The sequence below is a fragment of the Helianthus annuus genome, chromosome 17 (assembly GCF_002127325.2).
Source record: "Helianthus annuus cultivar XRQ/B chromosome 17, HanXRQr2.0-SUNRISE, whole genome shotgun sequence".
In the NCBI taxonomy this organism is placed as follows: domain Eukaryota; kingdom Viridiplantae; phylum Streptophyta; class Magnoliopsida; order Asterales; family Asteraceae; genus Helianthus; species Helianthus annuus.
The window spans coordinates 65,890,984-65,963,072 of NC_035449.2; the positions used below are offsets into that span (position 1 = coordinate 65,890,984).

The 72,089-nt window shown below is 34.6% G+C and overlaps 1 protein-coding gene, 4 long non-coding RNA genes and 1 other non-coding gene across 19 annotated transcripts; 2 read left to right on the top strand and 4 right to left on the bottom strand.

The window, feature by feature from the left end:
- The first annotated feature begins 6,023 nt into the window (after window positions 1-6,023).
- LOC118489310 lies at window positions 6,024-9,032 on the top strand. The gene is made up of 3 exons (XR_004887199.1): window positions 6,024-6,362; window positions 6,459-6,514; window positions 8,976-9,032. It is a non-coding gene; the product is annotated as an uncharacterized LOC118489310 (long non-coding RNA).
- Window positions 9,033-9,112: 80 nt separating this feature from the next.
- Window positions 9,113-10,491, top strand: LOC110922214. Its single transcript, XR_004887198.1, has 3 exons — window positions 9,113-9,193; window positions 9,636-9,873; window positions 10,007-10,491. It is a non-coding gene; the product is annotated as an uncharacterized LOC110922214 (transcript).
- Window positions 10,492-14,000: 3,509 nt separating this feature from the next.
- LOC118489311 lies at window positions 14,001-15,616 on the bottom strand. 2 transcript variants are annotated; one of them, XR_004887201.1, is made up of 4 exons: window positions 15,261-15,616; window positions 15,108-15,180; window positions 14,870-14,986; window positions 14,001-14,674 (listed from the first exon to the last, which is right to left on the bottom strand). It is a non-coding gene; the product is annotated as an uncharacterized LOC118489311 (long non-coding RNA). The 2 variants fall into 2 exon arrangements; XR_004887200.1 differs by having other exon boundaries at window positions 15,108-15,616.
- A 230-nt stretch (window positions 15,617-15,846) lies between these two features.
- LOC118489312 lies at window positions 15,847-17,132 on the bottom strand. Its single transcript, XR_004887202.1, has 7 exons — window positions 17,038-17,132; window positions 16,878-16,929; window positions 16,691-16,807; window positions 16,563-16,601; window positions 16,329-16,402; window positions 16,035-16,149; window positions 15,847-15,949 (listed from the first exon to the last, which is right to left on the bottom strand). It is a non-coding gene; the product is annotated as an uncharacterized LOC118489312 (long non-coding RNA).
- A 9,795-nt stretch (window positions 17,133-26,927) lies between these two features.
- Window positions 26,928-28,505, bottom strand: LOC118489313. Its single transcript, XR_004887203.1, has 3 exons — window positions 28,153-28,505; window positions 27,464-27,676; window positions 26,928-27,069 (listed from the first exon to the last, which is right to left on the bottom strand). It is a non-coding gene; the product is annotated as an uncharacterized LOC118489313 (long non-coding RNA).
- Window positions 28,506-35,833: 7,328 nt separating this feature from the next.
- LOC110921738 (anaphase-promoting complex subunit 6-like) lies at window positions 35,834-40,555 on the bottom strand. 13 transcript variants are annotated; one of them, XR_004887209.1, is made up of 8 exons: window positions 40,233-40,552; window positions 38,979-39,132; window positions 38,844-38,887; window positions 38,547-38,657; window positions 38,105-38,218; window positions 37,918-38,013; window positions 37,468-37,503; window positions 35,995-37,365 (listed from the first exon to the last, which is right to left on the bottom strand). XR_004887209.1 is itself a non-coding variant. In XM_035987132.1 (5 exons), the coding sequence occupies exons 2-5, from the start codon at window positions 38,152-38,154 to the stop codon at window positions 37,320-37,322; spliced, it is 228 nt and encodes a 75-aa protein (XP_035843025.1). In that variant the 5' UTR covers window positions 38,155-38,887; window positions 38,979-39,132; the 3' UTR covers window positions 35,977-37,319. The 13 variants fall into 13 exon arrangements, 1 of the variants encoding a protein (XP_035843025.1); XR_002582592.2 differs by having other exon boundaries at window positions 36,000-37,365; window positions 38,547-38,623; window positions 40,233-40,551; XR_004887207.1 differs by having other exon boundaries at window positions 35,834-37,365; window positions 38,547-38,887; window positions 38,979-39,747; window positions 40,233-40,555.
- Window positions 40,556-72,089: the final 31,534 nt, after the last annotated feature.

Here is a 72,089-nt window from a genome sequence, read left to right on the forward strand (position 1 = left end):
GGAGCAGAAATAAAATGGGGTAACCACATCTTTTGTTTCATCTCGCTCTCCCCTTCATCATCCATCAACGCAATACCGGCTGCCCCGTTCACCACTAACGCCGCCCCCACCACAACGCTACTACCGTATCGAAAGCGTCAGGGCCGGAGACTTTTGGTGACGGTTGGGTTATATAGGGCTTTGAAATGGTGACAACTGACCGGGAAATCGGTGTCGGAGGAGACGCGTCAGATTGTTTATTTTTCTTTCTAAACGGGCGTGTTTTATGGTTGTCAAGTGTATAGTCACGTCGGTGAGTCAATTTGGTTTTCAATTGTAGAGGCACGACGTTTTTCTTTGTCAACGATGGTTCATAAACCAAATTGACCCTTTAGACTCTAAACAATTCAATATCTACAAAGCATATGGGGGTAACAATGCTTTTCATCATTTGGCTTAAATGGGCGATTGAGGACAAAGCATATGGAGGGTAACGGTGCTTTTCATCAATTGTTGGCTTAAATGGGCGGTTGAGGGAATAGTGTCAGGCAGCTGCCCAACAAATTTACGATTTTATCCCACTTTAAAATTACGATTTTGCCGTCAGTGTAAAATTATGTTTTTACCCCCACTTAAAAATAAAATTACACTATTTTGCCCTAGGTTCTAAATTACGACTTCGTCCCGTTTAAATTTAGAGTTTTGCCATTAGTTTTTTTACCCTTATAATTACGATTTTCCCATCAGTTAAAAGTTATGTTTCTACCCCGACTTAAAAATAAATTTACGCTTTTGCTCCCAGCAAAAAATTTCAATTTTGCCCTCGGTTCAAAATTACGATTTTGCCCCGTTTAAATTTACAGTTTTCCCATTAGTTTTTTTCCCTCATAGCCACGTTACGAGTTTGCCCTCAAATTAAATTTACATTTTCTCCATCGTTTTGTTTGTTTTCCTGGTTAAATTACAATTTTGCCCCCAGTGTAAAATTACAGTCATGCCGGCAGCTGCCTGACACCCACCCCCCCATTGCTCCATTTAATTTACGATTTTATTCCTTAATTAAAATTATGATTTCTCCTTCAGTTAAAAATTACGTTTTCCCCATCGTTTTAGTTTTTTTAGCAAAACTATAAAGGTTTTTTTTTTTTGTTTTAATTGGTTTACTTGATTTAATTTTTTCATGTCAAGGAGCTGCCTAACACTGGCTCATTAGTCCTGAAAGTTATAGTTTTGTCCTGAGCCCAAAATTACGGTCTTATCATCGTTTTTTTTCCTAGCAAAATTTTAGTAGTCTTTTTTTAATTGATTGAGAATTATTCGGCCATAGCCCCGCAACGCGGACGGACTTTTCATCAATTCTCTATAACAACAAAACCAAGATAAGGGAATAGTTGTTTACAACAAGTGGAGGAGAAGGGCGGTGGCCTTTTTCCTTTTTTTTTGTTTTCCGATTGTATATTTACTTGGTACTTTCTTATTGGTTCGGGTATATTAGATTTTACCCCCAAGTTTAAAATTACGATTTGCCCTATGGTTAAAGTTACAGTTTTGTCCCTGGTTAAAAATTACAGTATTGACAACGCTTTAGTTTGTTGACTTAGTTTAATTTTTCTTTGGTGTCAATGAGGTACTTAACACACGCTCATTAATCCTGACAAATTACAGTTTTGGCCCGAACTCAAAATTATGATTTTACCATCGTTTTAGGTTTTTTTTTCTAACAAAGCTATAGTAGTGCTTTTTAATTAGTTGAGAAATATTCGGCCTATCGCCCCGCAACGCGGGCGGAGCATTAACTAGTTGGCAGACATAGGCGGTTGAGGGAATAATGCCAGGCAGCTGTCTGGCACTCCCCTATTGGCCCAGCTAATTTACGATTTTATCCCGCTTTAAAATTACGATTTTTCCCGTCAGTGTAAAAATATGTTTTTGCCCCCACTTAAAAATAAAATTACGCTTTTGCTCCCATCTAAAAATTTCAATTTTGCCCTGGGTTCAAAATTACGACTTCGCCCCGTTTAAATTTACAATTTTGCTATTAGTTTTTTCCCTTATAATTACGATTTTTCCATCAGTTAAAAGTTATGTTTCTACCCCGACTTAAAAATAAATTTACGCTTTTGCTCCCAGCAAAAAAATTCTATTTTGCCCTTGGTTCAAAATTACGATTTTGCCCCGTTTAAATTTACAATTTTCCCATTAGTTTTTTTCCCTCATAGCCACGTTACGATTTTGCCCTCAAATTAAATTTACATTTTCTCCATCGTTTTTTTTTTGTTTTCCTGGTTAAATTACAATTTTCCCCCAGTGTAAAATTACAGTCATGCCGCAGCTGCCTAACACTCCCCCATTGGTCTATTTAATTGACGATTTATCACTAAATAAAAATTATGATTTCGCCCTCAGTTCAAAATTACGTTTTCCCATCGTTTTAGTTTTTTACGCAAAAGTAGAAAGTTTTTTTTTAATTGCTTGACTCGATTTAACCTAACACTCGCTCATTAGTCTTGAAAAATTACAGTTTTGCCCTGAGCCGAAAATAAAAACGGTCTTATCATCGTTTAGTTTTTTTACTGACAAAATTATAGTAGTGTTTTTTTAATTGATTGAAAATTATTCGGCCATCGCCCCGCAACGCGGGCGGGGCATCACCTAGTTACATACAAACATAAGCGTAATTACATTTGGATAATAGTTGTTTTTTTGTCGGCGTGTCGTTTGGATAATTCGGCGTTTGGATATTACATTGTAAAGTCAGTTTGTTTACCATGATGGTAAACGTGCCGGTGATGTTTGCGTCAAACCATCGTGACGTTTCACAAACTATATTATATGGAACTGTCGGTTGGATTTTATTCTAAGCGGCGTGTTGCTTTTGAGTTGGAAAGAACGTGACGTTAAGTGGTGCAATGGCAACCCAAGTTGCTTTTTTGTATTATATTGTAATGTAATGTAATGTAATATAGTTTTTTTACTTTTAACTGATATATTTTTTATCATTTATAATTTAACCTAATGTTTTTTTTCCTTTCAACTTTGACACTATACTTTTCATTTTTATAAACTTTTCGTTTTACATTTCGTTCTAAATTCTGCGATTTAACACGCCGTAACGTGCGTGTGTGTTTCAACGTTTTTACGTCTACTTTTTTCTGTTTATCAGCCCTGTTGTAACGCACGGGTTCTTGATTGACTTATTTATTTTTTTAGGTTTTACGTTTCGCATCAACACGCCACAACTAGGGGTGTTCATCAGATTTTTTCTTCGGGTTTCGGGTTTTTCGGGACGGGTTGTTCGGGTTTTTGTCTAGGAAAAATTGACCCGATAACCGGCCCATTTAAAGTTCGGGTTAGTCGGTTTTGGGTTATTTGGGTTCGGGTTAGTTCGGGTTGGGTTGTTCGGTTTTCGGGTTTAGATGTAAAATGAAAAGTTAATGTTTTTTTTACAAGATATCATCAAAATTCATATTGCTACTTTAAAAATATTATCAAAGTTCAAACATTATTTGACAATATGCTATTATAATATTTAAAAGTCCTAAAACTTTATATTTCATATATTAAAGACTTCAAACCAAAAAAATTCTATAAGAAAAAAATTATAAATGTTAAGGTTTTTTTCAAGTTTCGTGTTTCGGGTCGGGTCGTTCGGGTTTTTGGTAGAGAAAAAGTGACCCGATAACGGAACCATTTAAAGTTCGGATTGGTCGGGTTCGGGTTTCTTGGGTTCGGGTCGGGTTTCGGGTTTTGGAAAAAAATGAACAACCCTAGCCACAACGGCCGTGCGTGGTTCAACGTTTTACGTCTACTTTTCGTTATTTTTTTTTTCAGTTTACGAGTTTTTCCGGTGGTGGTTACTGATAGGGGGTATGACATTGATGTTATTTGGCACGGTTTTACTCTGCCGCAACGCGAGGATGCTTAATACTAGTTAATGTCAAATTTGTAATATAAGTATATTTAATATTATGATTTTTTGTTGAGTATACATGCCATTATACCATGTTTTGAGGGGACAATCTATGTATTTGCATTAAAATTGATTGTGGTGCACACATTTTCTTATTTTTTTTTATTACGTAGCACTTTTAGCTATTTGATTATTAATTTTTTAAATTCATTTGTTAGGGATGTGACCACGGCATTCTCGAGTTTTATATTCAACACAGGAGTAGTTGATGACTCCTTTCGGAAAAAGGAGTAGATGACGACCGAAGACATAAGGTTCCAACAACGGCGTCTTTGTCGGTGGTGGTTGGTGGCAGCGGAGGTGTCGGTGGGTGGTGGCGGCGGTGGTGGTTGTGACATCGACAGTGGTGGTGGGTGGCGACGATGAGTGGCGGTGGCGGCGGTGGGTGGCAACGGTGGAGGGTGGTGGTGGCAGTGGTGGTGGTGGTTGTTGGGGTGGCGGCGGAGGTGGTTACGGGTTGCGGGTGGATGCGGCGGAGGCAGTTACAGGTTGCGAGTGGAGGCGGTGAAGGCGGTTACGGGTTGCGGGTTGCGGGTGGAGGCGACGATGGCGTCGGTTGTGGTGATGGTGATGGTGGGTTGTGGTGTTGTTGATGAATGGTGCAAGAGGGGATGGAATGAAAAAAAAACATGAGGGTAGATGGAATCATTTAGAGGGAATGAAATACCTTATGAAATTGGTGATTCCATTCAATTGACCAACCAAACACGCTTTTCTTCGTTCTTTCTCTCGTAATGATCCATTCCATTCCGCCTCTCGTCCCTTCCTACATACCAAACACTACCTTAGTTTCAAATTATTGACTAGCTTCCTTTTCAACCACGAACTTCATTACTCCTTAAATCACATGACACTTTTTGATACATTCCCACACTTTTTTAGGAAAATTTACTTTTTTTAGTATAACCCACCCTATATAAGTATTATATGACAAGGCTCATTTAATTTTATGAACACCAAATCGTTTCTGGCCTAAAGAAGTCCAGATACTAGATTTTTGAAGATGTGCAAGCTCAGTCGTTTAATTGGATCAAACACACGTCAAGGTCGAAGAACATCCATTGGAGTAATATGGAGTAGTTTTTTAGTGGAGCTCTTGATGCACTGTTATAGTTTATTTTAATTGGTGATTTGTTTTTTATATCACTCGGCACTATTTAGCTACGTCCTTTTTTATTTGAATGACAAAACTTATTCCTACTCTACGTTATACCAATTAATTAAATAATTCTTCATGCCTAGAATTGAACATATGATCTTCTCTCTAAGAGGCATGAGCCTCTAACAAATGTGCTAGCCCATATTTACTATTTAATTGACTACCGACTTTTCTTTTACATAATTTCAGATTAAAAGTTCAACAAACATTCAATTGTGGTCACCAAGATGATATGGTGACTTACTGTCCCAAATCATAAATTTCTATTTTCTTTTTTGAGATTTTCAAATTCTTTTATTTTCATAACAAACACATTATCAATACATAGAACAAATAAAGTGATAATTAGAACTATTAATTACTGACCAATCCCCGACCTACATTTATTATCAAATATTAATTTTTTTTGTTTAACTCTTTAAACAGTACCTAATTATCCCAAAATAATTAATCTCGATAATATTGTACCGCAAATCGTGTTCAATGTTTAACAATTAAATATATTATTTGTGTTTGTCTTCCAAATCGTAACTCTTTGATCGTACTATGATAACAACGTCAAATAGTTGAGTATTGGACATACCAATTCCAACACATTTGTGTATCGGTCGTCGATTTGTGTCATTTCATTATTGTGTTAGCGGAAAAGAGTAGAACGACTACGAACATACATCTTCTAGGGTCATCTCATGACAAAAGTAAAATAAAAAAAGTCGGAAGAAACAAAAAAAATCAATGAAAATAAATAGATATATAAATGAGGTTTGTTGGAATTGATCGGTGGAAGGAGGGGTGATAAAAGTCATGATCGTACTTGGTATCTTCTTGTACCTCACCCTGAAAGCGACTGAACATATGGGGATCGCTATATAACCCTGCCCTTGATTCCTTTCTTTTGCACCATCTCACTCTAGTTATGCTAAATTGTAGTTTATGCTTGTCTTTGTTACAACTACTGCTGATTGGTTTGTAAATTTCTCAGACAATGCCAGCTATATATTTACCCATATGTGTCCTGTGACTTATTAAGGGAGCCCGTTGTTTTTGGGGAAAACCATATCCTCTTCTTTTTCATCTACACTCTCAATACACATATACAAACCTAGAGACAGAAAGGCGATGTCGGTGGTGATGAAGACACCGATGGTGGCGATGCTAGATCATCGGTAGTCGCCGGAATCGAAACACCATCTTTTGTCTGTTTTTGAGCAGTTGATTTTTGTATATTTGCTTGCATTTTACCTATTTCGTCAGGTATGTGCAGTTTCGTCTCTTGATATGTCTTTGTGTTAGGTTGGTTTGTCGTTGTTCTTTGCTTGATTTCTGATTGGTATGTTTCTGTTTTCATAGCCGCAGCCGCAAGCTTTTCTGACGAGCCACCGTCGTAATGTGTGCAACTATTCAAGGTAAATTTAACAACAATCTATTTGTTTTCTTATTTTGAACAAAATCCCTAAGCGTTTAATTGTTAACTGAAATCATGAGAAACAAATATTGGGTTTGAAATATCGGGCGTTTTTAGGGTTCTATTGGGGAAGATGATAGCTTGAAAGTGGTTTAAAAAATCGTAAATGCTTTCTTAAAACTAATGTTCTTCACCACTATAATATATTCTTGAAAAGCATTTGGATTAACCTAGCTAATATATACTTCATTTATAGATGCTATTATTGTATTTATTAATTGGTATGAGATCAAATACAAACTCTTATGTTTGTAAGAACCATAAGAACTAATACATAAATGACAAGTGTTCTTCAATTAAAAATTAGTTTAGGGGTAATTTAGACTTTTGACCCTATTTATTTATAACTAATTACAATTAATTATCAAAAATATCCCTAAATCCACGCAGATTAATTCAAACCAAAATTTAATTTTGTAACATATCCAGATCAAACCAATATGCAGGAACCACCAAGAGAAAAAACATAAGCACACCCCCATAAATGACATTAGCACAATCAAAAAAGAAACTTCCATTATTAGCACTTCCATTATCAACGACCTTAGCACAATCAAAAAACGACATTAGCATAACATAAGACTATCCACATTATTAGTATTCTCATTTATATCATTTTATAATGAATGACACATGTCGCATGATGGTTGGTTCTTACAGTTCTTACAAACATGGTGAGATGTATTTGATCCCATACACTATTTGAAAAGCAACTATAATGCAGGTCTTTCAGAGAATTAAAAGGCTTACACCCATTGGTTAACTACATTTCTATTTTGTAGTCATGTAACTAATCAATGTGAACACGTGAACCACAGTAAAATAGATATTAACATCTCGGTGCTCTATTGGTTCTTAAGGCTTGCCAAAAAAACTAAAGACAACCAAAGGTTAAAATAATCAATTAGTTTATTAGTTACAGTTATAAATAGAAAAAAGAAAAACGAAAACTGAGATTAGAAGAGACACAAAGTAAAATTGATACCCTTGTAAAAATCTGATTAGAAGGGGTTATCTCCTTTAACTTGTTAAGTCCTCTCTTCTATCCCCCTCAATGAAAGGTATCAAGTTTACTAAGTACTGTTCAAAAGAAAAAAAAGGTACCAAGTACTGTTCAAAAAAAAATGAAAAGAAAAGAAAGAAATGTACCAAGTACCGTTCAAAAAGAAAAAAAAAATATACCAAGTACCGTTCATAAAGAAGAATAAAATAAATGTACCAATACCAACAACAACAAACTATCCCATCTAATCCTCTTATTTAACTGAGGCTTTACCTTATTTCACCTCGCTCCCTCAAAATCTCTCAGGATCCTTTTCTATTTCTACTATATATATTTTTATTCTCGGATTTGTTAAGTTTTCATGACTCACTTAGGTAACCAAAATGATTTTTTTTTTTTTTTTTTTGCGTTCACAATTTTAATATGTTCATTTAGAGTCATTAGTATATATGGTTTGGGTTGTTTCAAAATTTTCGGCAACTTTTGGTAACCTGCAATCACAGAATGAAAAAGATAATCAAGAATTCGACCCTTGAAAATCTAAGTGTCATTAATATTTTTGTTGTATTTCACTTTTGTTGCAGTGGAAATTTAATACATATTTCAAAAGAAAGGAAACTTGTAAGCCATGGCGTTCGATTTCTATATACTTCATTTGCTTTCATTTCTAGCACCATGACGTTTCTTGTGAGTTCGTGTTAGGATCGATTTCGTTACACCGTTAACTGCGTAGATCACGTATCTTGTGTGGATCCAAGTACGAGAGTAGAATGAACACAAGCAAGCTAATTAAAGTTGATTTCTATTACTAATTGACACTTACAGAACCGTGAAATCAAACGACAAGAGTTTCCCTTCTCTGTCAACAAAGATTACAAATGAACAAACAAGACAACCTATTTATACTAGTAGTAGATCCACACAAACTGATATTCATAAATGGACCCTAGGCGCGTATCAACTCTCAAACGGATGGACTAGTAATTGCGCATGCACTTCTAATTGCGGATGTACATGTATACCTACGGATCAGACTGTGCGCGCTAGTCAACATAGGTCAAAACCCTAATCCTACGCACCATTGTTCGGTGCGAACCTTGGATGTGCATCCGTGCGGACCTGGCTGCGCCGGTCCGTGCGAACCAACTCTCTCACATACTAACTTATTATTTCCTGTTTATTCACCCTAAAACCTTGTCTTGTATCATTTGCTCGGCTACGATACTCTATTGACGCAAGCAATAGACATATGCACTCACATTTCTCTAAGCTTTAATCAATGAGAACACTATCCGGTATGATTATTAATCTTATTATAAATATTTCTAGTTGCTTTATTCGTTGTAGTTCTGTCTATTTTTATGTTCTTAATTGTTTTGTGGTGTTGGTTGAATTTCAGTGGCAAACTTACTCCACTATGCTTTTACTGCACTGATGCTGATGTTTCTAAGGCAAGTTACTTCTTACTCTAGCCATTACATATATGGTATCATGTTAGTTGTGGCATACTTCATGAATAACTTTTGAATCTGCTTCAGATAAGAAGTTGCCCTAATGCTTGGGTTCATACGAAGGCGATGAAGGATATGCGCGAGGCCAAAAGCTTTTTCAAGATAGGTATCATACCTTCTTTAGTCTCTACCTTTTGAAAAGGAAGATAAGGTGTTATTTTCAATTTTTATTTTCCTCTGAATGAGAAATTGAGCATTTATTGTGCTATAATATGAATAATCAATAAACATCATGTTAGATTGAAATTTAGAGGTGGCAATTTTACCCATTTACCATTTACCTATGAATGGGTTGACTTGGGTTGTGTTTCGTCTCAAATGGGTTGAAAGTAACTCTAAGTTTGTACCCAATCCATGCATCCTGTCACCTCTAGTTTTTGTCAAAGTCGTTTATAAAATGAGAACATAATGCCACACTAGTTTTTATTAAAGTCATTTATAATATGAGAACATAATGCCACAAATTTTGTCTCTCCTTTAGTTGCATCCAAATTGACAAGATTACCAAACCTGTTACCTGATATTTTGTTTGATTGCTTTAATCATAGCGCCATGTTGGGTTATTATATCAAAAAGCTTGAGGAATACTTTGATAGGAAATGCCCTCGTCCAAATAAGGATGATGTATCTTACCTGGATGAGCATCTTAAACTGCTTAAGGAATCCCTTAAGTCTCTTTCTTTTAAAATATCCAAACCAACACAACCACTTAAGGATGTCAAAGTAATTGATGGTTCAAATGACGAACACTTGAGACAGAATTTCGATTGGACCAACTATTTAAAGGTATGTGGTACGAAAATCTAAGAAAGGTATGTGGTTCGAGTTCAGTGCTACCGTATTGTCCTGAGTTTCACGCGCGTCTGTCTTGACATATAGCTATGTTATTGCGTGATAATTGTTTCTTGGTTCATCTCAGGAAATAATTATGAATACGTTTAAACATTCTGGATACCTACCACACCAACAGGAGGTGATTAATGCAACACTGAATAATCTCAATGTTATTGCTGTAATGCCGACTGGAGGTGGAAAAAAGCCTCACCTATCAGGTAGGATCGCGAAAAGAAGGATGGTGAGGTGCCTTCAAATATGGATGAACAGGATCGCGAAGAGATTGAATGTGAGATGCCTTTAGACATGGATGGGCAAGATTACGAAGAGAATGTAGATGAGGTACCTTTACACATGGATGGATGTAAGTGTACAAAAGTATCAGTAGTATTACGTGTTCTACAACATTTGATTGTTAAAGGAGTTCTTGAGTTGCTTCGAGAGCCAGATATAGAGCAAAAGGAAGGTGTGAAGAAGAAGTATATGAGAATGTATTTAAATGTAAGGTTCATTTATGAAAACAATTTTTTATCTAGTTTATAGTGTTTGCTACAATGTTTACTAAATAGTTTAATTCTTATAGTAATTGGTTTTATTTCTTGAAATCTTTATTTCTTAAGTTAACATTAACATTTAATATGCTTTCTTAAGTTAACACTAACACTTACTAAAACTAAATATGCTTTCTTAAGTTAACACTAACACTTAATACGCATAATGCTTTTTATGTGCCTAAGCATTATGGTTTTGTCGTTTATTCTTTTTATTTTCTGTAGGTATTACTAAATAGTTTTATTTCATGTTTTCTGTAGGTGTAGGTATTACTAAATAGTTTTATTTCTTGAAATCTTTATTTCTTGTTTTCTAAAGGCATTATTAAATAGGGAATTGGTTCTGGTACAAAGCATATTTATCCTACAAATCGTAATAACAGATCCTAGCACTTAAAAAAAGTTAAATTAGCACAAAACAAAACAATACATACATAATAGTAGCACTTTTGAATTATATTAGCACATGAAAATTAATCAAGATAATTGATTTTAGCACATATTTGAATGATATCAGCACTTTTCTTAATCAGCACATTGAAAACAAAAAGAAGATCCAAATAAAGAATTAATTGCTTGTTAGCATATTTATAGGGAAGGGTTGAGATCCTGTACAAACAGTGCTAACTGTAAGAACCGTAAGAACAGATCTGAATCATTGATAGTTTAAATCAAGGGTTGGGGTTGATTATAAATAAAACCCTTATAATTAAAAATTAGTACTAACAAGTTAGGGGTAATTTCATAAACTTGCTAGTCATTTGACCATTTGCAATTAAATACAAATTCCACCAAGGTTTTTTAAACTAAAATAACTTTTATATACTTCATTATTTTTTTTAAAAAAATATACCATAAAATCAAATACTTTTTTATCTTTAATATGAGTACCATATTGCTATACCTTTTTTTATTTATAAAAGTAACTTTTAAAAAAGTTACCAAAAGTTGTTTATAATTGTGCTGATAAAGTGTTTGATTATATGTTAATTACAATATAATACAAACAAACACCAAAAGTAGATATAATCAGCACATCTGATGTGCTGATAATGGAGAACGATTGAGGACGATGTGCTAATAATGGAGAACGATTAAGGATGTTATGCTAATTATTTAGTGTTGTGCTGATTATCTTTTTTGTGGTGGTTCCTACAGGTTGGTTCAATCATGAAGAGTTACTAGATCATGAATATGTTAAAAAATTCAAACTTTGATTTGAATTAAACTTGCATGGATTTAGGGATGTTTTAATAATTATTTTAAATTAGTTATAAATAAATATGGTGAAAAGGTCTAAATTACCCCTAAACTAATTTTTTATTGAGGGACACTTGTCAATTATGTGTTGGTTCTTACGGTTCTTACAAACATAAGTCTTTGTATTTGATCCCATTCCTTATAGGGAATTCAATATAAATGATATTATTTAGGATATTACTAGTTTAAGATCCCGTGAATTTCACGGGTTGCTAAAAGAAAATATCTTTATTATCACCGTTGCCATCACAAATGAAATATATGAATATGCAATGATCACAATTCGTTGAAAATCTCTTTGTACTCATAATAGTTTCATATGTGATTAATATTCAATTTAACAAATCAATTCAACACATATAAGCGATTAGTATTCAATCTAACAAACGTATCAGATCCTTTTTCAATTTGTTACATTCAAAAGATTGAAATGTCTAAAAATTTGATTACCCGGTGTCTTAAAAGTTAATTGACGATGGTCCTTTTTCAATTTTTCAAATTGTTACAGTAAAAAAGGATTCATAAACATAACATAAGCGACTGAAAAAGAAAAATAATTGATGATGATACCAGCAGGTTTAGTGTTGATGATACATGACATAGCTAGCAATCCCTCCATCAATTTCCATATACAACAAACCATTCTTCTTCTTCTTCTTTAACTCATCCCCAAAGTCACGACTCTACTCCTGTACCCTAAACCAAAATATAAGAGCGGAAAATCTAAACAACAAATTAAGAAATAGTAAACTTAATTTTGGGCAGGAATTTGAATCACATGTTCATTACTAAAAAAGCACAAACTGAGACTTACATCCTAATTTTTCTTCCACTTCGGTATGTATTAGAAGATGTCCAGTTTCTAGCCAATGCATAAAACCAAACAAAGAGACCACCTGTTGTGCCTCAGTTCTCCAATCTCCATGATATATGTTACCAGAGAATATATCATTGACAAAAAGAAGCAAAAGTAAGCCAGTCACAATACAAAGTAATAAGTTAAACATCAGTCACCAGTAGTATTTTTTGGGCATTCATGAACAATTTCTGCGAGTTGACTAAAAAGTTGCTTTAATACATCAATTTGAAATCATTGGTTTACAAATATGATGCTAACAAATACGTACAATACAAAATCAGATATGCAAAATTATAGAGATCGTACCTCAGCACGACGACAATAATACAACATCTTCACCTTCACAAAGCAACCCTTTCTTTATTCATCACCTGCAACAAATTAACATTTGACAACACTCCACCCGTTTGACCCATTCCCATTTGGCTAAACTTTTGGGTTAAACGGGTTAAAAATGTCATTTTGGTTAAATTCTATTCTTTATATAATAATTATTTAACATAACTTTTAACAGAAGTTGTAGCCTCTTTGCTAAAGAAAATCACTTCTAAGAAATCACATTGTAAAGATAAGCAACCAAACCAACGCTAACTAAAATACAAAATCCAAGATCAGTAAAGTTAAGACTAACACTGTAGCAAATTTAATAACTTTTTGATAAATAGAGTATGTAAACATTTTAATCCTTGTGTTAATCCACTTTCAGTATTGAATGATTTAGCCATTGAGGATTTTGCTATTGCAAATGAAATCAAGAAAGGAAACATATTTCTAATTTAAAGTTCAAAAAATAATAAGAAATTAAGTATATTTAACTTACATCTAAGTTGGATTGGATCTCTGCATTTGCCTCTGGAACTGGAACTGCCCGACCACTCGATCACGAATATGATTCGCTTATTTGCTTGTGTTTCTAAACTTGACATGTTGTACATGCTTCACTATTATCAGATATAGACATCAAGTCACCTAACTATTTCCCATAGTATAAAACTGAACAGCTGATAGATTGCATCCATAGAAATGGATGTCAAGCAACAGGTAGTCTAAACACGAAGCATAATGATTGCAAATATGAAAAATAAAAAAATAAGCACTTTTAACATGAAAAAAATAACAAAAATAACAATAATCAGATCACATAAACATGAACATAGCTTGAATAGAAATCATGGTAACCTCCTGTACTTCAGGTACCAACTCTAAGAAGTTACGAAAGTTAATATTTTCTATTACTTTAGTCTGCCATAATATTGCCTAATACTTTAGCCTTCTAATCTCAAGAGTCCAGTTAGAATTATATAATTTTACTAAATTGAGAGCATAAGTATTTTTAGTATCGGTCCCTAAATCATTTATTAAATAAGAGATTATCAGTTTTTGTGGTTTTTCAATATGGTGCTCAATAATTCTTTTAAACCAAGTACTTAATTAAATTAAACAATGTTTTGAAATTATTAGTCCTTTAAACCTAAAATTGAACTATAGAATGTGTTTGGCTGAGTTAGATTAGCTTCAATAATCCAATCTAATCACTAACCATCGTTATGGATTGCTTATGTTAACGTTTACAGAATGGGTCGACCCGATTATCTTAAATTTCCAATGGGTAAGAGTAAAAAAAAACATAAAAATGATACGGGTCAAACGAACTGAAAGCCACCAAAAATGTCATAAACATAAATTAAATCATATTTGGCTTAGTAGTTACATACAATAATATCTCACATTTTTATCATATTTGGCTCAGTAGGATATCATTCCAAACATTTCAAGATATATAATAAATAATGACAAAAAGAAATTGACCTGATGAATTATAGGATTTCCTGATTTTTCAAATGGCATTTTGTCTTCAAATTCAAGGTCTTCAATAATGGAGGTATTAGCAAAAGAATGTTGTAGATATAATTTTAAAAAGATAACCAACTTGTCACATAGAAATAAGAAATTAAAAATTGTAAAAATACCTTTACCATTTGCATATGATTGTGGTTTTCAACATCCATTACCATTTGCCAAGTTTAAAGCATCCAACGCCTATGATAGTATCCGGTCCCACCTCCTCAGGCAGTTGCAACTCCTGAGCTTTCGAACCCAAAACTTGTTATGCAATCAGGTATAAAATTAATATAAAAAAAGCAAGTGATGCAAACAATCACCAGACGACAAAAAACTAACTCAAGATAGAATTCGCAGGGTTTACTTTCAAATTGGACTCCACATGCATTACAGATAACTAAAAGAAGTAATATTTAGTAACAAATGACTAACTCACCTAGTTGTTAGGTTTTCTTTTGGGTTTTTTTTCTCAAATTGCGGTGTGTTGTTGTTGATAATGATCATCCGATTCTATTGCTATATGAACAATGAGAAGATCATGATTTGAACATACCTGATGTCGCATATGAGATTACAAAAAACATTATAAACATGACATATATTAAAAAAATCATTATGGATTCGAGATTTTACAGATGAACATAGCAATTGTTAGTTGTTTCAAAACCCTTCACCTTTAAACACATGGCCTAAGTGTCCTCCACAAGCAGTGCAAGTAATTTCGGTCCTCCTTCCATGCGGGCCGGCCTGCAAACTCAACAAAATTTAAAATCGCATTTGAAACTCAAAAGAGTATCGAATATTCGAATTCAAACTACCAAGCTCACAGTGCGGGTGATTGCTCCGTGGAGACCTTCATAGAAAGCAGGCAAACCACACCCAGAGTTAACTTGGTGGTTGATTTATAAAGTGGTGTCCACATCACCCAATTGATTGGCCAAGAATAGGGCCATGTGGCAAAGTTGAATTGTTTTAGCATAATAGATAGATGAAGCAAAATTTTTCTAGTCAAATTTGAGACGAACTGTTTGTTTAAGTGCAAGAAAAACACATGTACACTATAGAAGAAACTGATTAATACATGGCACACATAATATAAGAGCTACGACAACTAATGCTAGATCGTTTATTTAGTGAAATAGACTACTATAAGCTATTTATGTCATTAAAAATTTTAAGTGTTTTGAAACTATATATATGATGGTATAGAACATAGAAGAATATAAATAAAAAATACGAAATTTTGGAAGGATACCTAAGGAAATAACCCTAACTTTTGAAGTTAACTACCAAGAAAAAAATTAAGAAATTTCAATCAAATAACAATATGACAAAATTTTTTTGAAGTTGCTGGAAGATTGCAAGATCAATAATTTTTAAAGAAAAAAAATAATTTTTGAAGTTGAACCCTGAATGATATGCTCGAGGAAATGTCATAACGAACTCCAGTGGATTCATTCTGAACACGAAAAACCGGAACTCCTGATTTTAGTATGAATGGTGAAAGTTGGGTGACCTGAATCACAATGAACAAATTTACATGCATTATTCATTTAAAACTATACTTTTATTTCTAATTTTCAAACAAATATATTTCTCACAAGTTTGCGAAGCAAGTCAGGTTGTTCAGCAAAAAGATAAGGCAAATGCTTTCTCACATCGCCTCCAATTTAATACCATCTTTCCCACATACACCATACCACATCTTCGAAGCACCTATATGCATGTAATTCATTGAATATAGATGATGATCTTCAACATGTAGTTAAAAATAAGAAAACCAATTAAATTTAAACAGCTGGCTAAAGCCTAATAAATTTCCAACTCAAATATAATAAAACTCCATTGAAATTATTAAATATAGAAAACCCATAAAAACATAATGATTTTAATACCTGCAGAATTACATTCAAAAGCAATTCTTGCTGATCTTTTGCAATCCGGCAATCTTTCCATTGAAGATCTATACCTGTAAATATGGAAATCAAAGGATTGAAGGCCTGAGATGAAATTCACAGACATACACTGAATGTGTTCATTAAACCTTTTAAAACCCAAAAATCGTTAAATCCACAATTGAAAACCCCAATTGTAACATTGAAATTGTAATGCACCTAATCCAAACGCACCTGAATAGAAAGCCTCTTCCAAAAAAATGCCTGAGAACCCTAAATTCGAAACAAACGTGACGAAGTGTGAACGAAAGGGATCAAAAATATGGTTAACGAATTCCATTCAGTATCTAAAAGAAACTTACAATTTACTCAAAGAACTAAAACCAGATCTGAACAAAAACTATTACATTTCACACGATCAGAATCCGATCTCATACCTTAGCCCTCAAATTCTTTCTGGATCTTCGAAGTTTGAAGGTCTGAAAATCGCACATATCATAATTAGGGTTTTGTAGAAACGTAGGATTATAAGATTAAAACTTAACATACCAAGATCTAGTTCAGAGGGTAACGATTTAGGATGAATAAGAGAATCGCCTCGCTGAGAATTAGGGTTTATGAAAGATAAATCAAGATTAAACAAATATGAAACACGAATCAATGCATAAAAAACATATGTGGATCAGATTTAGAATCGAAAATGACTTACTTGTTGCCTTCAATCGATGCTTTCAATCCTTGCTTTAGACACCAAGGTTTGCGATTTGCAAAATAAGATATAGAAAGGTTGAGGAGAGAGATGGTTGTGGGAAGAAGAAACGTACGTGAGAAGAAGGAGATATAGGAAATAGATTGGCGCCCATTGTGAATTATCTGGCCTAAGAGGGTATCCACATCAACCAATTGATTGGCCAAGAATAAGGACATGTGGCAAAGATGAATTATTTTAGTATAATAGATAGATTTTATCATTTCTCTATAATTGGTTGGATGGCATGTGACACTTTTTAAACGGTTCTTACAGTTTGTATGCGAAATGTGGTTTGTATTTGATCCTACTCCTATTAAATAGTATTATTTCTTGAAATCTTTATTTACGTTTTCTTTTATTTCTTGTTTTCTGTATGCATTATTAAATAGTTTTATTTCTTGAAATCGGTATTTCTGTTTTCTGTAGGTATTAGTTAACACCAACACTTAATATACATATTTCTTAAGTTCTTAAGTTAACACCAACACTTTATGTACATAATTCTTAAGTTAACACCTACACTTAATATGCATAATGCTTTTTATGTGCCTAAGTTTTGTGGTTTTGTCTTTTATTCTTTTGTTTTTTGTAGGTCGGAAGCATAGAGATGGAGTAGAATGTAACTATAAGGTCTATCCCTTCCATTCATACCCTTGCATTGTTTTTAAAACATGTTTTTGTATCCTCCTATCCCATGTAAAATCATTCCTTGTGGTTTGTTGTTTGTTATTTATATAGTTCTGCAGTTATACCATGTAAAACCATTCCTCATGGTTTGTTGTTTGTTATTCGTAGTTGTCGTCCTAAGAAAAGTAGAAAGAAAAAAAAAGATAACGACCCTCTGAAGAAGTAAGAAAAGGAGAAAGAGAAAAAACACAGTTGCAAATAACAACCCTCCGAAGAAGAAGACAATTGTTGGTTCAGGCCCCTCTTTCAATACGCACTCAAAACACACTTTTGGACTATTGTTTCTAGGGGTGAGCAAAACGCAAAACCCGACCCTACCCAACCATTACCTAACCCGATCCAAGAACCGGTCAAACATAAAATACATAACCGATTCACTACCCTAAATATTGGGTCGGTTCCGGATTTTTATGTAATCAGGTTTGAAGGGTAGTAAGTATAAGAACCGACCCGACTTATTTCATTTTTAAGCATGTTTTGTTATGAACTTGGGAAGACTATTGTACATTCTCAAACCATCCAGTGATGAAGAAACACAACATTCTCCTTGATTTCGGCCTTATATACATTTCAATCTATATTTCTATTTCAATCTTGGTTAATTTTCATTCAAATGTTATTGATAGTCATGCCTAATTTGAATTAATTTGATCATGCTAGTATAATATGTGTGTTCTATATTAAGTAGTTCTGTAATTGTTGATACGAATTTGCAAATATTTCATGCTTGATGGGGTGTTTATGCTTCAATCTAATGTTTATTATCCATGATTAATCTCTTTGCACACCAAGTGTTCGACAAAGTGTCCGAGTGAAAAGTTTGACAAAACATATTACCAAACCAAAGGTTGTTGTTTTCGAGGAATTGCATTGTCGAACGTAGATAAAGCCTTCTAACTAAAAATTCATAACTCAAACATCCAAGAATTCAAAAAGTATTGAGTAATTCACAATAGCAGCCAAGAAGTTGATTGCAAATTCAATGTAGATGATTTCTTTCTCTATATGAATGTATCTGTAGGAGCATCATGCGGCCGTTGTATATCATATATTTTAGGGATTCAAGCCCTAATCGCTACTAGGCTATGGCCCACTCTTTTTTAAGTAGCACTTTAGTTTGGTCCATAGGTTCAAGTCGGGTTTCACCATGAAAAGAACCGAGAAATGATCCAACCCGGTTTTATATGAAAAAGTGAAACCGATCTAAATAACTAGGTACTTGGGTTCGGGTCAGATTAGGTATATTTTCAGTTCGGTTCTCGGTTATTTTTGGTTCGAACCTCTCACCCCTAAGTGGTTCAGGCCCCTCCTTGAATACACACTCAAAACACACTTTTGGATTAGTATTTGGATTAGTATTTGGATGATGTTGGTTGAGGCCCGGCCCTTCCTTTCATTTTTACTGATTGTACCCCTTCTCTTAAGTTTCACAATAATACAATTCAAACCTTTTTGTTTTGGTTTTATTTTATAACACAATTGAAACCTATTTTTATTTTGGTTTTCTTTACAATTTAAACCTTTTTGTCTTCTTATTTTTGTTTTGGTTTTCTTTACAATTCAAACCTTTTTGTCTTTTATAATATTTTTCAAACCTTTTTTTGTCTTTTATAATATCTTTAAAACTTTTTTTTACTATTTAAACTTCTTTTATTCAACTGGTAGCATATTATTTCTTTTGCTGATTGCATGATTTACAAAAGTTGTTGACGTGCCATCTTTGTTAAAATGACATCAACCTTTTTTTTTTTTTTTTGAAAGGAGAATTTCATTAACCAACGCCACCCACCTCAAGACGAGGGGGCATTAAAACAAACAGACACCCAATTACATATTTACAAAAGAACGCCAATCTTCCCAACTAACTACACTACCTTTCGATCTAGAATTAAACCAAAAGAAACCAAGAGTTTTTATATCCCTCATAATCCCCTCCACTTTAATTTCTTTGTTGTTAAATTTATAATCATTCCTTGCCTTCCAAATGCACCAACACCCAATCCTGATTATGCCTTGAATCACCTCCTTTTTCCTTCCAGAAATGCCAATATCTTCATGAATTTCAAGCAGGTCCTTGATCGTAAACGCGAAAATATTCTGGATTTTGCACCATAAACTTACTAGAGCCCAAATCGAAGACGAAAGACCACAAGATAAGAACATATGGTCCACGGTCTCGTCCGTATCTCCGCACAACACACAAGAGCAATCATCCGTCACAATATTTCTTTTCCTAAGCGCATCCATAGTCGCCAACTTGTTCAGCCCAAGTCTCCAAATAAATACATTACACCTCCACGGGATCCACTTACACTTCGACGGCCAGTACTCCACTGTCGTATCAATTTTTCTGATCAAAGCTGCCTTCACCGACCCCACGCTAAACTGAGAATCCGCCGAACCTGCCCATTTCCATATATCTTTGCCGTTCTTTAATTCCAAATTGAGAATAATTCTGCACAAGTCAATTAACTCGTCTATTTCCTGCCCGACCTCCGGCGGTCTCTTCCATTTCCAAGAAAACCGAGAGAGACTGCTACCTGTAACAATTCTTTCACATATTAAGCAATCTTTCTTTTCCTCCAGATCAAATAAAGCTGGAAATCGCATCCGTAAGGGGCCGATACTCGGCCATGGATCTATCCAGAACTGAAGCGCCTGCCCGTTCCCCACCTCCCCCGCAAAAAGGCTTTTTAAAGGTTTATTGTCCACCACTGTATTCTCTACCAGCTTGATAATGTTGCACCAAACCCCTCCCAAAGCTTTTCTGACCGGGAAGCAATCCCATCTACTCTTCGTTTTGTGCACCGCTTCAATAACTTTAACCCATAGTTTCTGCTTATCTTCTAAAAATCTCCAGCCCCACTTAGAAAGTAACGAAGTATTTATCGTCTTGAGCTTGCATAACCCCAATCCACCTCTATCCAAAGGGAGCGCCACCCGATTAAAGTGAAGCTGTAGTAAATGAAGCTGTAGTAAATGAAGTTGTAGTAAATGAAGCTAGTTGCTAAAAGTTGAGAATACTTTAATGTTCGTTTCCATTTCTCGGAGTTTTGCCCTTCGTTTTTCTTTTGATTGGGCCTTTCTCTTGGAACATATCTCAACGTATTTTTTTTACTTTGGATGTATTTTTTTTGGGTGTGATAAATATACCCAAAGTAAGGATTAATATACCAAATAGTCAAACTTGATAATGATTAAGTAGTTTAATACATTATTTTATTCAAAAGTCAAAAGTAATAATTATGTTTTTTTATGTTATTTTATTTTATAATACTTTTGTTTCTTTTTTATATTTTGTTATACTATTATTAGTATTAATATCAATATTAATAAATAAATAATCAAGACACTTTATTATAATCAAGACACCCGCTTCGGTATAAATTCAAGTCAATTACATTTTTTTTCAAAATGAATAAACTCCGACGTAATATGTTTTTTGCTTTCTTTTTACGTTTTTAGTTGATCTACGTTTTAACATAAATTTTGTCAGTGTTTTTTAAACAAACAAAAATATTAGAAAGCCTTAAACTAATCTAATTAATTCCAAATGGTACCGGGTAGTAGTACCGAATTTCTCGAACTAAAAGAATTTCACTATGAATTTGGTACCGACTTTTGGCGTTTTCTGTATCATGCTGATTGAAGGAACTAGAAAATAAACATATATATTTTCGGGTATTTGGAAAACCCAGTTCGGGTATTGGGAATACCCGGTTCCGGGTATTGAATTGGAACCGGTTATCAGACATAATCGGGTACAAATCAGTTCCGGTTCCGGGTTCAGTTTTTTATCCTAAAATGTATACCTATGCGTACCCTATGGGTAGGGTCAATTCCGGGTTCGGTTCCTAAATACCCGGTTATAAACATACCCAGTTCCAGGTTTTTTTCCCGGGTACGGTTCCGGTTCAAGGTTTTTGTGCACCTCTAATTTTGATACACTAAACCGATACAAACATAATAAAAAGATTAACCTAAAGCTCTAATAACTTTCTAAACAATGACAAAATATAACTCAATTATATATAATAAAAAAGTGAATATAACTTTGGCTCAATAATAAAATACTTGACGTGATCTTTGTATAAAAAAATATATTATATCGACTCTTTTGTTTACTATGTCATCATAAATCATGAACGATAACTAAACCAAAAAGCAAAATTTTCTACAGGTTAGCCTAAGTGAACCAAAAACCTAAATTTACAATGTTTTGGTTAAAAGAATATATAATTAAGGTCAGATTGGTTAAAAGAATGGCATGAAATGAATTATTGGTTTTTTTTTTTTTTTTAGCTCTGAAAGATTTTGGACACTTTGTCCTAGTAGGGTAGTAGGTTGACTACATTAAATGAAACCACATGCACTCTTGGTTTCTTAAAAAAGTTGACATGAAAAGTTAAAAAAAGTAAAAAAAAAAGTTGACTTTTAGGGTGTGTTTAACACAAGTACACAACCCATTTTTTTTTTACTCAACGTATTTTTTTACTTTTGATGCGTATTTTTTTTTTTACTTTTGATGCTTGATTGTTATGCATTTTTTTCTTGAATTACTCAAGGTATTTTTTTACTTTTGATGCTTGATTATTATGCATTTTTCTTGAATTTTAATGCTTGATTATTATGCATTTTTCTTGAATTTTAGTATGTGTTGTTTTGCTGTATTTTGGTTGTTAATTGTCATATGGATTGTGATCTAAAGTCAACTAATTTGGGTTGATCAGTTGTGATAAATAAATTAGGTATTTAGCTGAATTGTGCAAGAGCATACACCAATAAGAGAAAGTATTACAAGAGTATTTATAAATTTTTCATAGAATATATAAATTGATCTTGTTGATGTTGGTTTGCTTTGGTGGTTAATTGCCCGTTATAAATTTGTTCATAGAATATATAAATTGATCTTGTTGATGTTGGTTTGCTTTGGTGGTTAATTGCCAGTTGAATTGTGATTTAAAGTTAACTAATTTGGGTGATTAGTTTTTTTTTTTTTTTTCGAAAATCAACTTTCATTAACCAAAAACCGGCTAACTATCTCCAAGGCGGAGATAAAGCCTTACATAAAGTCTAATTTACACCATTTCTCCCAATCAATCAAACCCGTTTTAAATCTATGCTTATACCATAAGAAACCAATCGCTTTAATCTCCGCTGCCACTTGAACCACCGTCTTCTTTTTGTTCGAGAATGTTCATTTAGGAATTCTGCTGACAGTTAGAAATCTATAAGAGATGTTATAATTGATCATAACATCAGTTAGAAATCTATTACAAGAGAATTTATAAATTGATCATAACAGGCCAAAAGGTGTCAGGGCATGAGTTGGGTCATCAATCGCCACGTAAGACCATTAATGGATTGCTACATCACCCCCTTGCCCCACCCACCATGGTTCACATGGATTAAACTATGACAACCATGGGCATCCTTTCCTTTTTCAATATTTTTTTTTTCTTTTCACAAAAATAAATTAAAATAAGAGAATAGTGGTTTGGTTCATGACCACGCCCTTAGGCTAGTGGTTTTAGATGATGGATTAAAAGTGGGTGACATGACGCTGATGTGAAGGGTCATGACCACACCCTATAGCCTAAGGCTGAAGAGTGTGGGGGCATGGGTTGGTTATCAATCGTCACGTAGGATCATTAATGGATTGCTACACTATCCTCTTGTCTCATATTGATTAAACCATGACAACCATAGGTCTCCTTTCCTTTTTAAATATTTCATTTTTCTTTTCACAAAAATAAATTAAATAAGAGATTAGTGGCTTGGGTCATGACCACACACTTAGGGTAGTGGTTTTGGATGATGAATTAGAAGTAGGTAACATAGCTAGTACTAATGTGGAGGGTCATGGCCGCACCCTATAACCTTAGAGATATTTATAAATTGTAACGACTGATCAAACAGAAGCAGCTTGACGGTTTTTAATAGCTCAGTTTAGAACATGGAACAATCACTATATATAAACAAAATTTGTTGATTAACATCAATTATTTATATGTTTATATTTTCTATATGCAGTGAAACGGTTAGATTCTCGTAGGCTAACACAAATTAATAATTTTGAAAAAAAAAAAGATATGAGTTGCTAAACCATTAATGTTGGACGGTTAGATTGCCAAGCTGGCATTAGTTAGTTAATATCGACTCAACTGGCTCATGAACATATTTACTTGTATTGATTGGATGAAACAATTTTTTTTCCACTTTTGTATCTTTTCTTACATCATCCCACACACCTATTTAATTCTTTCTTTCATCTCTTACATGATGTAAGAATCAAATTAGTAACAGAATTACAGAACATTCTAACATATTTTATCAAAAGAGTGACATCTATAAGTGTATAGTAGATTGCAATACATGGTGTCATGTAAATTTATCATCCGAATGCGAGTTCGTGTTTTGTAAGCAAACCCAAAATAAACATCAACATGCTCATACGAATACCAGATTTTTCCGCCGCAACGCGCGGACGGGTAAACACCTAGTTCATAAATAATCCAAAAGTTATAGTAATCCAAAATTATAGTTATAACGGAGAATATATGATTTATTATTATATTCATAAACTAGTGCTAATACCCGCGAACTTCGCGGTTTTGCCAAAATAATATGTTTTCGAGGTATTGACAAAGAACATTATACATATATGATGATCATAACGAAATAATCCGAAAGAAATTATTATGAAACTCTCAGGTTCATAAAGTAAATAAGACAACCAACGTACTAGTGATATAAATAAAACAAAAAGATAATAAATGATGAAATTACGTTTTTGTTGTTCGAAATATCAATAGAAAGCCTATTAATCTAATACTTCTACTTTTCGGAGCTTCTTAACCAATAACCGTGTATTCGTTATTGACCAATTGAAAAAAACGATCATCACCTAACGAAATATATTCGACTTGAATCATATCATACCATCCAATATCACTGAACCTATTGTAAACAATGTATATGAACGAAACTATATTAGTAACAAATTATAAAATTTAGTAAAAGATAAAATAATATTAATCACTAATATGAGTAATGCATTGACAAAACTTTTTGTGACCATCAATATTCTTTCTGCGGAGCTTCATAATCCAAGTATTTACATCAAGAACTTTGATCTTCATTTTAGAAAACCCACTTAAACCACCTAAGCTAGTAATTAATTTTGAAAGTATCTATATTTGATAACAACACGACAAATTCGTAGATATTATTAGAATGAAAAAATAGTAAAATAAAAATATTCTAAGAAAACATAACATAATATTACCATTAGAAAGAAAAAATAGTAAAATCTTTCTATACTAATAAACAAAAATATTTTTGTACACGTGTAACTCTCTAGTGCCTCCTCCCTTTTAATAATAGTATTACATATTAATTTTTATACACAAAATATAATATAATATTAATTAATATAGTTAGAGATAAACGTATAAATTCAAATTTAATTAATAATTATCTATAACAAATATAAATGTATCAAATAATATAATAAGTATAATATTATTTAATATATTTAGAGATCAAACGTATAATTTCAAATTTAATTAATAGTAAATTACTTTTTAAGTCCCTATGTTTTAGTGGTTTTAACCATTTGAATCCAAAATCAAAAAGTTTAACGTCCTGAGTTTCTAACCGCTCATTCACACCCTCAAAAAACCTTTTGTAAGGCCAAGTTCTTTATGTTCTCACAACTTGTCGAAATTTTCATTTTACCCTAACCATATATATTTGTTAAGATAAAATATATTATTTGGATATAAACAATAATTACTAATAAAGTATCAAATCACATGTACAAGTACTTATAGTATATAACTTAGAAGACTAAAATTACAAATGGATTATCTAAATAAAGTACCAAATTATCTTTAAAGCGAACACTAAATGGTTTTTAAAAGACATATTTTTTTTTGCTATTAAGTATATAACATTATATTTACTTAAGTCGTCTTTTTTTTGCTATTAAGTATATAACATTATATTTACTTAAGCCGTCTAATACACGTGTTCAATATTTTCTTCCAATTTTAAATTTATGTTACTATCAATATTTTTTCATCTTAAAAAATGGTCCAACTTCCTAATAACATTGAGTTTTAAATATTAAACTTAATTTCAATCATATTACGCAACTAAAGACATTATCATCATGCTAAATAAAGACATTATATAATACTATAAAAATTTTAATTTGAATATTTAAATGTCAACTACTAATTATAAAAGTTGTTGTAGACGCTCAAATTTATAGTTTAAAAAACTTTAGTCCTACCTTTTTAAACGTATACTTTATTTTTAGTATGATTTATTTAATATGTAATATTTTCTATATAATGATGATATTCGTATCTTGTCTCATGATCCATATATCTAAAAGTAATATTTATATCAAAGTATTTATTATATCATTAATATACATAGTAGAATTTAACTACAATTCATTTACCATAACCTCATAACTTATAATTATTTTTAAAAATACTTACAATTTTATGATCATTATTTTTTATTTTTATTTTTTAGTGTTACTTATTTTGAAGACATAATAAAATGGATTGTAGTATCTCAAAAGAGAAGTGAAAACTTAGAAAATTATTTTGAATAGCGAAAATATAACTGTTCTTTTGTTTTAAAATAAGTCATTTCATTAATAAGGATTATATACAGGTTTATAATTTACATTTTTTTGTCATTTAACCCGTATAATACACGGGGTTGTAAGCTAGTAAAAATAATCTAAGAAAACGTAACATAATATTACCAATTGATGAGTTACGGTCATTGAAAAAAAAAGGATAATTAAGAGCGTCATTAACTTGTAGATAACCTTCGACGTAGTAATCCAAAGTTATAGTTATAATATGTATTATTATATTCATAAATAATCCAAAGGTTATAGTAAATCAAAGTTATAGTTACAACGGAGATAAATAATCCAAAAGTCATAGTAATCCAAAGTTATAGTTATAACGGAGAATCAATGATTTATTATTATATTCATAAATAATCCAAAGTAATCTGAAGTTATATGGTTTATTACTATATTCATAAATAATCAAAAGTAATCCAAAGTTATTTATTATTATATTCATAAACTAGCTTAAGATCCCGTGAATTTCACGGGTTGCTAAAAGAAAATATCTTCATTATAACCGCTGACATAAATATTAACTTAGTAAATTATACATAGATGTAAATACTACTAAACTAACAATCGGTTCCCGTGGTGTTACGATTATTAAGAAGGTGGATGAGTATAAATGCTAGACGAACAACCTGAAAAAAAGGAAAAATAGAGGTTCAAAAAAATAACCTGAAAACATATGATATGATATGATATACTGACTTAATCATTAGAGTGTGTGAAGGGTCTGTATTGTCAACACAATCTAAATTGAGGTGCTTTTACTCCTGATTTGCATTTTAAATTTGATTAGTGCAACTTCAAATAATAGTATCTAGTCCAAAAATTATTTTCAATAACGCGGTTTGTTATACTATATCACAAAATCACTTTCAACTGCAAATCCAAACACCCTTTTTAAGTGATGCTTTTTTATATTTTACCTTAATATGTACTTTATTCACTATATTTGTAAGAGCTTGTGGGGGCTGGAAATATTAAGAATAAGGCAAAAAAATAATGTATAACATTAGATCGTAAACTTACGCTTCGTGGATAATTGTAGAAAATATAAACAACTTCCTCGTTGCTAAGACGGTCCCATAGACCATTAGATGCTAACAGAAGAAATTGATCCTTTGTGACGTTCAAGACCAAGAAATGGCTTTAAAAAAGGTTTAAGAAGCCTAAACTTTGCTAATAAAGGTTCTTTATTGAACTTCGCCTTCTTTAGATTGCATCCATAATGGATCTTGAAACCTGCAAACCAAAACTATTATTTTAGTTTTATAATTCCTATTGTCTACATTTGAAGGTATAAATTCACTTCGCATAATTCTCACCAAAAACTAACTTTTTATCATTTCATTAGCCAAAAAATTCGTATACACACGCACACAAATTATATACTAATGGTATTGTTTATTCTTCTTTGTCGAATATAAAACCATAGTATATGTTTTGTTGTAGTATTGTGGGAGTTTAATTAATTATAAAATTGAATAGATAGCTAATGAATGATCCGATTTTCAGTAACACCTTCATATTCCCACAAGTTCTATAAATTAAAATTGAAATAGTCAAAAGCATAAATGTAACCATCTTGAAATGTTTTAGTATGGATCGGGACTTATTTTCTAAATTTTGTCATTATATTAATGCATGCTTTTATACAGCATATAAAATTGTATGCACATTCTTCATTTTCTTCTAAAAATAAATTTTAGATTATATACCTTGACGACTTCCATCCATAAGAACCATGTTAGTGCATCCGTCTTTCGTCTTCGTCTTATATCAAGTCTCGGTTTACTACACTTGAAGCTGAAAGTTTGAAGCTGAAAGTTTGAAGCAGTTGAAAGTTTGAAGCAGCTGAAAGTTTGAAATAGGGTTTAGTTTGAAATGTCCTGTCCGTTTGAAGAGTTTCAAACGGAAGGGTCACTATCTATATATAGCTTTCAAACTTTCATCATTTGTAACTTTCCGGCTTGTGCAACGAAGTGTTGCCGAAGTGTTGTCAGGTTGTAAAACGTTCTCAAATCAATCATACAACAGTTTATAGTGTGAATCTTGCTGAATTGAACTCTACACGTCTGTTTCCGCCTTTCGTTTAGAGATAAACTCTTCTGATCGACTCGTTCGGGTCTGAAAACGATCCTACAAGTGGTATCAGAGCTCAGGAAGAAGAGTTCTATACAATTCAGCTGCGATTTCTGTTTCTACACCTTTCTTTTTCAAAAATTACAAGCTTTCACGGTTAAAATCGGCTGAAACTTTCACAATATGTGCGTAATTGTGTTTTGACAAACCCTTGAGAATTTCAGTTCAAAACTCGAAGTATAACTGGTAAAAATTGACTGAAAACTGGTGTCCGTTTGAACGAAGCCTAGCTATTTCGTTTGAAAATGCCTATTCAGTTTGAAACCATCGTTTGAAGCAACCTTCTGTTTGAACTATCGTTTGAAAGGGTCCATTCCGTTTGAAAGACCGTTTGAAAACTTCCTGACCGTTTGAAACAGGATCCTATCGTTTGAAAATATGCATTTCGTTTGAACTGACCGTTTGAAGCAATCTCTTCCGTTTGAAAATCAACATGACAGTTTGAAACATGATTCCAGTTTGAAAGTGGTTTAATAATTCACGTGAAAAGATTATTGATTTTTGTGAAACATTAAAAGAGATCATGTGAAAATTCATTGTAATCGAGAAACAGACAAATCAACAAATAAAGTTGTTGGATTAGTGTTATCACCGACCCACTAAGGGATATCAGTCCAATCAAAGTTAAGTCATCAAAATTTAAAATTTTCGGCTACTGTGAATTGTTCGGCCCAATCAAAGGGATTCATGACTACGGCCCAATAGAAAATTTTGAGTTGTCAGTTGCCATTGATTGTTATCATTCAAAGAAATCATATGTTGTTTTTACGGGCCAATGAAAGATTGTTAAAAGATAATTCGCCGGCCCATGTGAAATTTGACGGCCCAAGATCATATTTTTGCATGTGAACTGTGGATTATTAATAAGTACGTCGGCCCATATTAAAGTCTCTTGAATTCTTTAATTGTCAGACGGACATTTACTAGTCCACGTGATTCAAATAGTTGTTGGTTATTAATCTTGTTTGCAAAAGACTGTGTTTGTATTAATCTTAGGGTCATACATCGCTTCAAAGTCATACGGTTCAAAGTTGCTTGAAACAGTTCACAAGAGGTGGTTCAGTTCATTTGAATTCAATTTTTTTCCAGGTCGTGTGGTTTAGCCAGGTCATTGGAAAAAGGTCGTTTGAATTTGATCCGGGTCATAGCTGTCCGTACAGTGTGTCAACTTTCAATCCGCACAGAATTTTCACCGGTTCGAGTACCAGTCTTATTCTAGTATTTGATAATTCTTTAAACTGATTGTATTTTGTTTATGTGTTGTCAGGTATTCTTACAAGGTGATACAGCTCATTTAAAAATCCGGAAAAATGGACGAGGAATTCTACAACGCATTCGCTACTCCAGTTACACCGATGAGTATTGCACAGAACACGATGTTGGAAAACGAAACAGGGACGATGCAAAAGCCTCCCAAACTAATGAACATCGAAGAATTTAAAGGTTGGGAAGGTCGTTTTGAGAATTGGTTACAAGCTAATTACCTAGATGCTTGGGAATGTGTCGAGACAAAATATGTTCGACCGATGAATGATGATGAAGAGCCTGTTCCGATAAAAGATCTAGGTGCTGATTATAGAAAGAAATACAAAGATGAGAAAATGATGTTAAGTCTTCTTCAACAAGCAGTGAAAGAGGATATTATGGTGCTTTTGCAACACAATGGAACTTCATATTCGATTTGGAAAGCTTTAAGGTCAAAGTTTTGTGGTAGTGAAGAAATGGTCAAAAGCAAGAAATCGCTTCTAAAGAAAGAGTTTGATCTGTTTCGCGGGTTAAAGAATGAAAGCACAAGAGAGATTATCGAAAGATACTGCAATTTGCTTGCTAACATGAAGAGATTGAGTATTGAGAAAAACAATGAAGAGTTGATCGAAAAACTTGCTGATGCTTTACCATATGAGACTTGGGGCACATATCTTATGATGCTCAGAAACAAGAAAGGTTTTAGTAATTTGACACTCAGCAAGTTCATTGAAAAGATCGAAGCTCAAGAAATGGAACAACAAAAAATTATTCGAATGAAGGATTTTGATGGTGAACAGGATATCGGGTTATACTATAAAGCAGGGGTGAATGAAAAATCATCAAATTTATCTCCGAAAGTTGAAACTGCCTACAGTGTAAAAAATTCATCTGAAAGCTCATCTAAAGGATCAAGCAGCAAAACAAGTTTTACATCATTTCCATCTTTTGATCCAAACATTTCTGCTACGAAAAATGGGAGAAAACTTTAGTGTAACATTGTTTTAAATCTTGAAAATGATCAAGATTATTCTGAAGAAGTTGCCAAAAGTCAAATGTCTTTATTAGGAATGGTTTTGGAATCTTATAGTTGTTTTGTTGCAGGTCATATCGGGAATCCAATGCTAACCAAGGAAGACTACGACCAGATAGATGCTGAAGAGATGGAGCTAATGGACATAAAGTGGTGTTTGGCTAGCGTGTTAAGAAGAGCTGAGAAATTCAAGCAGATAACGGGGAGAGATGATCTTCGTGAGGCAAATGTTTCTACTTTAGGTTTCGATAAATCTAAAGTCACTTGTTTTCGGTGCAGGGAAAAAGGACACTTCAAAAGGGAGTGCACTAACCACCAAGCAAATGGAGCTCAGAACCCTTTCAATAACAACAATGATTACTACAGAAAAGCTATCTATCATCAGGTTGCTCAATCACCATCACAACAACATCAACATCAAGCACAAACTGCACATGGAAGACCAATAATTGAAGATTCAGGAAAGAAAGCATGTGTGGGTAATCAAGATGAAAAGAAGTCATTTAACTGGGATAAATATATTCCAGATAATGCAAAAGCTTGTTTGATTGATCAAGAAGATGAAAAGCTACCAGAGGGTGTTAGCTGGGAAAATTTTACTTGGGATGATTATATTCCTGATCAAAATAGAGCTTACACTGCTTTCATGGCAAAGGTTGAAGATGATAGTGATGATGATACTGAGTATTGGGCAAGAAAATTCAAAGCTGATATGAAGTTGCTTGCTGAAAGTGATAGTGATGATGATAAAGCCAAGAAGAAAAAGAAAAAGATCAAGACACCAGTGAGCAGTGATGATGAAGATGTTCCAGTGATAAGAAGACAAAAGGTGAAAGAAGTTCCTAAATTCAAGGTTGAGGAAGAAGTTGATGCGAAAAAGATTCCAGTGAAGTGTAAGAATTGTGAAGCTATAAAGAAGCAAAACAGCACACTGATTTACAACTTGAACAGTTTGAAGGAATCTTACGATGTGCTGAACAAAGCAATGAACCAATACAATCAAACGAGTGAAGAACAAGCAACTGCAATGAAGACACTTCAGGGAGCTTTCATGATAAAGCAGAAAGTTGTGAACAATTATATCGAGAAGTGTGCTGCTTTGGAACAAAAGCTTGAGCTGCAAAGAATTGAAACTGAAAGGGTTAACCGTTTGTTAAAAAGTTACTCATGTACTTCTTATGTCATTGACAGGATTTATCCGACAGTTGAAAGTATGAAGGCATGGGAAGACGATGAGATAACTGAAGAGAAGGAAGTTGGAAAAATTGCTGATGAAAAGATTTCTGAAAAGAAGAAGAATGACACGAAGAAAAAGACTGACAAGAAAGATTCTGGTAAGAAACATGGTGTCATTTATAACAAGTGTCCACCTCCGCTGGAAAATGGATATTTGCCAAGATACCCAAACGATGAAAGAGTCAAAAAGGCAACAAATTTACAGTGGGAGTCGGAGTCGTCAGTCAATCTACCAGATAGTATTGATGTTGTGTTTACATCGTCTGACACTGATCAACAGTCTCAACTGATGAAGAAAGTCGTGGATCATGTGTTAGAAAACGATGACATAGAGGAGTCAAAGTCGGAATTTGCGTCAGAGTCAAAGTCTGGGTCAAGCACTCCATGTCAAACAGAAAAACAGGACAAAATAGTTTATGATAGAAAATTTTTGTTATCAAAATCTAATTTGAATGATGGATTGTTCAAGGTTGCATACACTTTGAATGATTCTGACAAATTATATTCTGATAAAGAATTTCCAATAAGAGGTGTCAAAACTGAATTGATAAACAAGGTTTTCAAACTCACAGAACTTAATATTTCTGAAATAAAAGACTTATGTCTTAATGAAAAACCTAAAAAATACACCTCAAGAGTACAACAAAGATTAAACAAGAAAAGGAATTACAGTTCTGGTTCAGGTTTCCAAAAGAAATCAAACGATAATGGTAATTTCAAAAAGAAAGGTCTTGGTTTTACTCCAACAGAAAAACAGAAAAATGAAAAATATGTTCGTGATTTTAAATCCAAAATGACATTTGTTTCAGGAATGTCATCTGAAGAAGAAGAAAAGAAAGCATTCTGGAGGCAGTCAAACAATGAGTTTCTTGCAAAGAAGCAAGATGAAATGAAGAAGATGAATGAGCAGAAGAAAGATACGAGAACTTGTTTCCAATGCAACAAAGTTGGACATATTGCCAGGGAGTGTTCTAAGGCAATACAATCAAAACAGGGAGTATCTCGTAAACTCAAAGAGAAAGTGGTTGAGTTTAAACTACCAATTGATCGAACCAAACTGTTTAAAAATTCTATTTTTGAAATTCGTGAATGTTCGAACAAGTTTTATCAGAAGAAAGCTAAATCTGACAATCAGAGATGGGTTGTTAAGAAAGCTGTTGAAAGTTCTAGCGATGATTCTGATAGGTCAAAATCAGAGGAGCTATCTTCGGGCGATGAAACTGATTCCACAAAGTCAGTTGAGCCACAAGTTGTTTCAAAATGTGAAGCTGATGTAAAAGATGAAAAATCAGTTCCGATTGTGAATGATGAGGAATTTCCATAACTTCGGGCTGAAAATTACAAAAAGAAAATTGGTAATGTTGAAATTTCTAACCAATTTTATAATGATAAACAGGAATTTGATGCTGAGAAGGTCTTTAACCCCAAGGTAAAACATATCTTTGGAAAGATGATTGATCGAAAAGTCAAAGAGGTTAAAGAATTTTATGAGAAGAAAACAAAGAAAGAAAAGGTTGAACCATCCCTGGTTTGTGACTGGGATGGTACATATTATGAACAGTAAGTCTCAGGACTTGTCGGAGCTCCCAGGTTGGTAAGCGTGGAGCATGAATCGGCATCTTTCTTGAGTTTTATTCGGTAACGTCAATCATACAAACGGTAAAGAGGTTTGTTTATGTTTGTTGGTTATAATTACAAGTGGTTAGACGATTTGATTGCATATGGTAAATCAAGGACATTAATTTGTACTTGTATTTTCCTACAACTGGTTGGAAGACAAGATGATGAACCACATCCCCGAACCTTTGATTAGTAAACCTACAAGTGATAAAATCAATCAAACTTATTTTCCGGAAAAATCATTTTGATTAAAACAAACTTAAGTGTTTTGAAATCTAAATGGGAAAATAGGTTGTTGATACGGGGAGTTCTGATTGTTTATACCTAGTGAATGGCGATTTGATGCAATTTGATGTCAGTTGTCAAGTTTGTACAGTTTGTTTTATGTTCAAGTGTGTCTAGAACTTAGATAGTTTTCAAATTTCTTTAATGTGTTTGCATTTTAGGGGGAGTAGAAAATTTTCAGAAAATCCAAAAACATTAGAAAATTTGAAAAAGCCAAAAACATGATAAAATTTAAAAATGAGGTTTGTTGCGAAAAAGAGGAAATGATAGTACATCAGTGGACTATCACAACATGCTAAAGAATTGGAAAGTTTAAAAGTGATAAACAATCTTACTGCAGATGTGTCAGTAGGTTTTCGCACATTTAGTAATTTGAAACGAGATATAAACCTAAATTCGAACTTGCTTAATTCGTGGGTAACTATTCTTGGATATATGGGTAACCCCCGAAATCTTGTTTGAAAGGTCCCGTATTCTGAGATACTAGGTCTTTATACTCAGTGATATCTGGGGTATTATCCCGGGACTTCTGCTGTATGGAAGTACTGACCTAGTCCCCGGATAATGCTTTTCGCAAAATGCTTGAAACATAGCATCGCCCTCAGCAAGCTGATGAAACAATAAAATTGATAGTCGCTGCTGTTGTAATCAAAAGATCCTCTAAAGGGGACCCACCAAAAGTCGAAGCCGTCATCTCTCTGCGTATACGGAAGTATCGACCTGAGCTCTCACGGCCCTCGCACATAACCCCTTTACAGATATCATCTGTGGTATACTCACCTGTAAGACTGAATATTGGGATCTGGATGCAGGAGTATATTCAAGTGGAGTGATACACAATTAAGTTTAAGTTTCTAAAACATTAATATCGTATCTCGAATCGATTGAAATTTGTGTGAAAATTTAAAGTGGACCAATATACTGACAATCTAGGTAAATTGTTTAGAACTGAGTATGTTTAAAGCTTAACGGTGTTGGTGATATGTGATGGGTTGGTAAAATTCCTTAGCTTAATGGTTTTAATTTCGGTTAATTACACGAAGTTACTTTCTAGAATACACTACTTTGATATGGTTTGTGTTTTGCAGGCATTGACGGGTTTAAGGTGCATTTTGGAGAATTACTGAAGCTTTGGGCGGATGCTAGAGAGAACACAATTGAAGAAAATGCAAAAAGAGGCAAAACTGAGCTGAACTCTGCGCCAGAAACAGTCCAAACTTCATTTTGGCTTATCCTGAGCTAGAAAATGAGTTTCGGGGCTTATAATATATGCATTTGGGGTAGCTCAACGAGACGAATCAAAATATCAGGTTTTGAAAGGCCAGAAATTGTCGCATTATCTGCTGCACACTGGCTGATTGGTAAAAACGGGATTTTTTTTAGAGAAATAGTCAATTTTGGAAAAGGGGGAGTTACACTTTGTTATTCCTTCAACTCCCATTCATTGGGAAAAAAAACCACTTCATCTTCATCCATTCTCCACCATCCAAACCCTAACCCCTAACCCTCAACTCTCCTTCAAGACTCAAGATTATGGTTCGGTGCTTGTATTCATCGATCGTGCCTCTTCGACCATGAACGGCTAGCCTCTTCGGTTTCACCCCGGTGTAGATTATTGTAAGAATTCTAGGGTTTATGCATTCGTATTTGATTTGATTTTGTGACAAATTGTTTAGTATTTGAAACCTTCGATATTGTCTTGCATTTGTTTCGAATTCGTAAATTGTCGAACGATGTTAAAAGTTATGACTTTGCGAAATGGTTATGTGCACTTATGCCTTATCGTAGGTTAGGATTTACATGTCCGAGGTAACAAAGTGAATTACGGTCCGTTGTCTATGACGTCGATAGCAATTGGCACCTAAGCTTCGTGATAGTAATCCGTTAATCACTATATGCAATTGAATCAAGTTAAAACATGTAGGAACTCTAGGTCTTGAAATAATCGAACCGGGTGTGGAACTTGTCTCTAATTTCTTGTTTTAATCATTTAGTAATTTAGTTGCAATTTTAGTTAATCACAAGTGTTTTAGATAATACCAATTGTCGGGTCACTCCGATTTATTTTCCAACCAAATAAACTTATAAAAAATCAGCAATCTTCATAATCACATTGTACATTTTTGTAAATAGTCTAACTAGTCGAACAGGTCGTGCAATACTGACCACAAGCTCTTCGTGGATTCGATACCCGACTTACCCTAGCTACCTAGGTTTAATTGGGTTTTTGACTGATCGGGACGACACGGTCACGTCAATATGTCTCAAAAACTGATATGATCCTCTTACACAAACTCACAAAAATATTGTCTGTAAATATTTCGTTTCTGCATTTACTTTCATTCAAAAATCCAAAAAGATTTTTAGCGTGTTTTAGCATAAATTTCGAAAAATTCAAAAAGATTTTCGACAACTGGTATTGGAGAGCTAATTTTCAAAATTCCGAGTGCTAAACATGATGAACAGATGGTTTGGGAGTGTGTGTTGTTTTTGAAAAATTAAAATATATCTTCAAGTGGTTTATCAAAGATTAACATTGTAAAATCATTCTTTGATTGTATTATTCCTGTAAGTGATTCATAAGCTGGTGAGATTGTTTTTACAAGTTATCATCAGAAAATTTATTTTTGGGTAGAGAATGTGCAGGTTATCTGAAGATAGAGTGCCAGGTTCCGATACCTGAAGACTGTGTGATTTCAACAAGCCAGGCTGCGATCCCAACATATCGAAAGGGGGAGTCTGAAGACATCCAAGTAGAGATTGTTCGTGGAAAGTCTGTTGATGATGACGAAAAGAGAAGAGAAAGATTTGAGGATTCTTACAACGTCAAATACTTCAAAGAGTTCGAGAGGACTGATAAAGATTGAAGATGTGAAGACTCGACACTGAAGACTCCGTCAACATCCGAGGGGGAGTTTGTTGGCGCATCCGTCTGTCGTCTTCGTCTTATATCAAGTCTCGGTTTACTACACTTGAAGCTGAAAGTTTGAAGCTGAAAGTTTGAAGCAGTTGAAAGTTTGAAGCAGCTGAAAGTTTGAAATAGGGTTTAGTTTGAAATGTCCTGTCCGTTTGAAGAGTTTCAAACGGAAGGGTCACTATCTATATATAGCTTTCAAACTTTCATCATTTGTAACTTTCCGGCTTGTGCAACGAAGTGTTGCCGAAGTGTTGTCAGGTTGTAAAACGTTCTCAAATCAATCATACAACAGTTTATAGTGTGAATCTTGCTGAATTGAACTCTACACGTCTGTTTCCGCCTTTCGTTTAGAGATAAACTCTTCTGATCGACTCGTTCGGGTCTGAAAACGATCCTACAAACCAGTGTCAACATTTTTGGGCAGAACTGGTCATCTGTATAATTCCAAAATGCCTGCTCATACAAAAACCAATCCAATTACTTGCAAATTACAAAAAACAAAACATGCACTTCATATGATCATAATTGTTCTTACTAACAAATGAACCGACTTACCTTGTGATAGTATGTAATTGCATCCGTATAATTATCCTGCCAAAAAAAAAAAAATACAAAACCAACCATAAAAAAACTTTCAAAATATCACAATATTTTCTCTTTTACCTGTTCATTTTTAGTGCTACCACTCTGGCCAGGCAGAGCGGGTCGGACTGACCCACAACAGTCTTATATGATTTTTTATACGTCTTGTATGATTTTTTATACCAGTAACACTATATGTTACACTAATGATCTAAACCATTTTCAGATATACATCAGAAGGTTTTATTTATTTGAATACATAATAGCGGACTTACAACCATTTGACCTCACAACCCATTTGAGATAAATTTTTAGTTAAACCCAACCAACCCATTAGATATACAAAACATCCCTGATTGACCTGTTCGTCTATAAATGAGTCCACATTTCCACCTTTAGCCACAATGAAAAAGTTAATGTTACCTGCAGGTGATACGTGTAAAGCCAACATGTGTGCTTAAGTTTCTTGTTGATAGCTCAAGGGCCTTTTCATAATATGTGACTGCTTCATCGTACCCCCTAATGCAGAGTAATACAAAAGGTAGCACGAAAGTGTTAAAATAGTCAATAACCATTAAACACTATGTTTAGAGGAAGAAAGTAGACATACTTCAACTTTCTTAACGCATGAGCAAGATTAACCATAGTTGATTCCCACATCTCAGTTAACAGTGGTGGTATGTGAGCTAAAGTCTTCTCAAACCACCATACTGCTTTATTATACCTAAAAAGTTTCACATAGTCTCAAACCACCATACTGCTTTAACATGAACACATATATATTTAGGCTTGTTGCAATTCTCTATGAGATTAAATGCAAAAGAAAGCAATCAAATATAAGAAAAGAAAGAAGAAACAATTATAATTATAATTACAATAATAGTCTAAGTCTTCAAATAAAATCTACCAAAAAATATTAAAATAAGTTAGGTAGTTTTCAGCCTTTTAGACCCATTTGACTCACTCCATTTTTGTCTTTTTTTTCTTTCTTTTTTTTTTTTTGATTTTGACTCATTTGCATATTAAAATCATCAAACAAAACCAAAATTGACCTATACGTATATGTGTCAAAAATGCCACATCATATGCGTGTTCTTCCTCCCTCAATGGCCCTGCTCAACTAAGCAACCTGTAAAACCAACTTGAGTTCATCTTCTGGTTCACTGATCCAAAGTTTAGTTAGAAACCAAGTAAAGGGAAATTTAAAGATAAAATACACTAATTGGTTATATAGCCTAGGAAGACTGGTTCATTTAGATTCCAAAAAAAGAGTCAATTTTTCATTCAAATTATCTAATATGCATACTATTATTATATACACTATGAAAGGAGAAGGTGATTTAGATTACCATTGTTGAATACCAGATTGGTGCTGCACTTAATCTTTACCTAACTGCAACACTTCGAATATTTTTTTATGAGAAAAAAATGGTGTCTAAAATAACCAGGTATGGAGTGTAGAGAAAAATCGTGTCTAAAATTACCAGGTATGGAGTATAAGATGTTTTGTATCTGAAAGAACTTGTAGTGGGCAAGGCCATCATCAGTACAGTAACCTTGTCTCACCTCCCATGCTCCAAAAGTTTCCTTCCACCTAAATGCATTTGCTTATATATTCTCCTTTAACAAAGCATCCGCCTAATTTAATCAAATCAGTTAAGATTCAAACAAAACACGTTGCATTAAACAAATCCTTATTTGAAATCATCACGACGTGAGTAGCAAGAATAGTTAAGTGGACACAAGTAACAACAAAATTTGATTTGAAACTCCCTCAAGACTCAATTTAGAAAAAAAAAAAACAAATCCTAGAAAAAAAACTTTGAATGAATTGAATGAACCTATAAACCTGTAATGAGTATACGAAGAACATTAAATTGTGAATGTCTAGAGTGTGATATTAATTTATAAATTAAAGTCATGCCAACATAGTACTGCAAATGATAATTACCAAACTTAATCCCAAAATAAAATAAAAAGAAACTTCACCAGATCACTATATTATATATTATATGATGGTCTATATCAAATATTGTTATCTAAATTTTTCACTTTTCAGTTAACAGAAATAGCTAACTTTTCCGTTTAATATATTACCTATTAAAAAATAGATCCTTAAAAACGTACTTGATGTAGCAGAGTATGTGTTTGAATCAATCGTAACAAAAACAACAACCTCGATAGAACGTACCTGATGTAGCAGGAACCCTAGAATCCCATTAAGGAAAAGTTGACTACATCCATTCTATTTAACTTGGTTATATAAACATATTTGTATTAGACATAAACATGATGGAATTCTAAATAAAAATTATAGCAAAGTTATATGATGCTTTTGATTAATTTAGTACCAAATACATGAGGTTCTTATTCTCTTCCTCTAGAACTTATTCACGAATCATTAAAAACTCTCACAAATCCATAATACTCTCCTAATCCAGTAGCAATTTTACAAATCCATCATACTCCCAAATTGCCTCTTCATTTCTTATTGCTATAAGAAAAAAAATTCATCATCGAAAACTATCACTAAAAGTATACACAGCCTAAAACACCTTGTTCATTCTCTTACTAAAAAAGTTTCTTCAACAAACATTCATAAAATAACTTCTAAACCAAGTACCCACCACTCTTTAGCAACAAACGAAATAAACACTATAAAGAATTCACAAACCAAGAAAAAATATCACACAATCCAGTAACATAAATGTGATAAAAATAAATAAGAAGCAATTTACCTAACAATCCAAATCATAAACCTTCAACCTCATTGCATAACACAACACCGACACAATCAAACACGAATTCAATTGCAGAAATGAAACCCTAGAAACAGAGATTGACGACAAAGACGAAGATTAAGAGTAAAAAGGGAGGTGAATTAGTGGATTGTAGGAGGTGAGATTAGGAATCAGTGGTTTGAATTATCAGGGTGTAAGTAGGATTGAAGGATGGGGGATATTATCCGGTTCGTGTATGGGGGGAGGCAGAGGAGCGACACACGTATGACTGATTGAAGGAAAAGGAGAATTAGGGTTTTTGATTGAAGAGAAAATGAGAGAGCGCGTGTAATAGAAGAAAAGAAAATCCCGCCCAAGAGGGAATTCTCTGGCTTAAGAGGATGTCCACATCATCAAAATGGTTGGCTAAGAATATGCCATGTGGCTAAGATGTATTCTTTTAGTATAGTAGATAGATCATAAATAATCAAAAGTAAGTTATAGTTATAACGGAGAATCTATGATTTATTATAAACTATAAATAAGTAACATGTACATGCATTTGGAAGTTGTATAGTTGGTTTTGGTAGTTTTTCAAAAAAATTTGGATTTTTCCTTTCTAACCCTAAAGTTTAATTTTTTTTGCAATTTAAGTTGAAAGTTTCATACTTTGGTAATTTAAACCCTTTGATTAGTTTGATTTTTCACTTATAATTCAAAAGTTTCTATTTTTTTCAATTTAACCACTTTGATTTTTTTTTACTTTTAACTCAAAGTTTTTGATCATTTTTTTTTACTTTTAACTCAAAGTTTTTGATCATTTGCAATTTAACCACAACATTTTTTAACTTTCAACTTTAATCCCTTATACTTTTCATCTTTGGCAAGTTTTTCTTTTAACGTTTCGTTCTAAATTTTCCGAGTTAACACGCTGCAACGTGCGTATGGGGTTTCAACATTTTTTCATCTATTTTTTTCCCGTTTGACAGGCCTTTCGCAACGCATCCATATTCCCCCGTTTGATAAGTCTGTCGCAACGCGCGGGTCAGAGATCAACTTAGTTATTCTTTTCTATGTTTTACATACAGGTTCGCGGTCATGTAAGAAACATTTGACTTTTATCTAATTTGATATATAACTAATGAATCCCCGCCGCATTGCGGCGGGTGGTAATTCTAGTTATTAATAAATAATCAAAAGTAATCCCAAGTTATAGTTATAACAGAGAATCTATGATTTATTATTATATTCATAAATAATCTTCCTATACTAATAAATGAAAATCTTTTTGCACACGTGTCACTCTCTGGTGTCTCCTCCCTTTTAATAATAGTATTACAAATTACATATTATACACAAAATATAATATAACATTAATTAATATAGTTAGATAATAACGTATAAATTTAAAATTAATTAATAATTATCTATCAAGTATAATATTATTCAATACAGTTAGAGATCAAACGTATAATTACAAATTTAATTAATAGTAAGTTACTTTTTGAGTTTCTATGTTTTATTGGTTTTAACCATTTGGATCCAAAATCAGAAAGTTTAACGCCCTGAGTCTCTAACCGCTCATTCACACCCTCTGTAAAAAATTAAAAAAACCTTTTGTAAGGCCGAGTTCTCTAAGTGCTCACAACTCGTAGAAGTTTTCATTTTACCCTAACCATATATATTTGTTAAGATAAAATATATTAATTAGATATAAACAATAATTACTAATAAAGTATCAAATCACATGTACAAGTACTTATAGTATATAACTCAGAAGACTAAAATTACAAACGGATATTTTCTCCCATTTTTAAATTTATGTTAATATCACTTTGTTTTCATCTTAAAAAATGGTCATACTTCCTAATAACATTGAGTTCTAAATATTAAACTTAATTTCAATCATTTTACGCAACTTATCATCATGCTAAATAAAGACATTATATAATATTATAAAAATTTTAATTTGAATATTTAAATGTCAACTACTAATTAAAAAGGTTATTGTAGACGCTCAAATTTATAGTTTAAAAAACTTTAGTCCTATTTTTTTTAAACGTATACTTTATTTTTAGTATGATTTTTTTAATATGTAATATTTTCTATACAATGATGATTTTTTTAATATGTAATATTTTCTATACTTTATAGTTTAAAAAACCTTAAATTATATACATCTATACTATATAATAAAAGAAACCTAATTTGGGACACATGTCATTCAATGAGAGCATTAATAAATTATAGATAAATTTAAAATTTAAAATTAAAAAGATTTAAATATTATATTTGAATTTTATCTTGATTGTAAATCTAAAGTCTAATATAAATTTCATAATAAAAAAAATAAAACAATACCGAAACTTAAGAATTTAAAAAAAATTAATACTTAATCAAAGAAACTAATAGATAAATAAATAAATAAAAAGACTTATTTGACAATTTTATATAATTTTTAAGCTGACTAGGTGATGTCGAGTGTTTTCAACTTTCAGCAAATAGTCTTCAAAGCCCAAAAAGAGTATTTCAAAAAAAATTAAATGTTTTATTAAGTTTTCAATTGGGCCATGAATCGAATTTTCAAAAGCCTAATGTAATTAAATAATAGAGTTAAATGTGATTTTAGTACATGTGGTTTGGTTATTTTACCAGTTTAGTCTAAATGTTTGAAACATTGTCATTTTAGTCCAAATAGTTTCAAACGTTGCCATTTTAGTCCACCCCTACTAAATATTATTTAGTTTAATATCTTATATTATAGATAATGTTAGGCCGTAAAGTGTGAGACTGACGCATCAAATTAACACAACGGGTTATGGTTACGAACTGGGCTTTACCGGGTTAGTTATATTAGGTTTTGGACCTTTATAGGTCACTTGGGCCAAGCTTTAGGCCATGTGGGCCAAGCAGGCCCAAGGGAAGCCCATGTAGTGAAGTGGGCTTGTCTATGCATATAAACAAGTTTCTAACTTGTTTTTAGGTTGGAACCTCTCGAACCTCCTTGTTACACAATTTTCTCTAGAGCTAGAGGAAGGCGATTGGTTGTGAGCACTTGTACTAGACGGTTTTGCTAGTTGATAGTAATAGAATCGTGTGCAAGTGTTTAAAGGTGATTCGGTATTGTTCTTGTTCTTCATATTTTCCGTTATTCTTGAATCTCACCAAGTTTGGATTCCGCACAAACTTGGTGATTGTTTGATATCATTGAAAGATCCGGTTTCACGGGACTTACAACTGGTATCAGAGCCAAAGAACCTGTTTCTAGGCTCGGTGTGATATCAAAGATTCAAGATTTTGAAATTTTTGTTGAAAATCATCAAGATCACTTTTTAGTGTTCTTCGCATTCTTCGTTATATTTATTGGTTTTTATTAAAAATCATCCTATTCTGCTTGTTCGATTTCTGTTTGAAGTGTTTAAGGGATAAAGTTAAATTAAAAAAAAAAATCGTATTCTGCAACATCTTCAATTTCAGAAAGTTCCCAAAATTACGAAAAAAAACTTCTGGTTGACAATTTTTTTAAATTTTATATTCTGTTGCATCATTACAAATTAAATCTTTGCATAAGATAAATTGCATGATCTTGGCGCTGGTATCTCGGGAGATTTTGCTGAAAGTTTGCTTCACATCGTTTCGAGTCACCAAAATCACGGGAGAAATCTATTTCCTAAAGTAGAGTTGACTTCACACGTTTCAAGTTGCTTTCACGGTTTCGAGTCGCGTCATTACCTCACTGGTCTCGAGTCCCATCTTTTGTGGTTTCGACATCACAGTTTCAAGTCGCAACCGAGATCTCGACTCGTCAACATCTTCACGGTCTCGACTCGTTAATCAACACTCCAATCCCTACATCTCTCCGTCAATCTTTTTCCGATCGGATTTACACGGATCCACACCCACCGTTCCAATCCACTGTCTCGAGTCGCAATCTCCTGTGTTGATGCAACAAATACAAGACCAAGGCCTGTAGCGACATCTCTGGGTAAAAGGGTTCAGGGGTTCGATTAGCCTAACGCAGGTCGTGGGGTCCCTCCACGTTTGCAAAACGTAGAGAGAGGTTCACTAGTAATGTTATTGTTCTTCGCTAATTCTAAGCTGAAAAGGTTCCAGCCCAGAATGTGATCGCGGAAGTTGTATTTTGTGAGCAAAGAAGAGAACTTGTAATGAACAAGTTCTTGAGGGGGAAGAGAGAGAGATCAGAAGTTCATGTGAGATTACAACTGATCTGGAGTGTGTTGAATGCTGGACCTGACTTATGTTTTATAGGGAAAGGCATCTCCCAAAGGAGAAGCTCTGGACTAGTGAACCATGCTTGCAGTGGAGGACTTACCCATTTTGGGGGTTGAAGGGTTTGGACCTGCGGACAAAAGGGTGTGCTCTCCCACATGGTCTGGTTGCAGCTGGGCAGGAGGTTTCACACGTTAAGTGTTGATGTGACAGGACACTGTGCTTGTCCTTTTTACTGTTCATGACCGTTGGAACATTTCCGAACCTTTTAACCTTTAACCTTTTAAGCTGTTGTGTCTCTAATCAGTTTATTAAGGTTTGAGCTACCCCCGTCATCAGCCCCCCAAGTCAGAGGTGTTTGTGATGTAAGCTCAAATGCTTCTGACTTTTACACATTATTTTTTATTGCTTAAAGGCTTCAAGGCTTTAAGGCGTTTGAGTTTTGAGATTTGAGATTTGAATTTCAGAATGATAGTAGATGTGATAGGCTTCAAGGTTTTAAGGCTTGAAGGCTTAAAGGATTCAACTTGTCTCACTCAAGGGGAAGTTGAGGCTTTTTGTAAAGAATGGGGGATCGATCTAAAGTTTAATCCGGTGGCTCTGGGTTTTGGCAAATCGATCGATTAGTGTCCCGTTGGTTCCATTGCTCTTTATTGCTGAGTATTCCAACTTGCGTCATCCGTTTTCAGTCTTTGTTCTGAATGTTTTAGAGTATTATCGCGTGTCGTTTGGTCAGTTATACCCTTAAGGTCTTGCTAGGGTTTTACACTTTGATGTTTTATGACCCATCGTTGTTGTTGTTCCGCCGTTTCTTCCAGTTAGCCAAGAACGACGATTGTTTTACCTTTGAAACATCTCAGGTTGATGTGTGTTTAATTTCGTCTATGGTTACTACCTTCGGTTCTTGGAAGTACCGATTTTTTCTGGATTTCTGAGTCCATTGTTCATTTCAGGCTTGTTTGGAGGCATCCTTATGCTGTTTTGAATGAGCTTGAACCTTTCAAACACGAGATAGATGGTTGTTGAAGTTTATTAGAGGGTGTCCTTTCAGGCTTTGTCCCTTTCCCGAACATCTTTTAGTACTGATGGATGTTAACAAGTTGTGGGACAAGCCGGATCGTGACCCTGTGCTCGTGAGAGATGATCAAGGTATGATATTTTGTATTTTCTGCTTATGTTATATTTTATTTGTTGCAGTTATGTTTGCCTTAGACTTTATCAAGAGCGATGACACATCTAATGTTGTGTTTGGAGATACCGAGGCTACGTCAGACGAAGATGTTGTTGTTAGGGGCACTGAACATAGGTTCGAGGGTTCAGGCTATGTGAACGTTCCAAATGTCAAAGGCTTTACTAGGTTCGGTGCTTCCAAAGCTTTTATTCATTGTTTAACCCGGCGTATGTTAAAGGTAGCTGACCATCCATCGGCCTCTGAGCCAGTGCAACTGCGTGATGTTATAGAGGCTTCAAACGTTTGGACGTTGGGGTTGAGGAAAAAACACGAGGATTTGTCCTTGGTGATTAGTAAGGAGAGTAAAGCAGCGGGTAAGAAGCTTGTAAGCTTGAAGGGTTTCGGGAAAGGTGGTGAAGGTTCCACCAATGTTAATCCCGAAGAGGTTTATGTGCTGGATTGGAAGGTCACAGTTGGTAACAGCTTCAAGTATTCATCCATTTGGGAGGATGTTCTTACCCATTTTGCTCCTCCTATTGTACGAGGTTTTTTCTCGTCTATGGACGACGACCTGATGATCTCGAAGGTGATGATGGGTGCTTGCAACCTTGTTGCCTTGCTTCTAGAGGGTGTATCCCGATTTCGCAAAAAGATGCAAGAATATGAAGTCTTTTCGAAAAAGAGGGATGAGATGAAAGCTTCAATGGTTGTTTTGAAAGAAGCCGAGGGCTATGCTGAGAAGGAGAAAGCATTGCTGTTTGAAGATTTTTAGGAATTTTCTTCCCGCACAAGACTGAATTGGAAAAGCTCTTGGAGACTGACAAGGTTCAAGTCAGGGTCGATAAGGCTGCCTTGGAGTTTTAGAAAAAAGCCTTATTAGAGGAGAAAGAAGGGTTAAAGGTTTCACTTGCCCAGGCAACTAGTGATAATAAATGGCTCATGGATTTCAGCAAGTGGTTACCTATCTTCTCCATCCGTCGGAATTCAACAAATTCTTGGGTGATGTGTACACCAAGCTTCTTGCTCATGGGAGACGCCAAGGTTTATTTGCTGGTTACAAAGCTTTGTGCACCTGGGGAGCCTTAGGAAAAGTCTTCTCTTCAACCCAAAGCCTTCGAAGCCTTCAAGGTAACTGTTTTGAAGGTAGGGCATATTATTTACCATTATGTGGGTGAAGTCTCCAAGTGTTTTGGTAAACCTTTGCCTGTCTTGCAGGAGCTAAAACCCAAGGGCCTTAATGAGGCTGTTTGTAACGAAGTGTTGAAGTCCCTCTCGAAGAAACGTCCTTGCTCCGGAGATAGCAAGGAAACGTGTTCTGAAGGTGGTGAGGGCTCAAAAGGTTCAAGCCTTGAAGCCTCTGAGACAACGGGTGTCGTAGAGAGGAAAAAGAGGATGGCTAAAAACACCCAAGATGATGGGGTTTCGAATAAGGATGATGCAGCAAAGTCTACCATCTCTGATGCTGATAAGTGGAGAAGAAACTTTGATTTGTAGTATTCTTAGCATGTCGAACAATGTTATGGATTGTTTGTTTGAACATCCTTTTATTTTAAGGGAGCCGTTTAGGCCCCTTGGTGGTTAAAGCCTTGAAGGCTTGTGGACAATGTTTTATGTTTGATGGCAAGTATGGCACTTGCTATCTTTAACTTATCTTGCTATGTTGTTCTATTCATTCCCTTGTGTTTTCATTGGTTTTGTATGTTGTCTTTGTTTTGGGCGGTGCATCTTATGTTATTTATACCTTAAAGGGTTCAGTGCTGCAGTCACTTAGCCTTAGGATATTTTTAACAAGAAGATACAACCTCTATCCTATGTATGACATTCACTTAGAGTCTTTTTGGTTCGTAAGCCAATGTTGAGGCTTAAGGAACATTTGGTGTAGGCTGTTCAAACCCGTCTATGAGACATGTTTTTCAAGATTTCTATGAGTCTCATGGAGTTGTATTGATTTAGGAACTCACCCCTTATATAGGTCCATTCAACCCTTGAACCTATTGAGCGATGTGGCCTGGGAGCTCATCCCCTTACATGGCCCTTGCCATGGAGTTTCTTGCTAGGTTCTCAACCTGATTATAGGATAGAAAGACAAATTTTGATTCATCGTTCATTCATTTCAAAGTATTTTGATTACTAGGGGAATAGAACAACTTTTGGGAACTATTTGTAATATGTTTTGGTTAAACATGGAACCTTTTAAGGTTTTTGCCATTCCAATGGCGGGGAAGCTTTTTGCCTTGCGGTCCTGCCAGCTTGTATGATCCCCCTTTGTGGGCTTTAAGGATAGTGTATGGCCCTTCCTACTTAGGGCCAAGCTTTCCTTGGCTTTCTTTCTTGCAGACATCATTATTTCGAAGCACAAGGTCCTCCGGCTTGAAGCGTTCATGCTCCACCCGTGTATTGTAATACAATTCCATGTTTGTACCTTGCTTTTTGTATGGCTGCTTGATCACGAGCCTATTGGAGGAGTTTCAAATTCAACATCGTCTCTTTCTTATTTGGCTCGAGGTCTATGTTGAATGTTCTTTATGTTGTTACTCCGATTTTAGCTAGGATTACAGCCTCTGATCCAAACACTAGGCTATAGGGTGTTTTCTTGTGGCTCGTTTTCTTGGTTGTTCGAATTTCCCATATCGCATTGGGAAGTTATTCGAGCCAGTTGTTGTCGTATCTTCCCAATCGAGATTTAATCCCTTCAACAATGTTGCGGTTTGACCTAACAACCTGGCAATTGGATTGTGGGTAAGCTACCAAATTGAATACTTGAGTTATTATGAACTCCTTTAACCAGGAGCTAGAAGGTTTCTCGGCAAACTATTTCCAGTTATCCATTACTAGTACCCCTGGGAGCCCAAAACGATAGGTTATGCTTTCGAAATCAATGACATGTTTCCCTGAGATTTTTGCCAATGGTTTTACTTCTGGTCACTTGGTGAAGTAATTCACGGTTACCAATAAGAGCTTGACTCCTCATTTGGCTAGTGGGGATGGACCAACAATGTCTATACCCCACTTGTGAAATGGCCAAGCCAAGGAGATGGGAACGGGGTCATGTTTGGGGCTTTTGGGTACCGGAGCATGTAACTGACAAGTTTCACATTTTCGCAGTTGTTCGGAGGTATCTCGGTGCATGGGAGGCCAAAAGTGTTCGAGGTTCATCAACTTTGACACTACCAATTTTGGGCCACAATGAGCTCCACATATCCCTTCGTGAACCTCTTTGATCAGATATTGGCTTTGTTTTGGGCCAACGCATCGAAGTAGTGGTGCAAGGTATCCTTTTTTCTAAAGGATATATCCTTGTAACACATACTACCTTGACTTGATACGAACCCTTTCAGCCCTAGTCTGGTCATTAGGTAATTCATCGTTTTTTGGGAACTTTTCAATGGGAGTCATCCAATTTGGCCCTTCTTCGGTGATCACATCTTGAAACTCGTGTTTTTTGGATGGATGGTATTTTTAATACCTCAACTAGTATCTTCTTGGTGAGATGTGCAAACGTAAGAGATGCAGGCTTGCTTACTGCATCAACTCTCTTGTTTTGAGATCTTGGAATTTATTTGATGGCACATGTTTGAAATGTGTTAATCGATTCCTTTGATTTATTTTGGTACTTATTGGGTTCTTTTTCTATGTAGATGTTATTGTCTAAGCTTGAGAGAGTCTGTGAGGACTTGAAGCTTTTGAACCCCTATTTCTTTGGCTGTGTAGTTGTCACTTATTTGGTTTGAAACAAGCAACGAGTCTGTGAAGACTTGAAGCCTTTTGACACCCATATTTTTGCAAGTTTGAGCCCAGCAATCAATGCTTCATACTCAGCTTTGTTGTTTGTAGTCTGAAATTCAAGACGAAGGGCATACGTGAATTCCAATTCATTAGGATCAATTAGAACTAGCCCTGCTCTTGATCCTTCAATGGTTGAAGCTTCGTCGGTAAAGAGCTTCCAGGTATGGGGGTCAGAGGGTTCAGTGGAGGTTGTATTGACTTCCGTTATGACTTTTTTAGGGAATTCTATGATGAAGTCAGCTGAGACTTGGGCTTTGACAGCTTTTTTCGGGACATAGGTGATTTTTTAAGCACATTCTTAATAGGTTAGTCAGTGACCACTTGTATCGGGTGTGACTGAAAGTACCTTCGAAGCCTTCTAGCCGTTTGGACTAGGGCTAGAGCAAGTTTTTTCGAAGAAGAATATTTGATTTCTGCTAATTTTGAAGTTTTGAAAAAGTAAACGGGTATTTGAACTTTGTTTCGTTCAATGATCAGAGCCGTACTTATGGTGTTTTCAGCAATCGAAAGGTAGATATAGGTTATTCCTCCTGTTTCCGGAGCTGAAAAGGTTGGGAGTGAAGCCAAGTGTTGCTTCATTTGGTTGAAGGCTTCCTTTTGAGGTAAAACGCTTCAAAGCTGTAAGCTTTCCATTGAAAGTCTTTCTTGTTAGCACATCCTTTGAGGGTTGGCTTTTATGCTTTGTTTCCCCATGATGTGCCCTAAAAACGAGCACTTGACTGGATTAAGCTTTCATGTTTATCTTTCTCGAGGTTTGGAAGGTTTCTTGTATGTCATTGAGCATTTGGTATTCCGTTTTGCTCATGATCATCAAATCTTCAACATAAGCTTCTATGTTCTTGCCAGTTTGTTTGGTAAACGCTTTATCAACCAGGCGTTGATAAGTGGCACCTGCGTTTCTTAAAACAAAAGGCATTTTTTGGTAGCAAAATATGCCTTTATCAGTGTGTAATGCGGTTTTTATTCGTCTTCTTCTTTCATTAGGATCTGATGGTAACCCTTTTAGGTGTCAAGAAAACACGAGAAGCCCGTGAGTAAGTTAACCTTGAGGTCTATCCAGGGCAGCAGGTAGCAATCCTTTGGGCGTGCTTTGTTCAAGTCTTTAAAATTGATATACATTCTCCAAGACTTGTCGGGTTTTTAAACCATTACCGGATTGGCCACCCATGATTGATACCTGACCTCTCGAAGGGTTCCGGCTAGAACAAGCTTTTCCATCTTTTGGCATTCTACAAGGCTTCTTTTAGGGGCTTAACTCCGTTTCTTTTGTATAATGGGCTTAACATCAGGTGGAATCCATAACTCATGTTTCAACAATGCTATGAGGGATGCCGGTCATATCTTCGGGGCATCAAGCAAATACATAGTGCAAGAGCAGCTTTTCAAGGTATGAGAGGATTTCATTGTAAAGGTTAGTATTTACCCTTATCCCCTGTTGAGGATATTTTGGGTTTATGTTCAACCCTTGTATATCGTTTTCGTCCTTTCTTGAGCTTTCCCCTTCAACCACAAAAGCTTCTTGGGTAGGTTGAAGGGTTGTTATCCCTTTTTCAATGAGAAACTTCACAGCGCCTTGGCCAACTGAAACTGTCATTCCGAACACACTTTGCCATTGCCTTCCTATGATGATATTATATTTGGAAGGGATATTGATCACCGCAAAAGTGAGTTGTTCGGTTCGTCCCTTTGTTCTTTCGCTGAACAAACATTAGGGGTTATTTGGCCTAAAGGCTTGGTAGGTGTGTCTGTGATACCTTCGATGGAGGATTCAGGCTGTTGAAGCTTTGAACGCTCATCGTCGCTGAGAGGGTTAAAGCGTTTCAAGCTTTTCATCAGCTGAGAGGGTTAAAGCATTTCTCAAGCATGATTTTGGAGAATTTAGACTGTTGAAGCTTTGAACGCTCATCGTCGCTGAGAGGGTTAAAGCGTTTCAAGCTTTTTATTAGCTGAAAGGGTTAAAGCTTTGTTTTCAAGGTCGACCATGTTCACTTCCTACTTTTATTCTTCAACCATTTTGTCATTGACCCCTTTAACCAAGTGTGCCAGTTCGGAGTTGATGGCTTTTTCAATCCTCTTTTTGGGTTGGAAGCAATTATTGGTATGGTGACCTTTCTATTCGTGAAACTCACAATACTGGCTTGATTATTCCAATCTTTTGTTTTTTGGCAAAGGTTGAGGAGGGCAGAAGCTGTGTTTTACCCCTTTGGTTGCCAAGATTTCTTATGTAGCCTTGGTTAAGGCTGTAAAGTTTATGGTTTTTTCTTGGCTTGGAGGGTTCCGGCCTTCAGGCCTTCTGGAATCCGCACCTTTGAACCGTTTGTCATAAGAGCCATACTAGAAGCTCCAGTTAAGAGTCTTTTATTTTGTTCTTTGATGTCTACAGCTTATTTTCCTCGAATGTGGGCTTCAGCCCTTTCAAGTGTTTCTTCAAGGGTTTTGGGCAGACATTTATTGAAGTATCTTGTGAAATATTTGGAATTAGCATTCATGAACCTTGCAACCCTAATCTTTTCATTGGCGTAAGTTAAATCTTTCTTCTTGTAACTTTCGATGAAGTCTCTGAGACGTTCATCATCACGTTGTTTGGCCTGGAAGATTATCGTGGCGTCATTGACATGCCTCTGTTGTTATATGGAACTTTTGCCAAGATCGTCAAAGGTCTGAACGCTTCGTCCAGGAAGGTCATTGAACCATATGCGTGAAAACCCTTCAAGGGTTTGCATGAACATGAGACAACATTCGGAGTTGGGTCATTTTTCAATTCTTGCAATCTCGGCGAAGATTTGGAGGTAGTCTTTAGTACCATGATGGCATCTTTATCTGGATTTGAAACTTGTAATCAACGATTTGTTGGGAGAAGCAAGACAAGTTTGTTAGGCTTGTAGGGTTTTGAGAGGTCTTCTACTACCCTTGAAGCTGGGTAACCGCTTGAGGTACCCTGGTGAGTGGTTGGCACTTGGTTGATGAAATTAAGGTCAAAACCTTGAAGGCTTTCTGTGTCATCATCCACTTTTCACGTGCTGCAAAGGAAATTTTTTCCATCATCCGTGTCATCAGCTAGGGTATAAGGTTAAAGCCTTAAAGGCTTTCTGATGGTACTCATGAAAGATGTCATCATCTGTGTCATAAGGTTAAAGCCTTAAAGGCTTACTGTATAAGGCATTCCCATGGATGTGTTCATGACCATACCACGAGCCGAAGGCAGGGTGGCCATGGCTTGTTTTCACGAAGTAGCAATGGGAGGGAGAACACTTGAAGTTGGTGACTTACCATAATTGATCAAGAGTGGTTTTATGCCCCATAGGTGCACCGGTTGTAACGGGTTGGGAGGTGAATAAGGGAAAAGCGGTTGGACTTGGCCTCCCAAAAGCTTAAAGGCTTGAGTGGTTGGTCTGCCACACTAGGACCAACTTCAAGGTAAGATGTGGCTGAACGTGAGCTGCTAAAAGGAAGAGATGAAGGGCCATGTGATAATGAGGGTTCAGATTCCTCATAATTTAGTCTTATTCTCACCCTTTTTTTTTTCTTTCTAAGCTCACATGCTAGTTGAGAAGAAATCTCAGTTGTAAGAAATTTCTAGCTACTCACTCGGGTGTTAGATCTATGTGTTCCGGTGTATGCATTACATCGATTTGAGTAGGTGCAACCCCTGACCGAGATGGGTTTGTGTTTGAAAAGAAGTGAACTCTGGGAACATATCCCGTTGGAGTACTTTCGGGAGTAGAAAGAGGTGTAGATAAGACCGGTGAGATCCGACCCGAATTTGGTGTTAAATCGGTGTTGTTAGGCACCTGATTTACCTGACCGAGAGACTCGCTTTCAGACATGATGTAAAGAGAAAATGGAGCTACACAACTGGTCTTTAAGATAAAGTTAGCGGCGTAGCCCCACGGTGGGCGCCAACTTGTTGATGCAACAAATACAAGACCAAGGCCTGTAGCGACATCTCTGGGTAAAAGGGTTCAGGGGTTCGATTAGCCTAACGCAGGTCGTGGGGTCCCTCCACGTTTGCAAAACGTAGAGAGAGGTTCACTAGTAATGTTATTGTTCTTCGCTAATTCTAAGCTGAAAAGGTTCCAGCCCAGAATGTGATCGTGGAAGTTGTATTTTGTGAGCAAAGAAGAGAACTTGTAATGAACAAGTTCTTGAGGGGGAAGAGAGAGAGATCAGAAGTTCATGTGAGATTACAACTGATCTGGAGTGTGTTGAATGCTGGACCTGACTTATGTTTTATAGGGAAAGGCATCTCCCAAAGGAGAAGCTCTGGACTAGTGAACCATGCTTGCAGTGGAGGACTTACCCATTTTGGGGGTTGAAGGGTTTGGACCTGCGGACAAAAGGGTGTGCTCTCCCACATGGTCTGGTTGCAGCTGGGCAGGAGGTTTCACACGTTAAGTGTTGATGTGACAGGACACTGTGCTTGTCCTTTTTACTGTTCATGACCGTTGGAACATTTCCGAACCTTTTAACCTTTTAACCTTTTAACCTTTTAAGCTGTTGTGTCTCTAATCAGTTTATTAAGGTTTGAGCTACCCCCGTCATCATCCTGCAACCACCGTTCCGACTCGTCCGACTCGCAACCAACCTTTCCAACTCCGAGGATTCTCGAGTCGCAACCTTGGTTCCGACTCGCATCCGCATCCACCGTTCCAACTCGCAATCATCTCAACCGTTCGTCGATTGTTCTTCTTCTCCGACGGTCACCACTTCACCTGCAACATCTACGCCGGTAACCATCAACCACCGCACATCCGCCGACATTATATTTCCGATCATCTCTGTTCTTCTTCCCCGATAACCGTCGCCGGAAACCTGCAACTTCATCTTGTCCGGTTCACACTTCATCATCTTGTTCAGCTCTCCATCTTCACCGACGACCTCCTCCGACTGTCTCCGAACCACCATAATCACCATCATACAGCCTCCCGTCAAATCACCACCGGCGATATATCTTGATTTGGAATAGAAATAGAAGCTATCGAATAACAAGATCGTTGAGTTAGGTTGTTATCGACCTTTGTGGACTGTGTTGAGTGATATCTGTTATCGTTTTTTAATAATAATTTTTAGGTTTTAATATATTAAATATATATTATTGATAATCATTAGGTCATCATTACATAATCATTAATTATATATATTAATATATTAATAATAATATTAACAATAAGTATTCTTTTATAAAAAAATTATATTCTAATTAAAAAAAGGTTTATTTTATATATAAATAAAAAAAAATTAAAAAAAGGGTTTGCTTGTGATATTGGTTTGACAGATTTTTGAGGTGCGGTTCAGATAGCGGGTTCAAGGGTTTGATTTAGTGAGTACACAGTTTCTCGCTTTGGGTTTGTATTGAGGAAATAGTTAAAAGATCACATTTTTTGGGGATCAAATCTTAAAAATGTCTTCTAAGAGAGAGGTGCTTGAGCAAGAACTTCAAGGATTCAGATACTCGTATGGTGAATCTATAGAAGCACTTACAGGCCGGTTTGTTGAACTGCTCTCTGAAATGGAGAAGGCAGAGATGGTGGTGTCTACTCACATCAGCAACAGTAAGCTTCTGGGTGCTATAAAAGAGATTCCAGATCAGGCGAACTGTAGTTGGTTTAGAAATGTTCATCAGATAATATTGACAACTGATTGCTACTGTTACAAAATGAAGTCAGATGAGCTGATCTCACTCATCAAATCATATGACAATGCTGACAAGCAGTCTACTCAAGGCAACACATCTGCTGCAGTGTGCTCATCCACTTCTGCTGATTCATCACAAAATTCAGCATTTATGTTTGACAAACCCCTGGCTCGAGAAATTACTAAAGAACGTGAAGAGATACTTTCTGTCTTTTGCATTCTTGAGTGTAGAGAAAGAAATGAGGCTTATCGGTTACATAACGCTGAGTTGATTCAAGATTATAAAGATATTAAAAATAAAAACTTTACTTTGGCTAAAAATGAAAAACTTTATAAAGAAAAATTGAAGCCCAAAGGAAAGATATCATTCAGTTGAAAGAAGATCTCAGCGCTAAGAATTGTAATTTTTTAGATGCTCTAGCAACAATTAGTGACTTGACCAAAGAGCTAGAAGACTTAAAGTTGAAATATCAGGTTAATGAAATTAATATTAAAAAGTATGACACTTCTAGTAATTTGGTCAAGAACATTTGTGACATACAACTAGCGTACAAAGAAAAGAAGGGGGCTGGTTTGGGATACAATAAAACTCCTCCTCCATACAATCATAACTATACATATATGCCTTACACGGAAGAGGAGTTAATGAATGAGGGCAAGATGACTTACGGTCCAAAGACTGATAAGTCATCATTCAACAGCAAACCTGTTGAAAAACGAGTGACTCCTCCGATCACGTTTACTTCTCCATCTGTGAATGATACTAATACTTTGTCCTCCCTTGCAGATGAAGTGAAAGTTGAAAATGTAATTGGGGATGAACAAGCATCAGAGTCTGATTCATCTGAAAATTTAATAAATGAACCTAATCCAGACTCTATTTTGGCGTGTAGTATTTTTAACTCGGTTTTTCGCTCTGTGTTTAATTTTAGGCCTAATGGTTTGGGCGAAAATGTTGATGCTTGTGCAACAGCGACTGAATCGGCAGATGAAACGAATGAGCCAGCTGAACCATCTGATTCCAAATGTGATTCATCTGAAGCAGCTGATTCTAAGAAATTGGAGTCAGTTGATTCTAATGGATTCAGCCCAAAGGTGTCATGTGCAGAACCGTCTTGTGCTAAAAATTCGTCAAATGTTTCAGCTGAAGTTTCTACTAAAGTTTCTGGTGTTTCATCTGACAAACCAGAACTCTCCGATTCTGTCAAAGCTGATGACATGAAGGATGACGAGAAGACTGACGTGAACCAGGCTCCAAGTGCGCAAGCTGAACAATCTGAACCTTCTGTTAGTGATGAAAAGGTTCAAATCAAACAACAAGAGCCAAAACGAGCAGGTAAAGGACGCAGAAATGAGAAGCCTAAACATCAAAGACAATCATGCTCTCCACAGTCCTCAACGGGCAGCAATCGTCCGCAAAAGGCTCGTAATGTGAAAAATACTTTTGTTAAGCCAGTCTGTAATGGCAAATGTGAGAAATATGCATTTGACTGTGCTAACAAGGGTTTCAGAAAGACTGGTGAATTTACGAACAAGACTTGCAGTCTAAGGAAAACAAGAAGAATCAAAGGAAATCTCCACCACAGAAGGCCCCTGCAAACGACAAATATAGACATCCAAATTCATCCTCGTTTGCAAGCAATGTACAACAAAAACATGCACAGAAAGGACCAACTCATCCTTCAGGGCCTGCAAGAGCTACACAAGCTGATCAGAATGCCTTCTACGTGAAGAGACAAACATGCTTCAACTACGGCATTGCTGGTCACATTGCTCGAAACTGCACATATCGTCCCTACGTACCATATTATATGCAAAATCAGAGGGTTACACCTAAGGATAACTACCGTTCTAAGCCAATAAAGGTATCTTCACCTAAGACAATGAAGAATGTGAATCCCAAGGTTAAACCTTCTGATGGGGATTGGAACGCTGCTAAAAACAAACGCAAGGTTGCTGAAGAACAAAAACGTCTTTCTAAAACTGAAACAGCTAAAGTTGCTCAACCGAAGGCAACAAACGCGTTTGCTAGAACCAAACAGATTTGGAAACCCAAATCCAAAGCAGCAATGTCTCCAATCCTTGAAACGAAATGGGACTTATGTTTAAAGGAAGTGTCTTATTTTGATGCTTCAGGAAATCCCAAGACCACGATGGCCTGGGTACCCATGTCTTACTAATTTCCCTACCTTTCAGGAACAACTAAGGAGGAGCTGTTGACAATCTCTGGAATATTGATAGCGGTTGTTCCAGAGATAAAACGGGTAACATTTCACTGTTGCAAAAAGTTCAATTTTTTTTTACAGATGACATGTTTCCTTTGGAGGAGATTAGAGAAGTAAGATAAGATCAGCAAAAGGTACCATTTAAATTCAGTACTTTGATTTGAATTTGATTAGTCTTCTATCTGATGACAGAACGGTTAAGCAAAAATATTTTTTTTTCTTTCCTTTCTCTAGTAAATGGTAAATTTGCGCAAAAATACAAGATTTATGCACAAATTTAAGGGGGGAGAGGGACATATAGATAGATATAGAGTTTAGGGGGAGAAAACTCTGAAAAGAAAAATACAAAAAGAGTTTGCTGTATATATATGTGCATTGCTTTAGGGGGAGAAAATGAGAAAAATACAAAAACATTAGAAAAATGAAAAAGCCAAAAAGAAAAATTGCATGATATGGGAAGTGAAATAAATGTTCGTGTTAAGAGTTTTGACTAACACATGTAAGGTGCCATAGCTGAAAAGACTAGGATCTACTGTGATATGTCGATAGGTTTGATGCTCAAAATGATAAAAGATACTAAGTGATATAAACATAACAAACTATGTACCATGTGGGTAACATACCAATGGCGTATGATTTTATGGTCTTAAATCTTGCGATGATAGATAGCCAACATCTGAGGTTTCGGGTCTTTATATTGTTGAATTATCCGGGGATATCTTGGCTGTCCTTCTGTTCAGAACTAAAATTGTACATGACCCCAGGAAAGAAAGTCACTTGGAATTAGCTCATTTCTATTTGAATGTCTGTATGTTGTCCCGATACACACAATTTTGATCTGATTCTGAAATCTTCTCTGAAAAAAGTCGTGTACCTCCTCTGCTGCATCCAGATATATGCTGACCTGGAGGTGCTAGGCAACGACAACTTCTGCTGCATCCAGATACATGCTGACCTAGCTGTACGTTGTCGCGCTATAGATCTAATACACCCGAAAGAGGCCCTCAAGTGCCCAAAAGAAACCCAAGAAACCTATATCAAACTGAGAAAAACTCATTTGATCTGTATATTATACCATCTCTGCAAAAGATCTATTATGTTCTCTTCTCAACCTATTCCCAGTTAAGATTTCAGAAATCTGGATTGGACTTGTGAAATATGTGGTAGGGAAGATACTTGCATGATAGAGTGTGTTGTTTATATTTCCGGGATTTGATTAGTATTTATTTGTGTGTTCATTGTTAAGAAATCATAACATGATAAAACAGATTATATGCAGACTTAGACACAGTCAAGATATCTTAAAAGATCCCAAAGAGGACAAAAACCCTGAGGAATAAAATCTCAAAATGAGAAAATTCCCAATGCTCAAAGAGCCAAATTCGTACCAAAAAGGTATTTGCCTTGCCCTCGTTGGACAAAATCATTGGTCGCTCTGCTATACGAAAGTATTGACCTGTCATCAATGGTCTAACGTTGTAAATCAAAAAGGATGACATCAGTATACTCACCTGCTACGATGAATCGTTGTGCTTACCTTAATCGCGGGGGTATGCCTTGGAATGGGACACACAGGTATAATAGTATAATATTACCTTAAGCATATCACGAAGTTGAAAAATTGAAAGTTGAGCGTTAAAGTTTAAGTGGACAAACATATTGGCAATCGCATAGACCAGTTTGATTAGGCTCGTACTGAAAAGTGTTCCTTAGTCTGTCTGAGAACGAATTTTGATACCATTTGCAATTGTAATTGTACATTATGGTAGTTGTTTATATTTTGAGTTTTTATTTGTTTTTAGTTCTAAAAATAAAAAATAAAAAAAATTAGAAAAATTCAAAAATACAAAAATAGTGTCTTGTTTTTCTATAAAATCAAAAAATCCAAAAATAGAGTGTTTATTTGTTTTCTTAAAATTAAAAATCTAACCGTTCTTGAAGATTTGACTGATCATCAAAAGTTGAAAGAATTTAAATTGTGAAATCTGAGTACAAGTACTTGGATGTACCTAGTGTTCATATGGTACTCTCCCTGTTGCATAAGAAATGTTTACTTATGAGTTTGTGAGCATGTGCAGAACTTGATTTCAATCAAGAACAGGGGTTGATGAAGATTGAGATGCCGTTAGCTGCTGATAAAGCATGAAGCATCACAACGATAAAATGTACCTGAGTCAGAAGAATCGAATACGAAGCGTCGTCTGACAGTGAAAGTACATTTGAAGAAGTACCTATGAACCTGCTTGAAAGAAAAAGACTGAAGAAGAAAAGAGCTGTTGAGAATCCTCCTCTCACATTCTTTTTGACAGAGATATTTCAAGAAGATGCTGATCATGATCCTAGTATGAAGCTAACCACAAGAGCTGAAGAAAGAGACCCAGTGCTGAGAGTTCAGAAGTCAAGCACTTCCACAACATCTGCAGCATAGTGACGACCACAGACTTCATTGAAGACGTTGCTGAATTCATGTTAGGAAGACAATTTGATGGCATCAGTCTAGGGGGAGATTGTTAGGCCCTAAAGTGTGAGACTGACGCATCAAATTAACACAACGGGTTATGGTTACGAACTGGGCTTTACCGGGTTAGTTATATTAGGTTTTGGACCTTTATAGGTCATTTGGGCCAAGCTTTAGGCCATGTGGGCCAAGTAGGCCCAAGGGAAGCCCATGTAGTGAAGTGGGCTTGTCTATGCATATAAACAAGTTTCTAACTTGTTTTTAGGTTGGAACCTCTCGAACCTCCTTGTTACACAATTTTCTCTATAGCTAGAGGAAGGCGATTGGTTGTGAGCACTTGTACTAGACGGTTTTGCTAGTTGATAGTAATAGAATCGTGTGCAAGTGTTTAAAGGTGATTCGGTATTGTTCTTGTTCTTCTTATTTTCCGTTATTCTTGAATCTCACTAAGTTTGGATTCCGCACAAACTTGGTGATTGTTTGATATCATTGAAAGATCCGGTTTCACGGGACTTACAGATAATCCTCCTACTAAATATTATTAGTTTAATATCTTATGGATAATTACTATTTAGTTTAATCTCATTCTCATTTATAATATTATTTACTTGAATTACTTATATTTGAACGTTTTGTTTAGTTTGGTATCAAATAGATTGTACAAAACTTAAAATAAAATTAACTAATATTATTTATCATCTATACATTTACGGAGTTTTAAATAAAGGGTTAAATTTATTGAGGCTTCGTTAACAAATTTTGCAACAACAGAATAATCTATTTTTATCATGAAAACCAAACACGGGGTTTTTTAAGGATATATATGTTTTATTATTTAGTACAGAAAATTACATTTATTCAAACCGTGTAATGCGCATATTTTTAAAGATGTATTTTTTTATTATTTGATATATAAAGTTACATTTATTAAACACGTGTTATAAATGAGGTTTTTAAAAGATGTATTATTTTATTATTTGGTAAACAATATTACATTTATTCACTCGTGTAATATACGTGGTTTTAGAGATATAATTTTATTTGTATATAAAATTATATTTATTCAACCCGTACAATATGGTTTTTATAGATATAACTTTTTATAATTTAATTTATAAAATTATATTTATTCAACCCGTACAATAAATGAGGTTTTTAAAAATATATTATTTTATTATTTAGTATATAAAATTTATTTATTCAACCCCTTGTAATACACGGGGTTATAACCTAATCTATATTATATAACAAATAATCTATTTAGGGGACACATGTCGCTCTATGAAATGGTCTCAAACTCTCTTTTCCCGTCTAAATAAATATTTATTATGAAAAGTCGATTGTTGATAAAATTAAATTTAAAATTTAAATTTGTAGAAGAGTTTTGATTGATAAGAAGTTGTTGATAAAATTAAATTTAAAATTTAAATTTGTAGAAGAGATTTTGATAATAAAGAGAAGTATAACTGATAACCATATATTAATTATTAAAACTAAATTTAAAATTTGTTAAAGAGATTTTGATGATAAGGAAAATGATAAGTTATAACCATATATTAATTATTAGAATTAATAAATATATTAACGATTTTTTATAAAGATACAAATTTAATTAAACTAGTAGTTTTAGTTGTTTATATAAGAGTTTATCAATTTCATTTACATTGTTTTCTTCTAAGCTCACTATACTTTATAAACACCCCCTTATATATGTCTATATTAAAAAAAGAAATAAAGAAAGAAAACCACCCACATATGTCGATGTTTTTTATGAAATAATAAAAGAAATATATATTTATTTATTTATTTTAATCAACCGTTTCATAATGATTTATTCAATACATGTAGAACATATATTATTTTATACATGTGGTATACTAAAAATCATATTTCTAATAAAAGATTTCAAAGAATGTCACCTGTCAAGGATTCCAAAAAATGTCACATATTATTCCTTATTTAATTTATTAATAATAATAATACTAAACCATGATTAATCTATTGGCACCCTTATTTTTCAATCTTTCTAATAATAATAATAATAGATGTAAGTATTTTATTACTTTATATATAAAATTATATTCATTTAACCCGTGTAATACACGAGGTTCTAACCTAGTAAATTAATAAACAATCAAAATTAATCCAAAGTTATAGTTATACATAAATATTAAATTAATAAATAATCAAAATTAATCCAAACTTCCATTAATCAATATTCAAAAGTATTCCAAAGTTATAGTTATAACGGAGAATCTATGATTTATTATTATATTCATAAATAATCCAAAGTTATAGTTAGAACAGAGAATCTATGATTTCCTAAATGTTACAATATGTATTATTATGGATTCAGATCAAATACAAAAGTAAGAAATGTAAGAAGGATTTTAGTCCATTGATCTTAGATTCGGAGGGTTGAGATTAGTTTTAGGGAAAAAAGATAATGGAAGGGCTAAAGGGAATCCAACATTTATGGATTTTCTCTCTCCACATGCAAGGCACATGCCAATTCCCTCATCAATTTAAAACGTCCATAACTTTTTCATATAACGTCCATAACTTTTTCATATGACATTTTTTGTAAAAAGAAATTTCACCTAACGAGCGTTTTTTTAATCTTTAAGATGAGTATCATATTGTTATATCAATATAAAATAAAAAATTTCGTTACTGGGGTTTTTTTGCATTGTGTTAAATGTTCTGGTCATTGTGTCTTCTAACTGAGTTTTGGTCATTACGTTTTAGTAAGGTTTCTATACATTGTGTTATTATCAAAACCTATAACAGAATGTTAATTTGGGTTCTACCCATTGCGTTTTTATTAGAACCTATAACAAAATATATGACACAATGAAGATGATGTTATATCTGGGTTTTCTATACATTGTGTTATTGGTTCTGGTCATTGTGTTTAATCTGTTATCCATTGTTTTTTAATATGTTGTCCATTGTGTTTTAATCTCTTGTTTATTGTGTTTTAGTTTGTTGTATATTGTGTTTTTAGTTTGTTGTCCATTGTGACTTCATCTGCTCTTCATTGTGTCTTTTATCTGCTATCATCAATTGTGTCTTTTATCTGTTGTCACCAATTGTGTTTTTATTCAGTTTGATACTTATTGTGTTATATGTTATGACCATTGTGTTATACGCTATAGTCATTGTGCTTTGCTTTGTTGCTCATTGTGTCTTTATCTGTTGTCATTGATTGTGTTTTTTATCTACATTCATTGAGTTTCACGTTATGTCCATTGTGTAATACGCAACTGGGTTTTTAATTCTTTTTGAAAATATAACATTATGGTTAAAAATAAAAAAAACGCTCGATCTTACGGTATGATTTTTTTTAAAACAAATGATGTATAAAAAAGTTACGGACGTTTAAAAAATAGGGGGAATAGCATGTGACTTGCATGTGCATATTCTTTTTCCTCTTGTAGACAAAATTACCCTTCCCACTTGATTACTCATAGGACACTTGTCACTCTCTAGTGGCTTCTTACACTTCTTATTTTTAAATTCTTTGTATTATAACTCAACACGTATTATTATATTCATAAATAATCCAAAGTTATACTTATAACGGAGAATCTATGATTTCATAAAGGGTAAAATTACACTTTTCATCCTTTATGTTTGTACCGAATTGCAACGGATAAGATTTAACTTTAATAATTACAGTCATAGTCCTTTATTTGCAAAACCCGTTACACTCTACGTCCTTTAGTACTAACCAGGTTAAAAATTTCAATTAAGTTTATTCACTTAAGGGTATTTTGGTCAATTCAAGTTTTTATTTAAATGTTTAATAAATAAAACCAAAAAAATTGCATATATACTTCACCTTCCCTAATTTCCTAACCTTAAAACCCTAACCACCATATCTTGCCACCACCATCTCATCCTGCCGCCACCACCACCACATCCTCACACCACCATACTACAGATTGCTTTCACAATTCAAACTCAAAACAACATCTCTTAATAGAGACCAACGGTGATTTGAAGTTTGAGACGCCTATTGACCCTAATGTGATGAATCGACTGATTTTCCATTATCATCATATGTAGACAATGCCGAAAAGTTTTCCAATCTTTAGTTTGTAGATAGGTCACACAAAGTGACATCTAGACCCGATTCCTGTGTTTTAGAGGAGGTTGTGTGGCCATGGTGGTTTTACAGGGGGTCAGTATGTGGTGGTGGCAGCGACAGAATGAGGTGGTGGTGGCCAGATGTGGTGGTTAGGGTTTTAGGGTTAGGAAATTGGGGAAGATGAAGTGTATATGCAATTTTTTGGTTTTATTTACTAAACATTTAAATAAAAACATGAATTGACCAAAATACCCTTAAGTGAATAAACTTAACTGAAATTTTTAACCTAGTTAGTACTAAAGGACGTAGAGTATAACGAGTTTTGCAAATAAAGGACTGTAACTATACTTATTGAATTTAAAGGCTACCTATTGCAATCCGGTACAAACATAAAGAACGAAAAGTGTAATTTACCCTTTCATAAATGTTACAATATGTATTATTATATTCATAAGTAATCCGAAACTTGAAAAATAATAGCTGTTTATATTATTTCATTTCATCCAAAACTTGAAAAATAATAGATGTTTATATTATTTCAAATCTAATATATTGAAAATATTGAAAAATAATAGCTGTTTATATTATTTCATTTCAAATCTAATATATTGAAAAATAATAGCTGTTTAAATCTAATATAGAGTTGAAATTAAATAATATTTATATTCTCTCTTACAACTCAAATCTATCTATACTTTCTGTAAAAGGAGAAATCCAAGTGACACAAGAAAAGCTGATGTATCAGCTAGAGAGCATGTCCAACAAGGTTTTTCTTATGTCATTATTACATCATAAAGCCTAATTTATAAATTACTTTAAAATACATTTAATGCTCTATCAAACCACTGCCTTGTGTATTTTCAAATGTTAAAGGTCTGGGCCACATTCCAAAGGGAAGCCACTGCCCTTCTATAAGAAAGTAGCAGATGCTTCCTTTGGCAAACGTATACCTAGGAGCAGATGTTTTGAAATTGTGGGTGATTTAAAATTCAAAATGCATGGGGATATGTAATTTTAAATTAATGCATGTCACTCACTCACTTCTGTCAATCATCTTCTTATATAAACGTGTTCTCTACTTTTGTATTGTCAAACCACATTTCTAATGTATCTCTCCCTCAAATCCCTTCTTCTCAATACTCGGCATTTGTTCATAAAGGATAAGAGAAAACTGAAGCTCTCTCTGTCCCACTTTCAGAAGAAAATTTGGGGATACGTGGTTTGCCTTGATCATGGTAATGTGATATATATGATTATGTTCGTTTTTGTTTTTGTTTTTGTTTTTTATTTTGATTTTGATTTTTACTAAAGTTTTGTTATCTGAGTTATGACTAAATGATGATTGTGAATGATCTGTTGCAGATGATGATGATGATGATGATGATGATGATGATTGTTCTACGGTTGTTTCCAGTGTCATTGTTTCAGCATCGTTTAAAGTATGTGTTTTTTGCTACTCCAGTTTTGAAATTTTGAATTTTTAATTTTGAAGTGATATACTCTAATTCTCGCTTTATATTTCAGTCTAATCACAGTTGTTTGAAATTCATACAATCTGCTGCGGGTTATTATAGGTTTGTATTAAAAGAAGCATAAAGTTAAATTAAACACAAAGAAACATTATTAAATGTACATTTAAAATAATTTTTGCTTATGACTAAATGATGATTATATATGATTTTGGGCAGATGATGATGATGTAGAACCCGTAGTAGTTCCTACTAAACGCAAGAAAGGATCTGCTACTACTTTAAGATAAGATTTTATCTTACCAGATTAATGGTCTTTCCTGCCTTTTTTGTATTAAAAGAAGCATAAGGTTTAGTTTAAAGCAGCTCTTTATGAGCAAAGTTAAGGATTGAGTATGTGAGGACAGGGCTACTCTTCAACAACTGAAGAAGTGTTTTCATGTACTGCATCTTGGTCTGTTCACGAGAGATCAGGTTTCTAGAAACCTGATTTGGATGCATTGAGTACTTTTGTGGAGTTCATGGTGATTGTCGAAGATATACATTGATGGAGTTTAAAGCTAAAAGCACTAAATTTTAAGCTAAAAGCACTAAATTTGAACTGTTAGGTTTGTAAATTTCTTGGTGGTGTTATTAGAATTTAAAGTTTTGTTGTAATTTTAAGCTGAATAAGTATTATTATGTAATTTTTAATATCATCTGATTATTGCAGATCGGTAGTTTTGATGTAGAAGTGAAATCGGTACTTTTGATGTAGAAGTGAAATTGTCTCTGAGTTTAATTAGATTATTATGTTGATGTTCTATCTATTTCTGTTAGTGTATAGATCTGTCAAAGTTAAAGTTTGTCAAAAGAGAATATCTGCTCTAAATCATCATCTGCTGATCTAACGGCTGTTTGACTTGCTACTGGTGCCAACATCTGTTGTTGCTTAATAGAGCTTTTCGAAAAAAGGAAGTCCTCCTCTCAATTGCTAAACATCTGTTGTTGCCAACATCTGTTTGACTTGTTACTGTTGCAAACAGGAGAGGCTTTAACAGATGTTCGTAATATCTTTGTATTCCAAATGAATAGATTTGGTATCTGAGTTATGACTAAATGATGATTGCTGATGTGTTAATTTTTTATCTGAGTTAAAATACATTTAATTTCAAACTACTGCTCTATATTTAAAAGTCAAAGGTCTGGTCCACATTCAAGAGTGCAAACTACTGCCCATAGCCAACAAAGTATAACTTAGCAGATGTTTTCTTTGGCAAACATATACCATAGCAGTGGTTTTGAAATTGCCGGTAATTTCAAATTCAAAATACCTGGGGATATGTACTTTGCAATTAATGCACGTCACTCAATCACTTCTGTCTTATGGTAAAGGCGTCTTATAGGTAAATGAATAGGTTAATTGTAATTATAATAACGTGTTTAATTTTATATTTTCCCATGGAAATGTATTAAAAGCCTAACAACTGTCGCGTCATATTCTTTCATCTGACGATGTATTTAGTTATAACCGCCTTCATTGGGTATATAAAATACATTGGGCAGAGGTTTTGATCATTACCGTTTTCATCCATCTACTCAATCATCTTCAAAAGTTTTTTGTTTATCAATATCATTAAAATTTCTTTTACTTTCAAAGACACATTGGTTCACTGCAAAAATGGAAAAATTTGGGTTTCAAGTGATTGTTGACGAGATTTTCACAAGGCTCTTTGCAGAAGATATTGCCCGTTTCAAATGTCTTTCCAAGAATTTTAAAAGGGAATTGTCAAGTCATGGATTTCAGATGATGCATGCTCTCCGAAGTGGAGATTCCGTACAAAAGAAACTACTCTCCTTTAAAGACACATCAATTGTCATTGACGACGTAGTTGCTGGTAATTTGGATGTTGTTAGAAGCAAAACCTTAAGTTTTCCTAACAATGTCCACCCTAGCTTCTTACGTATTCTATCGTCATTTAATGGTTTGTTGTTAGTTTGCAATGAAGGGATTTGCTGTCAGCTGATTCTTTGGAATCCAACTACCAGGCGCTATAAGGTTTTGTCTGATGACTACTTCAATTACAATCATGATCGAAACTCTGATACTGGTGGAATTTATTTTGATCAGTTCAATGATCTGAAAGTGCTGAACATCATATGTTACCGTAATGTAACTGCTGCTCGTGTTTACTCACGACGTCGTGAGTCATGGAGAACAATAAATTTCGGTAGCGTAAACAATTATGGTTCAAGTGGTTATTCATGGTCTACAGGAGTTTATGCTGATAAAACCATATATTTTATGGTTTCAAATTATTGGTGAGAGGAACATCATTGCTTTTGATGTTCTGAGTGAGATTTTCAGAATGCTTCGTTTTCCAGATAGTATTGTAGTTAATCCTTGCCAAGGGCATTTTTTGACAATCGCAAAGAGGCTGCATTTGATTGTTATTGGAAAGTCTGCTGAGCTAACTGCTGATTTGCTCAGATATGAAGAAGAAGGCTGGATGAAGGTGTTTGTTTTCAATAATCCTCGTGTAGTTAATTATGTAGATAGGCGCCGAATGACTAATATAATTGAAGACAACAAGTGGCTGATAACAAGCATCTGGGGGGATATGATTGAAGTTGATCTGAGCAACGAACTTCTGAAATACCTCCAACATGTTGACAACTACAATGGTTCGAAAGGAGCTTTAGTTATCGAGACTACTGTTTCACCAATTGATTAGGAATTAGGATCCTGTATTTTATTGAATGTTGTTTGCTGTTTTGACAATTGTAGTTTTTATATAATTAGTTGTGTTAAAATTATTAATCATGTTTGTTATTTAAATTAAGTAAATGATTATTTATGTTTGAGAGTGTAAAGCTTTTAATATTGGCAAAGGTCCGTTTAAATGATCAAAGCTCTGTTATTGGGAAGAGATGTTTCTAAATAAAAAAGTGGTTGATACATCTGTTGACCCAAGTCAACAGATGGATGAACTTTGTATGTTGTTTCGCCCATTTATTTGGAATTAGTATGTTGTATTCTATTGATTGTTGTTTGCTGTTTTGAAGTTTGTTTATTATATAGTTACCTCTGTTTGACACTTGTAGTTTTTATATAATTAGTTGTGTTAAAATTATTAACGATGTTTGTTATTTAAATTAAGTAAATAAATATTTAGTTTTAAGAGTGTAAATGCTTGTAATATTGGCAAATGTATGTTTAAATGATCAAAGCTCTATTATTAGGAACATATATTTGAAAATAAAACAGTGGTTGATACATCTGTTGACCAATGAAAACAGATGTTTGGAAGTACTGTTAAGAAAACTGTGGTTGAAACTGTTGTTTGGTTAAAATGGTGGTTTAAAACCACTGTTGGGTTAAAATAGTGTTTTGTGGAGGTTGAAGGGGATTGAAACGATTGTTGGGTTAAAATATAGTTTTTTTGGAGAAGGAACATGCTTGAACTACTGTTTATATAATGACTGTTGTTAAAGCTCAGTGTTTTAATCCACTGATAGGCTATCTACTGATAGTTATAGTCAGCTACTGTTTTAATTTTCATCACTATAAACTACTGATATTGATTCATCAGTGGTTTCCTAACAACTGTCATCCATTGTTCATCAGAGGTTGCCACGTGGACAGTACTTAGCCGTCAGATCTTTTGTAACCACTGCCACGTCAGCATTCACTTTTTCCACCTATAAAATCCTGATAAAAACCCCAAACAGGGTTTTGACTGTCCAGTCGAATTCAAAATTCCTTTCAAAAGCCGTTTTCACCAAATTCTCTCAAATCACTCATCTTCTTCCTTCGTTCTTAACTACCTTTGATTTATCATGGATCTTCCATTCAAAACCCGTCATAACTACGTGTGTACACTTGCAAAAACAAGTAAAAACACAGGTTTTCATTCCGTGATTGATGCACTTTCATCTTCAAAGTACAAAACTTTGTTGACCTGCAATGAAACCATCTACCTGGATACCCAACGAGAGTTCTGGAAAAATGCAAAGCTTGAAACTAAGGACAAAAAGGCCTTAGCTATTACTTCATCAATAAGGGGAATTCTAGTGGTCATCACACCTCAAACGATTTCAGAGGTTTTTGAAATCAATGATCTTACAGGTAAAACCTCTTTCCCAAAAACAAAGTACCAAACTGATTTCATTGAGAGAGGGTATGAAGAATAAATGAAAAGGATACTTTAGAAAAAGGTAGTTTTCCACCTGCTCTGAGGTTTTTATTCCATACCCTCCTGATGTGTGTGTCAAATAAAACAACAGCATTTAATGAAATACCATTGAAAATCCAATACCTAGGCTATGCTATCATGGCTGAAGAAAATTTTAACTACTCTCAGGAAATTTTCAATGAATATGGTTAAGAATGTTAATAAAAAAATCATTTTTATTGTTTCCAAGGTTTTAAAGTTTTTATCTTCAAAAGAAATTTTCAAAGTATAATGCACATGTGCTTATCCAAGGAAATCCTATTCAAATAAACAGTCTAACTTCTGAAACATTCACAAGACTATCAAAACCTTCAAAAACCCAAACAGAGGTACCTGAGCAGAATTTAGCAGCAACAATTGTTCCTCAGGCCCCTGCTGTTGAGCCCACTGCTCCTGGTGATCACAGAAGTACAACCCCATCTGTGAAACCCACACCAAAAATCACCAAAAAGAAAACTATCCAAAAGCCCCCCAAACCCACCAAAAAGGTGACTCTGGAAGACGAGATCCCAGAGGTAACACCTGTGACAACACAAAAGTCACCTGAACCACTGCTCACATCAGATGGAAGAAAGATCTCAACATGAGCCTAAAACTCCTCCTGCGTCCTCTCAAAAGGATCAGGTTGTATCAACAGGAACACCACAATCAATGATACCTCTGTTGGATGTACTTGATATAGCTCAGATACAAATCAGTTCTTCTCAATCACCTGTCAATGAGAATATACCACAACAAGTGACTGAGTCTGGTGTCTCTATCGCTGCTAACCCACCAACAGTTGAGGAGGCTACACTGCAGGAATTACAAGTAATTCCTGTCAGTAGTTCAAGTGGAGCAGCTACCTCAGGTGTTGAACCCACTGGTTTACACCTGGGCAATAGTTTCATTAGTGAGACTCCCTTGAAGGCAATTTCTTCTTTGGGAAACATAGTGTCCACTGGTGTGTTTACATTATACACTGGTGACCTTAAGATGGTAAGCTGTGCTGAAGAAGTCAACCACTGATACAACCACCACTGGTGGGAAATCAAATGATCCCATTAACTTGGGTGATGGTTTAAACTACAAAGAATTAACGGAGAGGGTTGATAAACTTGACACATCTGTTGCAGAAATCAAAAATATGCTGCAACAGTTGTTACAAGCTCAAAAGGCCAAATCCACTGCTTCACCATCTACAACATCTGCTCCATCCACTGCTGAGCTATGGCATCTGTTTCAACCTCTGCTTCACAAACAAAGAGAATATGCAGATCAACAGCATGAAGTTCAACTTCAAATGGTCAGAAATGCTATGGAAGCTAGGTACAAAGATACTCAAGCAGATATCAAAGCCATTAAAGCTCATCTGCTTCAAACTACTGGCACTGCTCCTCCTTCAATCATCTATGTTGAAAATCCTGATGATGTCAAAAAGGTGGAGAAAACTAAATGGAAGAAGGGAAAAGAAGATGGTTTATACATGCCACCAGATCGAATGTCCAAACTTGTGGTAGAAATCCCAAGGCCAGATGGTTCCAAAAAGATTGATGAGACTCAAAATGCATTTGCAGCATTAAAGGCAAACATGAAAGGGTCTAAAAGGTTTGAAGAGCAGGGTACTTCTAAACCTAAAAGAAGACAGCTTACCAGAAAAGTAAGCCAACCCAAAACCACACCTTCCAAAACCACCAAACAAACTCCTTAAATCCCCAAAAGTTCGTCTCATCAAACGTCTAAACCAACAGATGTTAAAACACATGTTGTATCAACAGTTGTTGGTACTTCAGTTGTTTCATTAGATGTTATATCAACAACAACCATCACTACTACATCTGTAACGCCCAGCGTCCCTAAACTTTAGACACTTGGCAAGAACAGTCCCTGAACTTCTATTAATTGTCAATTTTGGTCCCTGTAGTTTTATGGAGTTGATGTTTTGACACCTTGGTTATGAATCTTGTTGATACTTGATGCTTGACACTATGATACTTGACTCTGGATGCTTAATCTAGACACTTGATTCTTGATAATTAAATTAGATACTTGATTCATATGATTCTTGATACTTGATACTTGGACTTTTGATTCTTGATGCTTGAGAAGCGATGATTCTTGACCCTTGAGACTTAAATTGGTGCTTGACTCCTTAGACTCGTGAAACTTGATTCAACGAGAGACTGGGGCTTGTCACTGGCGGAATCTATGTAACTTGGAAACTTTTGGTTGGTAATGTAATCTAGATACCTTACATAAACTATACGCAACGCAACGCAAAGCCTAACCTAACGCGTAAAACGGATCAAATCGGGGACGCGGAAATGATGGATTGGCTAGAGTGGTCGTCCGATCGGATGACCGTCCGATCGGATGACCACCCGATCGGATGACCACCCGAATGGGTCACCACCCTATCCACTCGCACCGCCTCCACTCCACTTTCACACTATAAATAGACCTGTCACATCACCATTTTCAGTGATGTGACAGCTCTGCTCAACTCAGATGCACAAACACCTTTCTCCTCCATTTTCTTGCTGATTTCGGTACGTTTTAGACTAGATTCTTGTACTTTCTTGATCTACACATCATTCTCTACATAATTCTCACGTG

Bases quoted from the DNA above. Each gene is read 5' to 3' on its own strand.
- LOC110921738 (XM_035987132.1), bottom strand. From the start codon at position 38,154: ATGTGGGAATCAACTATGGTTAATCTTGCTCATGCGTTAAGAAAGTTG. The intron at 38,014-38,104 runs GTATGTCTACTT...ACTCTGCATTAG, and splicing joins CATGCGTTAAGAAAGTTGAA to GGGGTACGATGAAGCAGTCA. The intron at 37,366-37,467 runs GTAAGTCGGTTC...TTGTATGAGCAG, and splicing joins CAATTACATACTATCACAAG to GCATTTTGGAATTATACAGA.